This window comes from Schistocerca nitens, chromosome 9 (assembly GCF_023898315.1).
Source record: "Schistocerca nitens isolate TAMUIC-IGC-003100 chromosome 9, iqSchNite1.1, whole genome shotgun sequence".
NCBI lineage: Eukaryota > Metazoa > Arthropoda > Insecta > Orthoptera > Acrididae > Schistocerca > Schistocerca nitens.
In genome coordinates, this window is record NC_064622.1 from 352,143,993 (window position 1) to 352,216,081 (window position 72,089).

General features: G+C 43.5%; 1 protein-coding gene across 1 annotated transcript; it reads right to left on the reverse strand.

Annotated features, from left to right (window-relative positions):
* Positions 1-9,334: 9,334 nt before the first annotated feature.
* Positions 9,335-30,445, reverse strand: LOC126203226 (arylsulfatase B-like). Its single transcript, XM_049937471.1, has 9 exons — positions 30,417-30,445; positions 25,522-25,638; positions 23,185-23,344; positions 20,931-21,154; positions 17,532-17,781; positions 17,170-17,318; positions 13,620-13,755; positions 11,162-11,320; positions 9,335-9,857 (listed from the first exon to the last, which is right to left on the reverse strand). The coding sequence occupies exons 2-9, from the start codon at positions 25,621-25,623 to the stop codon at positions 9,379-9,381; spliced, it is 1,659 nt and encodes a 552-aa protein (XP_049793428.1). The 5' UTR covers positions 25,624-25,638; positions 30,417-30,445; the 3' UTR covers positions 9,335-9,378.
* Positions 30,446-72,089: the final 41,644 nt, after the last annotated feature.

Here is a 72,089-nt window from a genome sequence, read left to right on the forward strand (position 1 = left end):
GTGAAAATACTAGATAAATTAATTTTTCACTCATAACAACATGTGGGCAGGGTGGGTTCTTCCTTGGCTCGGGTATGAGGTAGAAAGCATTTTTACAGAAGATAACTTTTATTGAAGATTTGTACAACTGTTTCCTTACTCGATGTCCTGGCTCTGAGAGCGGCAGCTGTGTCGTTTGCGAAGCCTTCTGCTGCGGCAGCGGCGGCGTCTGATTACGCGTGGCAGTGTGTATCTCGTGTCGCCGTCTCGTCCAGCTGACTGGAGACGCGCAGCCCGAGGTGGCCCGTTTAATTATTGCGAGCGAAGTCGTGCATCGGATGCTGATACCTTGGATGTGGCGTCCCAGTGTTTCTCTTCTCTAAGCGGCCGCGTGTGCTGTGCGTCGGCCAGCAGAGCGGCGCGGCGGGGGAAGGCCAGTGTCCCGGACTCGAACAACGGACTCCTGCTTGCCAGTCTTCGGCTGTCAGATCTTCATCCCAGCTCACAGGTGACTGCTGATGTGAGGCCGTCTCCTTCCCGTCCTCACGAGTCACCCGGGTATATAAAAATCAGACTTCAAATACCTTTTAATTTCTGTCTTCTGGCGCCGAGGCTGCTGCTTGCTATTCCATTACAGTGGCGGACTTGGTGCGTCTGTGCATGATGTAGTCTCTTCTTGCATGACGGTCTTCAGCACGGAAACTGAAAACTACTGCTACTCTTCTCTTCTTCCTTCGTCTGTCGGGCCCACTGCGTCTCGCGTATTTATTCACTTCAGTTTACTGGAGGTGAACGACTTCACGGTCATTGCCTCTTCTGTCACGTTGAAAAGCTTCTCGAAGAATCTTCTTAACGTCGGTTATTGCCTCTTGGAATGTAGGCGAGGGCCTTTGTTCACATTTGACAACTGAGAAACACGTGAGCCGGTCGGGCAATGCCCTGACGGCTGAATCGACAGCGTCCGCTTATGTGGAGCTTGCTGACTTCACGGTCATTGTCTCTTCTGCTCTGCTGTTCTGCCCGCTGTTTGCCAGTATGTAACTCTCTGAACCAAACACATTTTTTTATTTATATTCTAATTTCTACTTCACTTTGATTTCACTAATTTATTTACTTGTACCACTCAACACAGGGGTCCCATATCACTCCAACTGCACGCGACCCACACCATTAAGAGCCTCCACCAGCATGAACAGTCCCCTGCTGACATGCACGATCAATAGATTCATGAGGTTGTCTCCATAACCGTATACGTCCATCCGCTCGATACAATTTGAAACTACAGTCGTCCGACCAGGAAACATGTTTCCAGTCTTCAACAGTCCAATGTCGGTGGTGCGGTGGTGACGGATTCAGGCGAGGCGTAAAGTTTTGTGTCGTGCAGTCATCAAGGGTACACCAGTGGGCCTTCGGCGTCGAAGCCCATATCGATGATGTTTCGTTGAATGGTTCGCACGCTGTCACTTGCTGAAGGCCCACACTGAAATATGCAGCAGTTTGCGAAAGGGTTGCGCTTCTGTCACGTTGAACATTTCTCTTCCGTCGTCGTTGATCCCGATCTTGCAGGATCGTTTTCTGGCCGCAGAGATGTCGGAGATTTGATGTTTTACCTGATACCCGATATTCACGGTACACTCGTGAAATGGTCGTACGAGAAATCCCCACATCGTCGCTACCTCGAAAATGCTGTCTCGCTGGTGCACCAACTACAACACCACGTTCAAACTCACTTAAATTTTGATAACCTGCCATTGTATCAGTAGTACCCGATCTAACAACTGCGCCAGAGACTTGTTGTCTTATAGGCGTTGCCGACCGCAGCGCCGTATTCTGCCTGTTTACATATCTCTGTATTTGAATATGCATGCCTATACCAGTTTCTTTGGCGCTTCAGTGTATGTGTTTCCATATGTAATGATTAATAACGGGGCATGTGCATAAAACATTTATTTCATTATTAACCATCACTTTCACAATCTGTTTGTTTGATATTAGCACCAGAGACGTCGACGAAATGTTGTATCCATAAAACGACATGATCAAAAGTTCCTTGCTGCAGTTCGGGCGGAATCTGAGCAACGTGTTCTTCTACAACCTACTGGCTTACAGGTCAAGTAGAGCCCGAGCGTGTCCCTGGTAAAACGTTTTTCTTAGAAATTAACAGAACCAGGAGTCACATGGTTCAGGTTAGGTGATCTTCTAGGCCATGCATCTGGAAAAACTCTGGAGGTAACACGTTCGGGGAAGGTTGTATGAAGCAGATCATTCACTGGCACAGCGACTTGAGGTGTTTCCCCATCTTGCATGAAAACAATGGTTTCCACACAACTGCGCTCTTCCTCAGAAGAAATCACATGCTGTACAAGGAGGTCTCGATAACGTGCAGATTTGCGGCTCACCTGACAGGCCCTCTGGGTGTATTCCATTGAAAGAAGAACGGACCGAGAGTAAAGGTGCTTGTAAATCCACACCACATAGTTACATACGGTGAGTGCAACGCCTCTTCGTGCGTAATAGGCGATATAACACTACCCCAGATTCGTCAGTTCTGTGTATTCACTGCACTCTGTAGTGATAAATGTGCATCGTCACTCAATAGAATATTGGACGGTTACATGTCGTCAAGTTCAGTCAGTGCCGAAAACCAAAGAAGGAATTCAGAATGTTACTGCGGATCATGAGATTTCAGTTGCTGTATCGACTGGATCTCGTAGGGTTACTGGTGTAAAACATATTGCAAAACATTCCGTACTGTTGCCCATGAGACAGGTAATTCTCGTGACACTGCACGAGCGCTGCCACTACCTGGAGGACTTCCTGCGTGGTCAGTTACAGCAACAGCAACCTCGTCAGCAACTTCCACCGGATAGGACGCCTTCCTCTTCCAGGTGCCACACTAAGCTCACCCGTGTTCTCGGATTTCATTATCACCTTCTTTAAACCATTTAATGACATTGCGTCTCTTTTGAGACCTCTCAATCGGCGGCACTTTCTCAGACCAGCGCTATAATTGCTGCTGTTCACAAAAATGTTTTCACTAGCACGACACGGTCTCTCTTCTCAATAGCCATACTGTTTGCTCACGTTATGTCCTGTCAAATAACAGTGTTGATGTCGTATCGTTATACAAACAGTGTACATCGCCAGATTTGCACCTAGGGGCCACAACTGGAACTAATTTGTTTTCCAGTGTAAATCCATTCCTCATTATCACATTGGAATATCTACAAAACCTAGCTGGCATACGATAATTATACCCCTCACTTGACCTCTGTGAATAGTTGCAATTTAATTATAACCGATCGGTACCGTTCGTCCTGCAAAATAGTTGCCCATTAAGGTCGGAGGAAGGCAACGGAAAACCACCTCCATTAGGACCTTGCCTTGCACAGCGGTGCGGGTCTCCCGCATCGTTCCCCTACGCTCTGTCAAGAAGCATAGGACTTCATTTCCATACTATATTAAAACATTTTATACGATTAATCTGTGCTCAGTGCATCGCTTCAACACAACTTCCAAGAAATTTGCAGTTCAGAGATAAATTGAAAAAACATTTGCCCAAAAATTTGAGAAGTACCTATTTTATGTGTTGGGAATGTTGTAACTGAATGCTACGATTAATTCAGTCCAAATATCCACAGTACTATAAAAGTAGTTGACTGCTACTATTCAATAAACAAGGTGGAGATTGCATGCTTAAACTATCAACTTATATGCTTGCTTGACAGGAAGGCACTAGAACAGAAATGTGGCAACACAGTAAGAAACAGTATGTTACAAAATGATACTTCAGTACACCGCCCGGTTAGCCGTGCGGTCTAACGCACGTCCTTTCGGATTGGGAAGGAGCTCGTGGTCTCCGGCACGAATCCGCCCGGCGGACTTGTGTCCAGGCCCGGTGAAACGGCCAGTCTGTGAATGGTTTTTAGGCGGTTTTCCATCTGCCTCGGCGAATGCGGGCTGGTTCCCCTTATTCCGCCTCAGCTACACTATGTCGGCGATTGCTGCGCAAACAAGTTCTCCTCGCATTTTGGTCCAGAGAAACATTTACAACGACTTCAGAAACAAGTGATCTTTGATAACCTGTCTCGGCGAGTAAGAAGGCTTATTAAAGAATGCGACTTAAGTCAGTACACCACAGTGTCTACTACGCGACATAAAAGATTCATGCACAATATTCACACAATAGACGAAATCACTGGTTTTCATCTTATTGGCCCTCTTCCAGTTTCTTAGAAATTTCTCGTATGTCTTGTCAGTGGTCGAATTATTTTCGAATTTTTTTTGCTTCTTTACGCTGAGGGAAACCACAGTTAAAAAGTTAAAGAAAGACTATTTTCTGAATACCATTCGGCTACAAAGTATTCTGTAGGATTATGGACCGCAGTTGACCTCCAAAGTGTGGAACTCGTTTACTGAGAAGGAGAAGATCCATTACTCTGCTACGTCGATATACCAGCCAATCTCGAAGCCCGCTGCATGTACAATGAGAGAATTTGGAAGACTGTTCCGAGTTTACTGCGGAAAGAAACGTAAGATATGGATAATGTTTGAAGATCTGATGAACAGTTTGGTACATGATAGGACTGGTATGCTTCCCTGTACAGTTTAACATGGCAAATATCCCGGCAATATTGTCGATGAGATTATCAACTTTACGAAGCAAACTTTTGTGAATTAATCACAAAAAAGAAAGAAAGCAAATTGCCTGGAAGCTGGTGGAGATAATGGCAACGTTGGGTAAATTAAGACACGGCATTTAAAGTGCTCTGTGGCAGCGGACGAAATTAAAATATTTATACATCATTACTCGAGATCATTTACAATTGGCAGGACAGTGTATCCAATTTCTATTGAGTTCGAGAAACTTAGTAGCGAAAAGTATTCTGGACTTTATCTTGTGGAGAACACTAAACTGTACTGTCGGTGTATGGAAGAAAATGAAAATGAATAGTGTTGTAGGAGTGATAACTTCGCATTATCCTTTTCATGGGACATAATAGACTGGCTGAGTACATTTCTCAGTGGTGTAATCTAAGGAACTGGTTGAACTTCCTCTGTGTGATTAATTTACTGTATTATCAATAGGTGTGGGCTAGTGTACAAACATGTTTTGTGTATACAAAGAAAGTTTCTAACGAGTGACAATATGCATTAGACTGAGCGATTATTTGAAGCCGTGTCCTGGTTCTAAGTTAAAATCAACCTGTAACGGCGCGTGATTTGTTTTCAAGTGATACTTCTCGCTGCTCCCTCTTTGTGTTCACGAGGTTACGTCACTGTCATGCTGTGGTTGCAACCAGGTGGCTCACGGGTGATCAGCTATGTTATAACACGCAAGCTCGACAGTTGGTGAATCTTCCACTGAGCGGCACTATAGTCCATTGTTCAACAAACAGGCAACTCACTCAACCACGCTTTGCGAATTGGCTGTGCCATCGCCGTCCCTCAGCAGGCCACGTGGGGTCAGCCTGTTTATTAACTAGTCACACGGAGCGGCGCGGCAACACGGTCCGATTTTGTGTCAGTCAGCGTATTTACAAAAACAGAGCAACCAAGAGCGCAGTGATAATGTGTATGTATTTGAATATGTCGAATCGTAAGGTATTTATGTAATTACATTTGTACACTGCAAGCCAGAAACGTAGCTCTCCCCCTTGCCATTTTCTTTTTACATCGCTGATTTTATTAATTTTTACCTGTATCGTATTTAAAGTAGGACATTTACCTATTTTGTGTGTCAGTTTTCTTGATTACGTTATTACTTTTGTTTTATTACTACACAAGCAGAATAACATCGGCAGATTTTCATTATTCGGTAGAAGACATTTAATTGCGACTAGTTGATACTTCCTTAGTTACGACACAATTTTTGTTGGTTTCTTAACTACATTTTTGACAAATCAAAGTATAAAATCTTTGTGGACAGTAACACACATTTTCCTCTAAAAGTGTGCCTACTACCGGTTGGTTATTATTAAAATTTCCCTATTTACCACGTTATGATACGGAAACTAATTACCATACTAGTACCAAATTGGGTAGCATTAATGTCAAGGACACGTGGAAGAGAACTAATGCAGAATCAATTCAATTGAAACACTTTTAATGTGCTGCTACGGTACATCATTCCATTACATATCGGTACCATTGCTGCCACAAGAGGGGCTTTATATGGCGCCCATTAGTGTCCAGCAGAGTCTGAAAGCGCAGGATTGCATTCTGCACAGCAGAACGAAGCATGTCCGTAGGTATGCTGGCTGCGCTTCAGTTCAGCACGTCTGTAAATGTTCCCCTCTAAGACCTGTCCTTCAGGTAGACCCTCAACCAGAAATGATAGAGAGTGAGGGTCTCTCTCCTGTAGGGCGAAGCATATTGCAGTAACGCTGGCCAGTCACACTGCACGTCATTGGTCCTTGAGCGCCAACCTGTTCAAGAAAGAATGGGCCAATGATGAACGTAGCCGTGAAGCCACACCATACGGTGATATGTTCACCATACAGAGGAACTTCGTGCACAGTGACTGGGGGTGAAGGGCCCCACACTCGGCAGTTCTGTGTGTTCACCTCACCCGTCACAGAAAAATGACCTTCGTCTGTCCATAGGATGGTCCATTGCCAGCCCTCGTCGACTTCAATTCTTGCGAGAAAGTGGAGAGCGAAGTCAACACGTCGTGGTACATCATGTAGTGCAAGCTGCTGTACGATATGGATCTTGTACGGCTACCACTTGAGAATGGTTCGAAGCACCTTCCGTACAGTGGACCACGGGATGTTCAACTGTCATGACACAGCATTGCTCGCAGCTGTGTTTGCTATAGTAACAGCGACTTCATCAACCGCCTATGGTGCAACTGCTCGTCGGCCTCTTCCCGGAGCGACGCCCGGTTCTTCAGTTGATTCGAATTTCATCAGGCTCCGAAAAGCAGGTGGAGAAAGAGGATCCATCCGTAATCCTTTCGACCAGCGATATTCTCGAAGTGCATCTGCAGCATTACTGTTGTTTTGATAATAGATCCTCACCAATAATGCTCCTCCCCTTTTGTACAAGATCGTGTTGACATCTCAAGTGCACTGCGACTGGTCAGGTGTGTGAGATTAAGAATCACGATGACTGATCGCGGCACCTGGCGGCCATAGTTGGAGCTGGACGATGGTGCTGTGAACCACGGAAATCATGCACCACATATTCTGGACATTAACGCTACCAAGTTTGGTACTCGTACGGTAATTAGTTTCCGTGTTATAACGTGTTAAATACGGAAAGTTTAATTATAACCACCAGGTATTTAATGGTGTAATTACTTTAATTAATACTGTATATGTGGTGTCTGTCGTTTTGGACGTGTCCGAAAGAACAGACACAGTTTTGATCCAGCAGACACTACGAATTTAGAAATAAAATAGTTCAAATGGCTTTGAGCACTATGGGACTTAACATCTGAGGTCATCGGTCCTCTAGACTTAGAACTACTTAAACCTAACTAACCTAAGGACATCACACACATTCATGCCCGAAACAGGATTCGAACCTGCGACCGTAGCATCAGCGCGGATCCGGACTGAAGCGCCTAGAACCGCTCGGTCACAACGGCCGACCACTACGAATTAAAAACAAAGTAATTACAGACATTGGCTGCAGGTGGCTATTGATGTAAATGAATGGGGAAAGATGAAAATTTGTGCCTCTCCTCTGCTCACTAGGCAGACGCTCTGACCACAGTGGTCAGAGCATCTGTCTAGTACGAGATCCGGAGTCGACTCCTGGTCTTGCACAGATTTTCAATTTGGTTTATATCAGTGGCCACATGCAGCAAATGTCTGTAATTTCTTTGTGTTTACTTCCTACTGTTGTTCGTCAGGGACGCCTACTGTTGAATCTTTTGTGTTTTGTCTTTCTTTACCAAACTTTCATGACCACAGTGTAAAGGACTTTTGATAGCGTCACATATAATTCAACTTTAAAGATACATTTTCACGTTGTGACACGTACTGATTGTAAATAATCCAAATACTTGTTAATTTAACAATAGGTGTTATTGTTCTGTTCTGTGTTTCGTGACTTCTGGGACCGTTCTTAAGTATTCAGTTGCATACTGAAACTTCATGTCGCCATAAATTTTCAGGCGAAATTTATTTATTTTTGGTCTGGGGATGTGTAAGGATCCTATATCGTCACGACTCAAAATATTTGTCATTATGTTTAACATTCCATCGTAAATTTGTCGACCTACTTTATCGTAGAGCATATATTTCACTAACTCTGATTTTTCGTAGGTGGTATTCCAAAGTAATTATTATGTGATGTTTATGGTTGGGCGGGAGCGCTTAGTATGGCAGGCTAATGGAGAAAGTCAGCTTCTGAAATTCGCGGTCGAGTTGAGTGGAGCTCAGACGATGCACCTGGCGGCACTGTTCGGATGAATATCCTAATTAACTTTTAATATAATTATCCACGTCGCATTTGTTCGCTTTAGTGTTTCCGTATGAAACGTTCAATGTGGTGTGATGGTATTCAGATGTTGCTAAACTGCACGTATTATAAGTTTTAAGTAATAAACCGTACTGTTGGTATTCGGCTAACAGTACGTGCTCTGAGTCGAAGCTGCCAGTATCCGCTTTCTTAAGCTACAAGTCACTGAAATCTGAGTCGTTAAATTTATAGAATAGTAAGGGGCAGCTTCCTTGTAATGGAACGCACCCGAACTGTCATGTTATAACCTGATAGTGAGTGAAGTGTTTTAATTTGTTCCAAAGGGAAGGCATCTACGCTGGACACATTAGCAGATTTGTTTTCCTTTATAGCCTTGTTCGTTCTGACATCTGGAAGGGGCTAGTGAGAGCATTGGACTCCTCCTGTCACTCATGATCTATTTCAGGTACTTTGTGTTTGACTTTCCTCTTCATGAGCAGATGGTAAACTATCTAGTTCACAGCGTTGTAATGTGTAATAAGCTTGGTTGTATAATTACTGAGATGTCTGAGTAATTTTCATGGTTTTTCGCTGCATCTAGTTAGATCCATTTATTCTTTTTTATCCAAACATCCTTTTCAATGCTGTTATGAAACGAGGAGTTCGTCACTTTACGCTGTTGCTTGTAAATGCAGGAATATTAGCTACACCATTTACACTAGGAGCTACATCTGGTTCCTCTTCAGGACCATAGCTGATAGTCATCTCAGTAAATACGACAAGTAACACCCTTTCATTGCTAACTGAGCCAGTGTACACATATCACGACAGGGGCAATTGTCGTAGGTATTGTAGTGGACTTGATCTTAAGGTAAACATAATGTTGAGGAAAATTCAAGAAGACGATATGTGAGAGCCATTTATTGCTCTTTACATAGCTACATCAAACTATTGAGGCAAAGTAAGTGTTGAAAGAGAGAGCGGCCACTACGTGACGACGTTGCACATGGGGTCTGCGTTGTCGGCGATGCAGTCGACCCAGGGCACCCAGGTGTTGTTCCAGCGCTTGGGGTCGGCCAGGTCGGTCTGCGTGACGTTGGCCCCCGGCTGCGGCATCAGAGGCTGCGACAGCGTCTCCAGCCGCTCCAGCAAAGTGTCCACCAGGCCCTCCGGCATTTCAGCAGGTGCACCGTCGCCTGCCTCGCACGGGTCCTGCCTGATGTTGAAGACGCACCAGCTGCTGCTGCTCGTGATGTTGCACAGTCCGTGGGCGGGCCGCTCCGGGCAGGACACGGTCGCCTCAGCCCGCAGCCGCAGCACGTCCTCCGCCTCCGGGGACGCCCCGACCACGCTGGAGAGCGCCTGCCCCACTGGACTGGCCAGCACCTCCTCCGGGTCGTAGGTCGGCGTGAACAGCGGGTCCTCAGCGCCGCTCGCCCCGGCGTAGTAGTCGTTGTTCTGCACACCTGCCGCACCAGCACGCCGCTTACGGTTTCGATTCAAACAACTTACAACATTAAATTCACAGTAAATGGCTCAACTTCATTCCTCTCACACCTGCTACTTTTTTTCTCGCCGCATGAGAAGGCGCAGTGTGCATTAAATAATTTAGATATGTGTAGCTACCCTTCTTTGATCACTTGTTAGGGTTTCCAGCTGGTTTGTACACATCTCACGGAAACAACTACACGATATGCGAACACCATATGAGTAACTACTTTCTATATTGTACACTTTCCTTCCTTAGCACCGTCAACACTGGTTTCCATAGCACACTGCCAGTGGCAACAAAGTAAGAAATGTGCCCCTGCTCTTCAAGAATCGAGTATCCATTATTAAATCTTACTGTGCCCTGTCGATACTCAGGTTTCTTGGTTTATGTGCTTCTCTATCCTTCATGGCCAAAGTCTGGTCACAAAATTTTATCATCATATAACTACCTGGCGGAATCCTTCCACCTAAGTATCTCATCAACTTATAACACGCATCAGACTTATACAGGATGTAATGGGCACAAGTGCAGATACTGGTGACTGAGGATGCTGTACTGAACAGCACTACATCAGGATGTACATCATTTGCACACTAACAATTATAGCTATTATAAGTCGTATTTTTAGTGGTGGATTTTACCTGCCAGAACATGTGGCAAGAGTAATCCATTAATGCTAATTTTCCCCTGGATATCAAGTCAGGTATTGAAGCGTGAACGTGTGGACACAAAATGATAAGTCTATAACGACAGCTGTAGTCCACTTAATGATGCAGTTACAACTCTGCAGAAAACATCAGGTAGTACATTATGTGAGGTGTTTGTGGGAGCCCTGTTAGATATAGAGAAAAAACAACCAATACACCAAAGTGTTTACACATTTAATGTTCAAATGTGTGTGAAATCTTATGGGACTTAACTGCTAAGGTCATCAGTCCCTGAGCTTACACACTACTTAACCTAAATTGTCCTAAGGACAAACGCACACACCCATGCCCGATTGAGGACTTGAACCTCCGCCAGGATCAGCCGCACAGTCCAACACATTTAATGAACGACATATAAAGGTATCTGCTGTTGTACTCGTTACACTCTCTATACATGACCCCTATGCTCATCGCAGCCACAAAGTCTGCCACATATCACTTAATTGTGCACTGTTCGCTGTGCCATTCCACAGTTGCGACTGTTGTGGGATCTGGACTGACCCAGTAGCACAGCGTCTGATGTATTTGATAGGTTCCAGACAACGCCAGCACGGGTCGGGTTGCTACTCACCTTTGACGAGCTTCCAGTCGCCGACGCGGACTGCGCCGTTCTCGGCCACCTCGTCGTAGTTGAGGAGTATCTCCGTGCGCTGGCTGGGCTCTCCAGAGACCAGCCGCGGCCACATGTTCACGCCGTCCAGGTCGTCCGGCAGGTCTGACGCATTACCTCCTGGATAAACATTGAGAAATATTACGTTTAACGAATTACCACCTTCAATACCCAACAGATTGTTTGCTGTAATACATCATGTTCTGACATGAAGGACTTCGTTTCTAGTTGCAAAAATCATAATAAACATTCTTTGTACAAGAGAGTAATGAATGTGCTCGAAAATATCCATTTTATTGCCCCAGGGCGATAAGCAGAAGGTGGCCACAGGGAAGGTGCACGGAGTTAGTCTTTTCAAAATGAACGCGAAGTAGGTACTTGTGCTCTGCAGAACGACTTTGAAATACATATATTGTGATAGCTTTAGTTTATACTTACGTGCAGTGGAACAGTGTGCGTGAGAAGTAACTGTAATGTAAAATATTTATTAGCAATTAAATGCAATCGTCACAGTGCTATGTTTCAGAAGAAAATTAAGCCTACTGCGAAACTGAACTGCTACACTCTTTGACGGAAAGTAATAATTTCAATAAGACCATTTTTAAAGTGATGTGGAGTATGACCCATAACCCGTAATTTAATCGCAATGCACAGCTGTGTCAGCTAAATGGAGTGACGGCAAAGATGAAGCACACCAAGAACCAAGATGGGGAGGAGGAAACAAACCAAAACTTCATAAGCTGAGTGGATATGTGATGTTATTTCAGCGATTACAAAATGGAATCAAATACACAAATAACTTGGTATATCAGCCCACTTGTATGTGTGATGATGCACAACCGCCACCCCTCCCCCCGCCCCGCCATCCGTCCCTGGTCGGCCTGTATGCAGTTGGGAAACCTGTTGTGGAGCTGTTGTATCCACTCATGAGGCAAGATGTCCCACAACTCTAATATCTATTCCTGATAATCTGGACACTGGTTAGGAGTTGACGAGTGCACTGGTGCAATACAGGTTCTGTTGGCGCCAGATCTGGGGAACTTGCTAGCTACGAGAGTACCTCAACATCACGCAACAGACAAGTTCTGTATGTGGACGAGCATTGTCCTGATGAAAAGTGACACTACGATACTGTCGCATAAGAGGTAACATGTAACGATGAAGGATGTCCATTACATACTGTTGCGCCTAGAGAATTCCCTCGGCGGCAACCAGCTGCGACTGAAGTCATACCCAAAGACCGCCACACCATGACACCAGAAGTAAAACAGCTTGGCGCCTCCAAAACATTGGAAGAATTTGGCCTCTACGTATATCGCCGCCATACTCACCAACGACGGTCATCGAGGGTAGTGCAGAACCGCGATTCGTTACTGAACATAATGCAACACTATTCATTTGCCGTCCATGCTCCCTAGTCACTACACCACTCCATATACAGCCATCTGTATTGTGGTGTTAACAGCACGGCATGCATAGGATGGTTATTGGCTCTGAGCACTATGCGACTTCTGAGGTTATCAGTCGCCTAGAAAGAACTAATTAAACCTAACTACCCCAAGGACAGCACACACATCCATGCCCGAGGCAGGATTCGAACCTGCGACCGTAGCGGTCACTCGGCTCCAGACTGTAGCGCCTAGAACCGCACGGCCACTCTGGCCGGCTAGGATGGTTGTTCCCTAGTATGGCTCAAATTAATGGTGCTGTAAGACACAAAATGTTGTACAGGGTCCATCACTTATTACCGGATGGTAGTTACAGATGTTAAGTGGTTATGATGGCCTTGGTGCACAATACAGCTATCCCCCCCCCTCCCCCCGTCCGTTCACCCTTCCCCCTTGTAATGGTCAGACATATTCGACTGGTACTTGGTGACGAGTATTTTGCCCCTTACATTCCAATATAGTCCAACATTGGGCCACTGTTACACTCTGGTTACTGCACAATTAGATCATTCAGTGAAATAGAGTCCCAAAATGAGGCCTGTCTCTAACTCTTGTCAGTGCTGATGAAACTCTCTCGATTACATGGCATCTCCATGTGTTTCACAGTGATCATTCAACGTCTGACATTGTTCATGTCCCTCATATACCTTACCTGATGACAACACAATGCTAATGCACTCTGCTCAATGTTGTAACTGTCGCAGAGAATTGAAATTCTAATCAGTGATATCTGCTGATGGCGTGTGGATGTAGAAACGTACATTCACAATAGATCATGTCTTCTTGGTACTTCACTCTTTTTTGTCAGGCAGTGCAGTTGTGTTACATGTATTTCAGGACATAGTGTTTGTGTGGAATGACTGGCATTAGATGTGAGTGCTACTGATGCGGGCACTGCCTATGACTATTTCCCTGGCTACCAAATGAGCACCCTGCCCCCTCTTCCCACTGCCCCTCTCCCCTGGACGTACCTGCTGCGGCGTACAGCGTGGGCAGCCAGTCCGATATGTGCATCAGCTCGTGGTCCACCCTGGACGTGTTCTGCAACAGGGGGCTCCATACAGCAGCCACACCGTGTACTGCGCCTTCCCACAGGCTGTTCTTTATCTGCAAACAAAACAGCGCAACACGTCACAGCACGTCACTTCACACATCATATATCATGTTACATATTGTGAAGGATTTACAGTGTTTAACGGATTTGCTTCAGTGTTTAGAGGCACAACACATTGGCGAGGGAACTGATATGTAAATTTTTTGACCCTGTAATGGCAAGTGTGGAGATGTGCAGATATAACTGGAAGCTGTACAGCTCCTGCAAAACCTTTATGCTACACATCTACAGCTATACACAAATCTACATTAGTACTGTGAAAGCCATCGCATGTTATGAGGTGAAATATATCAGGTACACCAGCACAACGGATGCCTTCTCCTTCAAACGTTCAAAATTTTGACGAAGATGCTGGATGTGGTGCACGGCTTTAACCCAGCATCGGCCGCTGCAATCTTTACAGAGTATTTGTGACACTGTTATATTGAAGTACAGGAAACAGATGCTTTCAGGTTTGTTAGTACACCATTGTCAGTGGTGTGACGGAGACAGCACATATGTCACTCACTTCAGGACTGTCAGACATTTCAGTAGCTAAGTACAAGTGGCCGATAGACCATCAGGTGTTCACGTCTGGTAAACATTTCTTCCTAGATGCTGAGAATGTCGTTGCAATGTGATGGATGTTTCGTTTGTATCTTAATCGCACAGCTCCACCTAGCTAACAAAATTTCAGAACAACAGGAAACATTCTTAATGGAATTGAAAGCTGCCATTAAAGAAGAGTTGTGCTTGATACCAATTGGCCCGAGGTATGAGTAACTTCTGAGAAAGGTTTGAAACTTGTGTCAAGGGACTAACCTCCACTGGCACGACATAAGTGTCAAACTAAATCAAATAGAAGATGTTAGTCTTTGATTTTGTATAAATTGGTATTTTCTTAAATCGCAATTACCATTATCCATTGAAAACCATCTTTCGGCCATACATCACCACGCATAATCGTCTGAAGAAATTCTGAGGTGTTCCTTCATTCTGCTGTGGCTAATTTGTTAATTATCTTGGTAAACAATACAGGCGAAAGAATTAAACTTAAAAAATGGACAGTTAAAAAATATAAAAGATCTGTTTACATTACGTAGACTATTCACATATTTTTCCAGCTTATACACAACTTGCAGGAGCAACCGCTCTCCTGTGGAAGTGCCAAATCTGGGTTATTTTTACCACAGATACTCACTACAGCTAGTGAGAAAGTACAGGGTAGTCAGAAAATCTCACCCTGAAAGCACTTCTCTATTGATTGGCTGTTATATGAACCACAGTTTTTCATAAGGGGTAGCTGAGCCAACTCGAAACCGACCGATATGGACATTCCAAGTGGAACCATCAGCAAGAAACGGAAGCAAAAAGTACGAGAAGAATGTTCTTGATCTCCTGCAGAACAGGCAAGAATAACACAGAAGTGTCAAGATATGCGAGGAATACCTTTTTTCATGGTCCTGTCGGTCGCAAACTTGAAACCACGGCGGAAATCCGATGAAGGTTTGCTCTGATGTGCTGCACAGTGTTTCGATCGCGTCATGTCGTACTTGTCAGTTCTGAGTGCATAGTGAGCGCGTAAAAATACCTAGAACGATAGTGTCACCCGCCAATGTGAAACGTATACTGTCACTCGACTGCTAAATACTGAGGGGTTTCGCCTGATTGCATGCAGCCCAGATAACGTGACTGTCATGCGTGACAGCAAAGTGTGGCAATGGTGCCGGAACTTTGAAACAGGGCGTACAAACCTCCATGACGCATGCGTTCAGGGAAAGAAGGGAGTTTCAACCAATGGTCTTGTCCAGATATGAATCAAATGATTGGAGAAAATCGTCTACGAAGTTCAGTTCTGAACAAGCGAAGAGGAATGTTGTCATCAGGAGTTGCCCTTCATGACAATGCCTGGCAGCACACTTGATCTGGAACAAAGAAGCTCCTGCAGCATTTCCGATGCAAGGTGTTTGATCACCCACTGTAAATCCCGGTCTTGGCTTTCATCTTTTTTCTCACATGAACCGCTGGCTGTAGGGACGACTTTTTGGTGCAGAAACTACCTGTAGAGAACTGGTGGAAAGTACAGGCGGCTGCCTTCTGGGACGAGGGTACTGACCAGTTGCTGCAACGTCATGACAAATATCTAAGTCGGGAATTTGGAAATTTATGGTAAGGAGTAAGGGACCAATCTGCTGAGGTCATCGGTCCCTAGGCTTACTCACTACTTAATCTAACTTAAATTAATCTACGCTAAGGCCAACACACACACACCCATGCCCGAGGGAGGGCTCGCACCTCCGTCGGAGGGAGCCGCGCTAACCGTGACAAGACGCCTAAGACCGCACGGCTACCCTGCGCGGCTTATCGAAGTCGGAGCGGCGACTATGTAGAGAAGTAGTGGAAAGTGTAGCTAAATGTTTCAAACAAAGCATTTTTATTTTTGTTGCGGTTTTTATTTCGCGACAAATCGGACCTTGAAAAAAAAAGTAGCCTTTGTATTTCCGGAAGAATCATCATCAGGAAGAAGAGAATAGCAGGAAGTTTATGCGCCAGTTGCAAGAGTTTTGTGCTCCTTGTCTGAACTATGAGAACAACAGAAAGTGTAAGATAGTAGTTTCAAACTGCAGTTAAACTCCGTAGCGTTATCTTGCGTTAAAACTTCACCAGTCAACAAGACTTGTCTTCATCCATTATTCCTCCATTATTGTATTCGTACTAACAGGTTAAGTAAATGAAAATATCTCCCTCTGGTACATACTCCAATACCGAATCTCTCTGCCGACAGGTGTGGCCGAGCGGTTCTAGGCGCTTCAGTCTGGAACCGCGCGACCGCTACGGTCGCAGGTTCGAAACCTGCCTTGGGCATGGATGTGTGTGATGTCCTTAGGTTAGTTCGGTTTAAATAGTTCTAGGGGACTGATGACCTCAGATGTTAAGTCACATAGTGCTCGGAGCCATTTGAATCAGACTCTCTGTACAGAATCGTCTGCAGACAGTTTTAAAGATCAGTCGACGACATCCACAAAACGATTCGTTTACAACAGCAGCTGTATCATTAGTTTTAAGTTACTGTCGATGCTTTCACATTTTTGATCTGGTGTTTATTTGTCCTCAAAGGGTTCAAATGGCTCTGAGCACTATGGGACTTACCATCTCAGGTCATCAGTCCCCTAGAGTTAGAACTACTTAAACCTAACTATCCTAAGGACATCACACACATCCATGCCCGAGGATTCGAAACTGCGATCGTAGCAGCAGCGCGGTTCCGGACTGGAGCGCCTAGAACCGATCGGCCACAGCAGCCGGCTTATTTGTCCTCACAACATTATTTACTAGTAGAAAATGTGGAACTGGCTAACGACTCCTGAAAATGAAGCAAATCATTATCGACTCCAGACTGTACGAGAGTGTAGGAGAACTCGACTCACGCCTCTGAACGGGAAGTTGGAGCCCCAGTTGACGTCGCTGCCCGCCCCGTTGTCTGCGACGAACACTATGATGGAGTTGTTGAGCATGTCGCGCTCGTGGAGGGCTGTCACCACACGTCCCACTGACTCGTCCATCTTCGCCATCACCGCTGTCAACACAAGAACACTCCCACTTATTATACCATAATTTACAGACCGTGGTGTATAACAATATCTGAGTCATATTAATACCATAAGCTATGAACAACACGCTGAAGTACTACTCTGGACACTTATTGTTCCATCCCAGCATCACCTCACTGGTGATGTTCATAGGACGGAAAGCAGTAAGAGAGTGTAACCAGCGCTGCGAAACGGCTCACCTGCGAGTATGCGGCGGTCGGGGTGCGAGACGTAGGAGAAGCTGTTGATGAGGTCCTGCGGGGCGTTGATGAGCTGCGAGTGGTCACCGGGATGGCAGGCGAGGTGCGCGAAGTAGAGGAACAGCGGCCGCTCCGTGTCGTGCTCCCGGATCAGCCGCTCCGCCTCCTCGGTGAACACGTCCGTCGCGTACTTGCCGTTGTACTGCCACGCCGTCGTCAGGTTCTCGCGCAGGTCGTACCCGTGGGCTCCCTTCCGGGGAAAACGTAATACTCAGTCGTTGCATGACTTTCCATAGCAAAAGCTCTAGCTCTCATCACACCCCGTACACTACTTAAAAAGGACAGTCTCTGGTCAAGAGGCCACACACTGAAAATTAACGATCTTATTTACTGTAATGCGAAATTCGACATTCTAATGCTCATTTTTCATCATCTAAGGAAGCACTACATTAGAACGTGCCCGTCCGTCCCCATAGCTGAGTAATCAGCGTGACGGATTGTCCTCCTATGGATCCGGGTTCGATTCCCGGCTGGGTCGGGGATTTTCTCCGCTCAGGGACTGGGTGTTGGGTTGTCTTCATCATCATTTCATCCCCATCTGGCGCGCAGGTCGCCCAATGTGGCGTAAATATGTAACAAGACCTGCACCAAGGCGGCCGGACCTACCCCGTAAGGGGCCTCCCGGCCACTGACGCCAACGCTCATTTCCACTGTTTTTTCATCAGTACGTCCCCATAAAAGATAATCCCATAAACGATAATCACCAAATCTTCTGAACACCTAGGTGAGTTACTACAAAATCCACGGAACATTTTCTATCTTCAGTTCATACAGTGGCATCGTAGTTGTTCATTCATTTAAGATAGGTAAGATGGGTCATTCAAAGACGACATGTGGAGTGTGGAACTTGCAGTCTGCAACTTTTTGGAGATATTCGACCCTTTTCAGGCAAACGTGACACATATATACCGGAAATGCATGATCAGATGCATTGACCGTCGTTTAGAGTAAAGAATGGCTCGTCAGGGCAGTCAGGAAGTCATCTTTTTTCTCTGAAGTGAATATCCTGTTACAAGGCTGGTGGTGAGTTACTTTAGACTGTCATATCTCCTACCTATCTAAAGTAGTATTACAAAGCTATGTGGAATGGTATCAACTCTTCAAATGAGCAGTGGAGAGGTCAGCTGAAAACATAGACTTCTTTCTGGGAAATTGCAGTGCATCAAAAAAATAAGAGCATACATAGTACGTCAGTGCGACTAACTCTAGAGCATTGTGCCATTATGTAACGACAACAGAGACTGGAAATAATTCAACAACAGATGATAAGACTTTAATACGATTGATAGATAAGGGATATACAGACGGAATTTAATGCGGGTATTTGAAGGAAGGTGACGTAGCTTACCAAATGAGTAAATTTAGGGAACATGTGTTGAGCAACATTTGGCGCAGTTCATTGTCGTATAACCTGAATAAAGATCACGAGAGTAACATCAGAGATACTACAATAATACTGTGATATATGAACAGTTTCTTTTCCCTCACAGGAACTTGTTATGTTGGTACGACTTTGTTTCCACTATGCTCAGTACAGTAGTTTCCGCGGTACATAACGTTGCAGTGGGGTACAGGTTTTCTGGGAATGATCTTGATACAGATACATGCTGTATCAGATAAGGATGTGAACGACATGTTTTCTACACTGCTGGCAGGCTCCGCTGTATATGTTGTCTCATAATAGGGTTTGAAACACAGATATTTCTACACGGTGATTGATGTAATGCTCCATATGTTTGTGATATGCCGGTTGGTCCACTTAAACGTTTCCGCGCAAATACCTCTGGAACAGCTATAGACACTGAAAACAAACTTTCACGATCATGAGTGTAAGGCAAGGGGCTCACGAAAGTAAATAGTGTGAGACATTCTAAAACGTAAGCAGCTATTATTTTCAAAGTAAACTTACATTTTTTTAAAAAAGGGGTGCCCCATGTCATTTCTTACGCAATCGATAATTTGAAAAATCATAAAAAGAATGGTCTTGATTGCAACGTAATACGTCAATTACATAACGAGAAATTGCAAAACGAAGATTATGTTTAAAATAAACGAAACGCGAGGCTATTGCACATCCCGAGATGCAAGCGTGAACCCCACGTTGGTCGTAATCATGAAGTTCTCAAAAAAATGGCTCTGAGAACTATGGGACTCAACTGCTGTGGTCATAAGTCCCCTAGAACGTAGAACTACTTAAACCTAACTAACCTAAGGACATAACACACATCCATGCCCGAGGCAGGATTCGAACCTGCGACCGTAGCAGTCGCACGGTTCCGGACTGCGCGCCTAAAACCGCGAGACCACCGCGGCCGGCTCATGACGTTCTACGATGCAACATTCTAGTACTGTAGTAGCGATAAATAAAGTATGAACCAACAAACCCTGTCTTTATTTTTCATCGTGGGTGATGGGACCAGCGTAAATAGCAATAAGTAGAGCGTTTGTTGCCTCGTAGTACGTCTATCACATCGCGATTACGAGCAATGTGGAGTTCACGTTTGCATATCGAAATGTGCAATAGCAGTGAGTTTTGTTCATTTCAAACAACAATTTCGCTTTGGAATTTCTCAAGATGTAATTCACGTATTCCATTCTTTTTGTGATTTTTTTATGTTATTGATTCTGTAAGAAACAGTATGGAATGTCCATTACATAAACATGTTTGCGTTGACAATAATATTAGCTGACGTTTTAGAATAAGTCGGTTTTCAATATCTATAGTTGTTCCAAAGATATTATTGCTGAAACATTTAACTGGCCACCCAATAGGTTGACGCCAATATATACTTGTTTTATTTTAAAGGGTGACTACGTTTTCATAAGACATAGACTGGAAACACCAAATGTACATGTAGTGTTGACAACCACTCTGAAAATTGTTAGGCAGGCAACAGCTGTGCGTTTATGTTCATCTCATATGCAGCCACTTGGGAAACTGTAACAAGGCACAAATTAAAAATTTACAAGAGTGAAGGCATTCTTAATAAAGCTGCAAGTAAAATTTCCTGAGACTTTATGAGATGATTAAGCCATAGAGATCAATCTCTTGGTCACAGTCTCTTGATACTGATGACTTCTTTTGATCTTGCAGTCATCATCAAATTCAAGGAATATAGCAACGATGTAAACACGCATAGTCAGTACTACATGTCATTGTTGTAATCGTTGAATCATATAATGATTCCAAAACTGAATCTGGTTATAGAGTTTAATAATTAGTCACCAAGACATTGATTACTATAATTTAATGCTTTTACAGTGGCCACCGACCCCCTCTGCAGGTCCGAGGGAATTTGTGAGATGAACTGAAACGCAGAAAAGAAGCCGACTGGTTACCTGGTCTGCAAATATGTAGTCGTAGTAGCCGACGCCGGCGTTCCAGTAGCCGAGGTGGGAGTCGAACCCGCGGTAGGTGGGCGTGTAGACCTTGGAGTAGTGGCCCAGGTGCCACTTGCCGATGGCCCTGGTGACGTAGCCCAGGTCCTTGAGGTACTGCGGCAGGATCTTGCCCTCGGGCAGCGCGTGCACCTCGTCCCCCAGGATCACGTGGCCCTGCATGCCTGCAACAACACGGGGGATCCATTAGTCACAGCGCACGCACACGTAGAGGGCACATGTGTGGAGCAACTCATGTGCTGGGAACGGTCAGTGAAGTTAGAGGGACGTCACCGAGGTAGGAAAAAAGGTTGTAATGGGCAAATATCGTCGTCAGTTACTGGCGAGATCGATACAAGGATGTGGCTTACAATTTTGCTTCCCACTGATGATGATGAAGTCCCATACTCATTGACAGAGCGTAGGGGACGATGCGGGAGACCCGTACCGCTGTACTAGACGAGATCCTAGCGGAGGTGGTTTGCCATTGCCTTCCTCTGACTATAATGGGGATGAATGATGATGATGAAGGTGACAACACCCAGACATATCGAGGCAGGTGAAACTCCCTGACCCATTCGAGAATCGAACCGGGACCCCATGCTCGGGAAGCGAGAACGCTATCGCGAGACCACGAGCTGCGAAAGCAGAGGTATTAAAATTTGAGAACCAGCTCTCAGTGGTCAAGAATGGCAACTGATGTCACCAAGGGTCTAGTTCAAAGAACAATTCTGTGAGAAATGACAGGTGATCTAAGTCAAATGGCCGTAGAAGGGTATGGAGGCCGTTTCTGATCAACACTTCTGTAGCTGGATACAGTAGTGTAAAATATTTACACTAGAGATTTTGTCTTGAAAATTCGAGGATTGGAACTTTAGCAGTGGAACTATGAATTTACAACTTATGTTTCAAAGCTGTATTGTCCTTCAGAGTAGTCGCCAGTATTGTGTATAACCCGCTGCCAGCGATGTGAAAGACGTAGGATATTCTTAGCAGCGCTGGTTGTGTTTATAGTTCGAGTGGAGCGGTCTATTGCTCAACGAATATCTGTAACAATTCTAAAACGAATGCCATGAAGTGCATTCTTCAATTTAGGAATCAAAATGAAGTCACAAGGGCTTAAGTCCTGGGAGTGTGGTGGTGGTATAGCACATACCAGATCTAACAGATGAATTACAACTTGCACCATATGCATCAAAGCATTATCCTGTAAAATGATGGTCGGGTCCTGCAGTAAGTGCCGTCACTTCTTTCTCTCAGGTGGTCGGAGGCTGTGTCGCAAAACTGATCAGCCAAGAGAAAGAAGCGGAGACACTTCCTGCAGGAACCACCCATCATTTTTGCAGGACAATGCTCTGGCGCATATGGCGCAAGTTGTTACTGATTTGTTCAGTCGACGGGGCTGGAAAGTACAGTACCACCTATCACACTCCCCACAGCTCTTGTGACTTCAGCTGGAATCCTAAACTGAAGGAAGCACTTCACGGTATTCCCTTCAAAACCATTGCAGAGATTCGAACTATAAACACAACTAGCACTGCTAAGGATATTCGGCCGTTGTGGCCGAGCTGTTCTAGGCGCTTCAGTCTGGAATCGCGCGACCGCTACGGTCGCAGGTTCGAATCCTGCCTCGGGCATGGCTGTGCGTGATGTCCTTAGGTTAGTTAGGTTTAAGTAGTTCTAAATTCTAGGGGACTGATGACCTCAGATGTTAAGTCCCATAGTGCTCAGAGCCAATTGAACCATTTGCTAAGGAAATTCCACGACTTCCACATCGGAAACACGTATCTAATTTGTATAAGTTGTAAATAAATAGTTGTCACTATCAAAGTTCCAGTCCTCGTATATCTTAATGCCAACATTTTTCACTTACGTTTGATTATATTTCGGTAATGTACTGCGATTTGTGTTTCAAGAGTGGATTTCAAAGCGTTGACAGATATAGAAATAAGACCACTCGGTTGTAAGACCGGGATGTTACTGGTTTAATGCAGCAATAAAGCAACTTCAATCGTGAAGTGAGGTAAGTTACAGCTTGAGAGCCCATGCTCCACTGGAATGAAAAAGGGGGGAACGAGAACTTGTGCAAAGGTAATATCAGAGGAAACTGTGCACAAAGCAAGCTAGAAAGTTGGTGAAGAATTTCTATGTATAAGTTGTGCTCACGAGCCCTGAAGACGAAGAAGTGCTACTTCCCAGCTGACGTCAGACTCACCCAGCCGGACGGGGTACTTCCCAGTCATGATGGCCGACCGGGACGGCGTGCAGACTGGCTGCACGTAGTGGCCGTTGAGGATCACCCCGTGGTACGCCAGGGCGTCGATGTTGGGCGTGGGCACCTGGTCCGAGCCGTGGAAGCTCACGTCGTTCCAGCCCTGCAACACGTTTTGCTACGTCACACGCATTCTTCAGCTCAATACCACTCGTCTTCACTAGCCGTTTCGCCTTGTTCCCCAAATGTAATAAAGTTTCATTTAGAGAATGAAAACAGTGTAGTGTTGAGAAAAATACCACGAAATAAAAAGAAAAGTTCTTATCGATACTATTATGACCCGTGATAGACGTGACACGTTTCATTGAACTAATCTCCATTGACTAACTCCACTGCAAAAAAAATGAAATGAATACTTACGCACATACGGAAAAAATATCTCCTATAATTTCACAAGATTTTGGTAGATATCTTTCCCTACCCTCTCTGATCTGGAACTCAACTGCATTTGTCACATTTATTTCAAAGGCCTTTTTAAGAACTATTTTTCTATTGGTGTAGGTCTTTTCTTAGCTCACTTGTTCAACTGTTTACTTTTAATTTCCTGACATTAATTTCTTTGGCATACATAGCATCCTTTTGCTTTAGAGTTTTAAAATAAGAGAATAGTGTATTTAATTGTTGAATTATATTCATGAATGGTTGTTTTAGCAGGATTTTACTTTCGTCTGTGTTGCTTATTACTTTTCTGTTTTCCTACTCTTTTCCCTACAACTCGAGTATATATTAGATGCCTGATTTCAGCTATCAATTTTCTTCTAACCCTTCTCAAGAAAAGGAGACCTTAGGAAGTCATTCATGTTTTTATATCAGTTCTGGTATTCTTTTGCACTTGATTTGGACTGTTCTGTGTTCGGATCACTGGGTAGATAGTTATGCTACCTCTCCCCTCTATAACCTTTCTAATTATTTTTGCCTCTTATCATTGCACCTGCAAGTAATTTTTATTTAATTTCTGAACTGTAACGTGCAAGTCTATGTCTAAGTTTGCCGTATATTATCGCTCAATCTGATGAGTCAACTGAAAAACACGAGGGCTATTCGCAAAGCAATGTCCGATCGGTTGCGAAATTTAAACCACAGTGAAAAATCCGATGAAGCTTTGAATAGCTGTCTTGGGCAATGTCTCCAGTGTGTCCGTCGATTGCATCACGTTGCTTTTTTTCACTTCTGAGAGCACACTGAGCATGTAAATACACCTAGAACAACAATGTCTCTAGCCAAGTTTGTGTGCCTGTAACAGGTATCGCCTGATTTCGTGCAGTTCACACGACGTAATTGTCATGCATTTCCTTGCTCGTGACAATTCTCGCTCACACACGGCAGAGGCAATGAGGACGTTCCTACAGTGTTTTCGATGGAAGGGGTTTGATCGTCCACCATACAGCCTAGACTTTGCTCCCGCTGATTTTTATGTCTGTTTACATGAACCCTGGGCTAAGACGAAACATTTTGGCACAGACAACGAGCTGTAGACTTGCTTAGAGAATTGGCGGAAGGCACAGGCGGCTGCCTTCTCTGACGATAGTATTGAAGAGTTTGTACAATGGTACGACAAATGTCTCAGTCCTAGGGCTGACGATGTAGAGAAGTAGCTGGTAGGTGTAGCTACCTGTTGCAATTAAAAAATTTAAGATTTTCCTCGTGGATTCCATTTCGCGGCCGAGCGAACCTTCCTTTCCAAACAACCCTCGTAGGTACGGCTACTGGGTATGCTATTAACAAGTGAAATTATGATGAGGGTTGACCCCTGACACAGATCCCAGTACGGAGCCAACCTCGTTACTCGAACTGTAGAGAAGGTACGATTGAGTAGCAGATATCAGTCACTTCGAAACACAAGTTTTAATGGCTTCTATCCTTTGAAATGTCATAGGCCTTGCCACTCATGCAGTGAAGATTGCTGGACGAGCCGATTAGACCCACCAGCAGTTGGAGATTCTGTAATGAACTGTAAACTCTGAACGTACCGATGGTGAAATCATGGTAAACATGAAATGAAGTCATCGTTCCAAATAATATAAAGTTGCTTTGCAATTATATTTATTTCTTACAAAATTATGCCATCTACTACAATGAGAAGCAATGAAGTTAGAGACTTTACATCATCAAAAAGTCGTAATATGCTCTCTTGTGTCTCGTAATTCTGCAACAAATTGACGTCAGCAGTTCAAGCCCTATAACTGACGTATCTGTCCGATGTTTCCTTATGAAATCCTAAGAAACAAGGATGTATAATACTATTTGTCCAGTTGACGGTAGGATAGCACGGCGACTCACCATGTCGTCGGCGACGATGAAGACGATGTTGGGCGGCTTGGCCCCTGCCTGCCCCACGGCGCCCACCAGCCACACAGTCGCCACCACCAGCAGCAGTCGCATCCTCCCCAGATGTCTCTGCCAACAGTCAGACACAGAGCAGGTGTCAGTACAATGCCTTGTTCTACTGGAAATGTACACATGGTTGCCATACTAATGAAATTCATTTGTAAGTCTTTAGAGCCGTGCGACCAGCTTACAACATTCAGCTAGGAAGGTAATTTGCAGTGTGCAGCACTGCAGCTCCAGAGTAATTATTACTGTTAGCTCTGACTGTTTGATGTCCTCCCTCATGGTGCAACAATCAACTCTGGAGTGTACGAGGTGCGGCTAGAAAAAAACCGGACTGATACTGGAAAAAAACATTTATTTACAATTATTTACAATTTCATGTTATCTCTTTCAATGTACTCTCCTCCTCGGTCTCTACACCGCTCCATACGAATTTTCCACTGTTCATAGCAATGCTGCAGATCATTTTCGGTAAGTCCATACATTACTTCCGTCGCTTTTTCTTTTACTGCTTCAACAGTCTCAAATCTAGTTCCTTTCAAAGCTGACTTGACTTTAGGGAAAAGAAAAAAGTCACAGGGGGCCAAATCAGGTGAGTAGGGTGGATGATCTAAGATGGGAATGTTGTCTTTTGCCAAAAACATCTTCACTGACAACGCACTGTGAGCTGGGGCATTGTCTTGGTGAAGGATCCATAACTTTTTTCTCCACAAATCGTTCCGTTTTCTCCGTACTCGCTCACGTAGGGTAGCCAGGACGCTAATGTAGTAATGCTGATTCACTGTTTGTCCCTCTGGTACCCGATCAATGTGCACAATCCCTTTGATGTCAAAAAAAAAAAAAAACAATCATCATTGCCTTGAATTTCGATTTTGACATTCGTGCTTGTTTTGTCGTGGAGAACCAGGAGTTTTCCAATGCATCGATTGGCGTTTAGTTTCGGGATCTTAAGTAAAAAACCACGATTCATCGCAAGTAATAACATTTTGTAAGAAGGTGGGATCACTTTCAATGTTTTCCAATTTGTCAGAACAAATCATTCTTCAGCGTTCCTTCTGTTCAATTGTGAGACACTTTGGAACCATCTTTGAACACACTTTGTTCATGTTGAAACTTTCATGAAGAATCTGCCTAACACTTTCCTTGTCAACTCCTGTTAACTCAGACACTGCTCTGATTGTTAAACGGCGATCTTGTCGAACAAGTTTACCGATTTTTTCAATGTTTGCATCAGGTTTTGCTGACAATGGTCTGCCAGTGCGAGTGTCATCACTGGTGTCTTCGCGGCCATCTTTAAATCGTTTAAACCACTCAAACATTTGTGTTCGCGATAAACAATCATCGCCGTACACTTGTTGTAACATTACAAACGTTTCACTTGCAGATTTTCCTAGTTTGAAACAAAATTTGATGTTAACACGCTGTTCTTTCTGTACACTCAACATTTTCCGACGCACAGACAAAACGTCAATACTTAAAACAGACGCCACGGGCAGACTGAGTGCAGGAGGCAGATGAAACTCGAGCAGTAGGCGGAGCGAGAGTCACGTGACAGGCCACGCGACTTTCAGCCTTATTGCATTCGTTTTATTGTTTCACCAGTACTAGTCCGGTTTTTTTCCAGCCACACCTCGTATTTTGCAAATGAACTTCTCCTTCTCCACAACAATGCAAGGCCTCACAAAAATCTGCACACCCGAGAGGAACCCACAAACCTTCGTTGGACCGTTCTTCCTCATCCACCGTACAGCCAGGATCTCGCACCTCCTGACTTCCATCTGTTTGGTCCAATGAAGGATGCACTCCATGGGAAGCATTACGTGGGTGATGGACAGGTTATTGTTGTCGACCAGAAGAGTGGTACCATGTGGCCATACAACCCCTTCCAATAAGGTGGCATATGGTCACCGCATTGACCTATCGCTATCAGTGTGAAGTCCTAGAAGATGTTCTTTAAGCTTTGGAAACAGATTAAAATCGGATTGAGCCAAGTCGGGACTATATGGAGGATAAATGTTGACAATGAATCCATGGCATAGAACTGTTGAGGATGTCGTAGCGCTCTTGTATGGTCTGGGATTGTCGTACTGAAGGAGAGCGTCCTCCATGTGTGAACAAACTCTTCGAATTCGAATCTCGATTACAGCACGCCGTTTCTCACGCACCAACATAGTTACGTTACACACAACCACTTTACACACTACAATTCGAATGCCTCTAGCGGCTGAAAATATGTAGACATGAAGAATAATAAGTGCAACGTGAATAAGTTTTGTTTTGTTTAAAATCCTTTAAGAATTTTCACATAAAAAGTTCGGAGGTACTACTTTTAGAATGATTTCATACATATATTGCGTAACCACTGCCAAATCACATCCGTTGATATGGGTATCAGTAAAACTTCAGAATACCGATGTAAAAGGCAAACAGAAATTAAAATATTTTCTTTGCCCCTCAAGGCTGCAGTATTTCGAAAAACCACGTAACGTACGAAAATCTATAACAGTTGTCAGTTTGGTTAATTATTACTAAGGCTGTAACACATCTTTCCTACATGAATTAGGCGAACAACATACAATGCAAAAATCTACGTTATGTAAAGAGAAAAAAGTTAAAAATAAAATGTTGTGTATCGGTTAAATATTTAGAGGTAATAGTAATAAGCGATACGTAACGGATGAGACATGTGAAATTAGAGTTAAGGAAGGTGAAGGGAAAACTTAGATTTCTGGCAGAATGCTGTGCATCTGTAAAACATACTCCTTACAAGACGCTAGATGGACCAAATGCAGAGGACTGCTCCAGTACAGGGAGTCATCATCGAATAACCACGGCAGTAGATATAGAGCTAGTCCAAAAGCGTTGTGACACAATCGTAGCCATTGAGAAAGTAGCAGATCGGCTGAGTTAACTTAACTGTGAATCCTTGGAAGAAAGGTGGCTGTATTCTCAAGGAAACACGTCTCTTTTGTAGCGAGCTCTTTATTTTTCACATTTTTGGACGAGGTAGTACGAACCAAAACAAGAAAAAAGGGTGTCGTGAACATGGGCGCTGAAATACCAACCTTAACAACTGTGATCACTTGTTCATCAATTCTGTGGAATACATTTGTTTTACTGAACAAGTGCACATCGCTCGTAAGGTATGCATTTTTGAACTCATGTTCACTAGACATTTTTTTCTCGCTTTGGTCCATTCTACCTCCTCTGAAAATTGCCTACCCTACAGTCTCAACAACAACAGTACTAGAGTACCAGTACATGTATTCCACTGTCTGAGGTATCAGAACGATTTTCTCTTGTAACTTTCGACCTTGTCGTTTTCGCACTGAGTCCTTATCTTAAACTGAGACATTTACCCTTCTCCATCATCCCTGAAAGTTTCTAACGTCACCGTGGAATGACCCTGTGCCCACCGCCAAGTGCTGAGCAGTTGGTCGCTGTGTGTATATCTAGACCTGAATGTAGACAAGACGAATACATTCACGAGACGTGTAGGTGTAATGTGTCAGTAAATGATGCGAAGACATTTGAAGGCAGACAACGCAGAATAAGACATGAGCAACGAACAACTACAGAGCTATAGAGAGTGAACATCTGTCCCCAATGAACGGCCGTGGCAAAGAACGAAGACTGTCGCCAGGGTCAGAAGACAGAATAGGTGACGAGTGATGTTAGAACTCAGCGTCTTCCAAAACTGTTTTTCTGAGACTACCATGTGACGTGACGCGATATTCTCAAAGGTAAAGACCGTGGCAGAATAGCCATCCATAAATCTCTGAATATCATCAAGTCGCCACACAGCACGAAGTGAATGGTACGAGGCCGCTTCCATGAACCAGTGGCGACTGGCTGCTTCTAGAATGGTCTTAGGAACCACGTCTTGCCTTGTCTCCGACAAGATTTCGGTTTTACACTCAGATAGTCGCAAACAAGTTCTCCCGTCTGACTGCCTACTTTCAACCTTGAACATGCAGGTGGACATGATTAGGGACATTACTTTTTGGCAGTATGTTCATCTTCTTGCTACTCTCTAAACGCAACCCACGGCCGAGATATATGTGGACATTTCAGTGGTGGAAATCCATCTACTTGTACAAGACATTGTTCCCATATAGTACATTGTTCTAACTATGTTCAGCCGTCCATTCACGAAAACGAAGTTTAGCTCCACACTCCCTTTCCTCGCATAGCTATGTGGTGTCTGTATTGTTGAGAATACATTTTAATGTGTGTAAACACTATTCGATGGAGATGCAAGCAATTACTGCTTGAACAGGACAGAATACGAAGACGCGATACTTTTCTATGGGTTTTGAGGGAGTGCTACTACACATTTATATCGCTTTAGTCGCTCCACATGCTGTCTACCACGCACACAATATGACATTCCTTTTGTATCGCTCAAGGTAAATGGAGCTCAATTTTGACACTCATTGCTAACTCATGGCCAGTCTTCTCCATGAGAACCTATTATTCCAACTCAATTAGTTCATGTACTGCTTCGAACATGAATTAACTGAACATAGCTCAAATTATCTTGTGGACTCGAAGACCTCTGCGTTGACGGTGCCAAGTTAACGCGTTAGTTCTCTCGTGGGCAATAACTTGCATTAGAATAATCTAACGCGCTTAAAGGTAGTACCCCAGAACACATATAAGCAACGCCCAAATTTAGTTTTGGATCAGGTTTATTCATCGGTACCATCAATGAGTACCACGCTTGCGATGAAATGAAACACTTTTTTTTAAGTTATGAGAATTAGAACTAGAAACTCCCTACATATTGATATAATATACATTGACTGTGAACTACAGAACTGAGAAGCAGCAGAAACACTTACAGTTGACGTCAGTGACCGTAAGATGTATGCAGGCTACTGCAGGCCTATAGTGCTCTGTCTGTTTTGTGAAGGAACTTATATACGTCTTGTTTACGTAATAATCTTGGTTTCAGTATGCAGTATCATGAAAGTAATCTTCCGTTATCTCAGATATGGGATTTATCGCAGGTGGAACAGAAGCTGTTATCACAGATTGCGTGACAAATCGAAGTAATCACACTTTGCGGTAATGAGGTGTTGTCAGGATGACACACACTACGTGATTTCGCGACACCTATCCCAGGGTTCGGAATGACTTGCGATAGCAAAGCACTGGGCCTTACTATGAGTCAGCAGCTAAGAGAGGAATGAAAGTCAGAATGTGCACTAAGAGGGCAGCGAAGCAGTTTTCTGAAACTGTCTGTACAAGAGGCTAATACAAACTTGGAACAATTAGGAAGACAGGCGAAGGCGATTAACAGCAGCACAACCTTCACGCCAGAGCTATAAGCTCTCAGTAACGGAGTAAAAAGGTTTGTTGGTATCCGTCTCCGCTATTTCCCGTGAGGACGTTGAGATCCATTTGCCTATTTACGAAGATATTGAATGGAAGAAATACAGTTGTTGGGCACGTGTCACGATATGTGTCGTTATTGAATACTACAGTTGAAGGGATTATAAAAGGAAACAATTGGCATTGATTTAAGATAAAGATACCAAAGTATCAAAATCTTGTGCTGACTTCGTAGCATCCCCTTGAGACACCTTCATAATCAATGTATGACTCTGGACTTCTTATTTGAAATTATGCAGTAGTGTGTATATGCAACTGGTCTGGAATTATGAACTCATCTCACTAATCGACGTATAACTGATGTTACTGCATTCCACCTAATTGTAAGTAATAAACCAGCCCAAGCTACATATTACTTTCAATGGAATATGAGTACCACATAACTAGAATCCAGTATATATGTTAATCATTCTGGATTGTCTCTTGACATTCAAACAACAGTGCATCAAGCTATCTGAGAAACTAGTCTTAAGAGTAAATCTACTTCGCAAGATTGCCGGAAGCAGCTTGGATGTGGACGCATACTCTACGCATTGTTGCACTCGCAATGGTGTATTGATGGATAATATTGCGTTTCTGTGTGGGAAAACAGTGGCCATCAGACAGTGATTGATGTGCAGCTTAATGAAGCCGTGAGAGTTACCACTGGTACTGTCAGACGTTCTTCCAATCAGAGGCTGCCAGTTTTGGCTAATATTGCTCCGCAATATCTAAGAAAGAAAGAAGCCAACATAAACTAGCTCAAAAAGATTACTTCTCATAAGAATTCTCCATTATGTGATACCCTTCAAGATCCATCAAAGTTCGTCAAATCACGCAAACCACCCTGGGCTGATTTAGAGGGTAGCAGTTCTCTTGACGTGACCTCCAAATGGCGACACCGCTGGAACGAACCTCCACCCAACAACGCTCACATGGTTCAAGACCCAACAAAGCAGGTCCAAGGGTTCGAAGTACCACGCCAAATCTGGTCAAGGCTGAACCGTATGAGAACTGGCCAAGTAAGATAGGGTTACACCACGAAGAAGTGGGGTTTCTGTCCATCCGCTGACTGCGACTACGGGGCGGAGGAGCAAACAGTAAATCATATTGTTAATGAGTGCCCACTTCGAGGATTTACTAATAATCTAAGGACTTTACATCAAGTGACTCAAAGTGCTCTTGACGGTTTGTTACATTTGGACATTTCCATTTGATTGTAAATACGTTGTGTACTTGTAAAACCATACGACAAAATAAATAACTCTTTTCTCTCCTTTACGTGCTCCCGATTTATTTTGAAAAGTTAGTCTACGCAGTAATACTGCCCCAAGTCTCTGAGAATAACCTTTCAACAACATATCATTTTCACTTCCATGAAGGGTTCTCTTCTGAGGAGGTGTTATATGACGTCATGAACTCACTTTTTGGTCAACTTAATAAGAAAATCCCCCTGTTGGTATTTTCTGTAATCTTGCCAACGCCTTCGATTGTGCACATTAGAAAATTTTCTGAGAGAAACTAGAGCGGTGTGGAATTAAAGGCTTTCTCTCCATGAACGGAGCGTAACCTCAACAGCAGAAGACAGAAGGCCACATTAACAAGTGATACGACAGGAATAAGTGTATACCAGGTGTAAGGAACATTAAAAATGGAATCTCGCAACTTTCGGTGCCTTTTTCGCTGTTGCTCTTGACCTATATAAGTGATTTACTCGGAAGTTGTTTAATTTTTAACATGTTTGGTGATGACACATATTTAGTGAGAAAAGTTTCAACCATAGTCGTAAGAGACACACGTAGGAGGATAGTGTAAATGGCTTACAAAACCTTCACAGCAAACAGCTTAATATTTAGTCGTATAAAATCTCACATACTGAAAATGAAAACAAATAACACTGTCTGACGGTCATCCAAAATATAACTCGCCGTGACACTCCACGTGTGATAATTCTGGGCGACTGTGTGGATAATAAACTTACGCAGTATCACTACATGGATAAGTTAGCCGCAACGCTCAGATCTGCCTGCTTTGTACATCGAAATCTTTCTTGTTCTGTTAATTTATAGATGGCATTGGTCGCATGCTATGGACACTTACACTCGATCTTGTCCTTTGACATAAACGCCTGGGGAAATCCAACTGTCCCCACTCAGAAAGAGAAAAAGTCGTTTAATAAGGGTTTTCTGTAAAGATCGTAACTGGACATCTCTCTGAGGCCACTTCAGGGACTTAATAGGGATTTAGATATTCTCACATTTATTTGACGATAAATTACTTCTAATGATGAATGTGGTTAGTAACAGGCGTGAATTTACGATGAACTGTGCAATTTACAACCACAATATTTTAAGTAAAAATAATTTCTAAACATACTGTGCATCCCAATCTAGGTATCAGAAAGGAGCTTTTTATCTACGAGGGTTGGAACTTTAATAGTGGCAACTACACTCCTGGAATTGAAAAAAGAACACATTGACACCGGTGTGTCAGACCCACCATACTTGCTCCGGACACTGCGAGAGGGCTGTACAAGCAATGATCACACGCACGGCACAGCGGACACACCAGGAACCGCGGTGTTGGCCGTCGAATGGCGCTAGCTGCGCAGCATTTGTGCACCGCCGCCGTCAGTGTCAGCCAGTTTGCCGTGGCATACGGAGCTCCAGCGCAGTCTTTAACACTGGTAGCATGCCGCGACAGCGTGGACGTGAACCGTATGTGCAGTTGACGGACTTTGAGCGAGGGCGTATAGTGGGCATGCGGGAGGCCGGGTGGACGTACCGCCGAATTGCTCAACACGTGGGGCGTGAGGTCTCCACAGTACATCGATGTTGTCGCCAGTGGTCGGCGGAAGGTGCACGTGCCCGTCGACCTGGGACCGGACCGCAGCGACGCACGGATGCACGCCAAGACCGTAGGATCCTACGCAGTGCCGTAGGGGACCGCACCGCCACTTCCCAGCAAATTAGGGACACTGTTGCTCCTGGGGTATCGGCGAGGACCATTCGCAACCGTCTCCATGAAGCTGGGCTACGGTCCCGCACACCGTTAGGCCGTCTTCCGCTCACGCCCCAACATCGTGCAGCCCGCCTCCAGTGGTGTCGCGACAGGCGTGAATGGAGGGACGAATGGAGATGTGTCGTCTTCAGCGATGAGAGTCGCTTCTGCCTTGGTGCCAATGATGGTCGTATGCGTGTTTGGCGCCGTGCAGGTAAGCGCCACAATCAGGACTGCATACGACCGAGGCACACAGGGCCAACACCCGGCATCATGGTGTGGGAAGCGATCTCCTACACTGGCCGTACACCACTGGTGATCGTCGAGGGGACACTGAATAGTGCACGGTACACCCAAACCGTCATCGAACCCATCGTTCTACCATTCCTAGACCGGCAAGGGAACTTGCTGTTCCAACAGGACAATGCACGTCCGCATGTATCCCGTGCCACCCAACGTGCTCTAGAAGGTGTAAGTCAACTACCCTGGCCAGCAAGATCTCCGGATCTGTCCCCCATTGAGCATGTTTGGGACTGGATGAAGCGTCGTCTCACGCGGTCTGCACGTCCAGCACGAACGCTGGTCCAACTGAGGCGCCAGGTGGAAATGGCATGGCAAGCCGTTCCACAGGACTACATCCAGCATCTCTACGATCGTCTCCATGGGAGAATAGCAGCCTGCATTGCTGCGAAAGGTGGATATACACTGTACTAGTGCCGACATTGTGCATGCTCTGTTGCCTGTGTTTATGTGCCTGTGGTTCTGTCAGTGTGATCATGTGATGTATCTGACCCCAGGAAAGTTTCCCCTTCCTGGGACAATGAATTCACGGTGTTCTTATTTCAATTTCCAGGAGTGTATTTACAGCTCGTACAAAATAGATACGTGCTTCAAAGTTTTACTGACCTTCATATTAGCCGCCAGCATTGTACATAACCCGTTGCCAGCGATGTGGAAGTCGTAGGATACTCTTAGCAGTGCCATTTGTGTTGACAGTTCGAGCGGAGCGATCTATTGCCCTACGAATTTGTAGCCGTTCTGAAGCGAATGCCGTTAAGTATTTCCTTCAGTTTATAAATCGAGTTGAACTCACGAGGGCTTAAGTCAAGGGAGTGCAGTAGGTGGCAGTAGGTGATATAGCACTTAGCAGCCCCATCATTCAAACAAATCAGTAACAGCCTGCACTGTATGTGCTTGAGCATTGTGCTGCAAAATGATGGTCAGGTCCTGCAGAAAGTGTCACCACTTCTATCTTTATCCTGTTCATTTTTGGAACACAACCTACGACCAGTTTAGAGACAGAAGTGGTGACACTTTCTGCAGGACCTGAACATCATTTTGCAGCCCAATGCTCAAGCACATACATTGCAGGCTGTTACTGATTTGTTTGAATGATGGAGCTGCTAAGTGCTATACCGCCTACTGCACTCCCCTGACTGAAGCCCTCAAAGTTTAACTCGATTTCTAAACTGAAGGAAACACTTCACGGCATTCGCTTCAGAACTGCTACAAATTCGTCGGGCAATAGACTGCGCCGCTCGAACTGTCAACACAACTGGCGCTGCTAAGAGTATCCTACGACTTCCATTTCGCTAGCAGCGGGTTATCTACAATGCTGGCGACTAATTTGAAGGTAAGTAAAACTTTGAAACACGTATCTATTTTGTTCGAGCTGTAAATAAATAGTTACCACTATTAAAGTTCCAACCTTCGTATAATAGGTTCCAATCAGATAGGAAACTGAAAATCTACGTACTTCAAATATAATGTAAAAGAATGCCTCATTAAATACTCATTCTGCATCACTTAAAACTTCTGGACTATTCGTCCATGATCTATGTCTCCTGGCAGTTGGCCATTTTACCTCCGAAGATATCTCCCTCTGTCGGAAAGGAAACGTTAGGAGAAAGTTTTATACGTCGACCGCTGCCTACTAGCCCGGAAGATTTATGTGATGCCCAGTACCAGAAGCGAAAGTTTACACTATATATTCATTCTACAGTTTGTCAGGGTAGTGTAACTGAAGGATGTAAATACTGCATAATTCTATGTTTGTATCTTTGTACCTATGAAACCGCCGATTGTGATCTCTGTAAAGGTATATAAATGCTTTGTCTGAAGTTGGAAACGAAAGTAACGGTTGTGTTGTCCAAGACGAGAAGCAATGGCTCTTTTAAAAGTAGCTCTATTCTCCTAATCCGTGAACTTTCACTTTTTCTTATTTACTGTTGTTTCATCGCCCTCGCCCCATACGGGCAGGGGGTGGACTGTCAGTGGTATAATACTCCTTTCTTCATCCAACAGCCTTCTTAAAAATATGACACAGATGAAAACATATATGAGGACTGACTTTCGTTTTTAAGTTAAAAATAATAAAGATGGCCAGCTGAAAGGACGTAAAATACAGTTCAAAAACACAAATGTAACATGGAAATATTCTTCGATGAAAAAACTCTTGAGCCTTGCACTTTCATTTGAAAAATGAAGGACATGCATTGGGTGGGAAGTACTGTGGGAGGAGAGAGTATGTTCCATTGGTTTGAGGCGTGTGGGTAAAAATATAAGGGCCAATTAGATAGGAAAAACTATAGAGATGATAGGTAGGAGTTGAAGTGCATAGTGGAAGTACAGATGGTGGGAAAGGCAGAGGGTGAGGAGTAGTATTGTATGTGGATAGAACAGTGGTTACAAGAGGAAAGCGATAGGGATGAATGTACAGGGAAAAACAGAACGGAACCCTGATTTGGTGTGGGGTAGTTGCAGAATAGTTAAAGTAAACAGGAGGGATGAACATCGGGGAGGATCTCATTGTCTGAGAAAGGGAGTTGATTGCGTTACGAAGGGATATGGAGCGTGGAAAAGAGGAATTTTTGTAAAGGTGCGGCAGCTTACCAGGATTGATAACCAGAGGGAACACAATGGGGTTATTAGAATCTAGTTTCCAGATAATGTAGGAGACGCAGAGATGTTGGATGTGGGGTGTCGAGGTTTGGGAATCTGATGAGGTGATACAGGATCCATGTAGCGAAAGGTAAACAGATACAAAAAGCGATATGGAGTGCATCAAGATCGACGATTTGGATGCACTTAAGAGAATTTTAGTAGGGTGGAGTTCCACACAACGTTTGCATCGCAGAGGATGGATCAGGTTCTGTAAGTGTGGAGAAGAGGGGAAGGGTGTAAACCGAAAGTTCTGACTGTTAGTACTTTGAGTAGTTTTAGCCTATTGTGGCCTTCCGTTGGATGGCTAGTAGGTGAATTTTCCATGTTAGTCGCTGGTCAAGGGTTAGTCCAAGATATTTTACAGTGTCCGTTAACTGGATATGACGTTTGTAAAGGGTGATCTAGAAGCCATGGAGGCAGAGGATGATGGTGGTTCATCCTATAATTATTGCCTGGGGTTTGCTGTACTATAAGTGGGATACCGATAATGCAAGATCCACATTGCACTACATACGGGAATAATATTAGATGTGGGTCCAGCTCACGTCGCATCCTTGATGTAGTGAATGGGATGGATGAGTATATTGAATGGGTTGGATCCATTGACATGATAATTCCTTGATTACGTTCATAATGGACCCACCCCTGTGTATGATCTTAGGTGGCGCCCGAAAGGTGGATCGCCTGCAATAAGTTGAAAATTATTGTTTGGAATGGATCTGGCATGTTATAATTCCAGGAACATTATTCATGCTGGATCCAGCAAATGGTTTTTTTGTGGGGGAGGGGTGGGGGGTTGAATTCACTCATGCAAACGCGAGGGCAGCAGTTAGGGTGGATCTATCTGGATAATAATTCTCAGGTAATATCTAGTATGGATCTGCCCCACTATACGGGGTGAGTCACTAACTATTGCCACCTAGAATAACTCCAAAAGTATGATAGTAGCTGAAATGTTAGTGGGACAAATGTTGCATGGGACAACGGGGGCCATAATATGACGTTGGTTTTTTGTTGATATGTGGGATCACGTCAGAGATATGAAGGTCAACTTTGTTTTTTTAAATGGGATGCTATTGTTTGCTAGTTATTTTCTGATAGTGGCTATCGAGACGACACCAATGATGTGTAACAGTAAAGTCTTTCAAGGTCAACGATGATCACAAAGGTGGCATGAACATCCATTTACAGAAGGTGTTTGAAGTGATGACCATTGGTATCAGTGGAGTACTGTAATCTTCTTATCATGGATTCAGTGGTATTCCTTATTACTTCGGCACTTATCGAAGCACATGATATGACAATTCTCTCTCGTATATCGCGCAAATAGTAAATATTCGCCGAATACGGCGTATCCATCTAACGTGCCACTGACATGTGTATACACGATGCTGTCCGGCACACTTTTCGCTGATGGCTAGAAATGAGTTGCAGAGACAATTCCCAAATCGTTGGATTGGACGCGGAGGAGATGTGTTGTGGCCGGGTCGTTCGCCAGACTTAACGCCTCTGGATTTTTTCTTGTGGGGATTCGTAACAGACATTGTTTATAAAGACGTTCCCACTACACCTGAAGATATGCGAGAGAGAATTGTCAGAGCATGTGCATCGATAAGTGCTGATGTGATAAGGAATACCACTCAGTCCATGATAAGAAGATTGCAGCATTGCATTGATACCAATGGTCATCCCTTCGAACACCCTCTGTAAGTGGACGTTCATGCTACCTTTGTGACCTTAATTGACCATCAAAGACCTTACTGTTACACATCACTGGATTTGTCTCGATAGCAGCTATCAGAAAATATCAAACCATAGCATCCCATTTAAAAAAAACAGTTGACCTTCGTATCTCTGACGTAATAGTATTATGGCCCCCATTGTCCTATCCTATTTTTCTCACACAAACTTTTCAATTCCTCTCATAGTTTCGGAGTTATTCTTCGTGGCAATAGTTAGTGACTCACCCTGTATATGTAATGTGCACATGCATGACAATTTACTTACAGGACATCCAGAGACACTAATTATTAGCGCACGATGTACAAGAGATTAGTGCTGGAAGCTCCCGGTGGCGTCGGCGGCAGAAAGGGGGGGGGGGGGGAGGGGGAGGTTTCCTGTGTCATCGTACCAGGGGTTGTCATTCCTTAAAAATATGTGTGATTTCTGCAGACCTTAAACAGTATATCACTGTCATCCCGACACTGACCAAAGCAAAGTATTTCCTGCAAATGGATTTCTTCGTGCTCCAACAGCGAGAGGATAGAACATTCCTAGTGAAGCAGAACCACCGCCTACCGAAGTGTCCAGCTGCAGACTGGAAACAGAATGTCATTGTCAACTAAACACCGACCAAAGCAGAGCACCTGCAGTGCATGGAGCTCTTTTGAACCATCAGCGACAGGATAGAACAGGCCTGGAAAGCCAGCATTCCCACCTACGGGGGAAGGAGAGACAGGAAAGGGAAGAGGTAGGAGGGGAGTAAGACTAGTTCTAAGAAGCTCAGTGTGATTCCACACGTGAAGATGACAACTCTTGCACTGTCCTAGTGGAAGGTTTTCTTTTTTTGATAGTTGTGTGATATTATTACAGTGTTTCATCTTCCTGTAGAACCAAGACCAGGATGCATTCGCGGCTTAATACAGTCGATGCTACTGTGTTATTTTTAATCGTTGATCGCTTATAAGAGGTTTAGATCCCTCTCTGCCTAAGACACACCGGTACCTCACACAAGAAAAACACGTCTATCCATCCTGGAATCAACACTCATTACTGGTTATCATGATGTTGTTTGTTCCTATCAACATTACTTTATTGGTCAAGTCTTCTACTCACCATAGTATGTGAAACTTCCTTGCTGAATGTATGTTTAAGGACTGTTGGATGGTGTTAAGTGCAAGACCCAATTTTGTACTGTTTCCATCACAGTATTCGTTTTAAAAGCGTAACACTACACCCGTTACACAATGTGAGGTGAGAACTGTCGGTACAATATTTACTGTAGCAAGCATAAGAATCACACACCTGGAGAATACACGATGGTGGTACTTCATGGATCAAATGAGAATTCGTTTTTTATATTTGTTTATTTATTTTTGTTAATTAAATGAGCCGATATAACAACCGTTGAGCTGCTAACAACAGCAACACTTGACTCAGACATGCAGTGTGTTACGCCATGAGAACCAAGTGATCAGTGTATAATTCCTTCACTGTCTATTCATCCACCAATTGTACAGCAGGAATCTCATCCGTAAACGGAAAATGAGAACACAGACATAAACACATACACACAGAAAGCTATTACTTAATACTGTGGAGTATCTGAAACACTAGAGAGCCTTCAGACAAGTCACACTACTACCCAAGACAGGAAATAGGAGTAATCTGCTGAATTATAGACCCACATCACTAACGTAGATTTGCAGTAGGAGTTCTGAACATAAAGAATGAGCGAACACTATGAATCACTTCGAAGGAAATGATTTATTGACAGATAGCCAACAAGAATTCAGAAAATATCGTTTTTATGAAACGTAACTATCTCTTTATTCTCAGTAAGTAATGAATGCTGTCGACAGGGGTTGTCAAATTCATTCCAAATTATGAGATTTCCAGAATGCTTTTCGTACAGATTCTTCTAATTAAATTTCGCGACTAAGGAGCATCGTCTCAGTTGTGTGACTAGATTCGCGATTTCCTGTCAGAAAGGTCACAGTGAGTAGTAATTGACGGAAAGTCATCGAGGGTAACAAAAGTAGTATCTGACATCTCCCAAGGAAGTGTTATAGGCCCTCTTTTGTTCTTGATGTCCAGAAACGATTTAGAAGATAATATGGGCTGCCTCTTACATTGTCTGCAGATGATGCTATCATTTACCGCCATGCAAAGTCATCAGTAGATCAAAATCAATTGCAAAATGATTTAGTCAAAATACCTGTATAGAGCAAAAATTGGCAAGTCACTCTTAATCATGAAAAGTGTGAAGTCATAAACATGAGCACTAATAGGAGTCTGTTAAATTTCGGTTACACTGAAAGTTACTTAAATCTAAAGGCTGTAAATTCAACTAAACACTTAGGTATTAGAGTTACAAACAAATTGGATCCATCACATAGATAATGTTGTGAGGGAAGCAAACTAAAGTCGGCGATTTATTGGGAGACCACTTAGAAAATGCAACATATCTGCTACAGAGTCTGCCTACACTACGTTTGCCCCCCTCCCCCCCCCCCCACGCGCCCCCATTCCCCCTTCTCTGGAGTATTGCAGTGCAGTGTGGGAACCACATCAAATAGAACCGACGAATGATATCGAAAAAGTTCAGCGACGTGCAGGTCGTTTTTTACTGTCGTGAAATAGGGAAGAGAGTGCCACAGATATGATACACGAGTTGGGGTGGCAATCATTGAAACAAAGGCGTGTTTCGTTAAGGCAGGGCCTTTTCTTGACATTTCAATCACCAACTTTCTCCTCACAGTGTGAAAGTAATTTTTTGGCTCCCACTACATAAGGAAAAATGATAATCATTCTAAAATAAGAGGTGTCAGAGCCCTTACGGAAGGTTAGTTGTTCGTTTTTCCCGCGAAATGTTCGAGATTGGAACGATAGAGAAGTAGCTTGAAGGCAGTTCGTTGAACCCTCTACTAGGCACTTAATTTTCAATTGCATAGTAGTGATGTAGATGTAGATAACGAGCAACCAAATAGCATTTTTTCATTAATGAAGTACGGTGGAATTTGGAATTACTTGCGATGTAATATTTCCAAAGGCCTTGTTGTTTCAATAATTTTCATCTTCTTCTCTCGAAAGACTAATAAGAGTACACTAAGAGCTTCATTTTTCTATAGTCTTGACTACACAAGCAGTTCCTTTTGTTTTCTTGAGGGAGCTGGGAATCAAATTTTATCATATGAGATCCCCTTTGCCTTCATGATTTGTTTTTACCACGTTAGAGTTTCAAACAGCATATCGTTATATTTTCGAGTACACTCAAGATTTTATCGCGACTAACCACCACAGCTGCTCTGGAAAGTAATCCGACCTACTTGAACCTTATAGACCACTTGTGTTAGAGTCGGAAGACAGGAGTGTAACGAGAATTTTATCAGTTTTTTTGCTGACATTGCATTTAAGTGGACGCGTACTAGCTGAGAAGCTACATAGAAACGCAAACGCACTGAAGACGTTGTTTTCAGCTCGTCGTGAATGACTATTCACGTTAAATATCGCTGAAAAGCAAGGTAATGCACCTAATTAGATGAAAAAAAAAACACATTATATTTGATTGCTGCTTTAGCGATAACCGCCTGCACCCTGCCACGTGAATCAGTTTATGCATGTCATGTTTCCAAGCGGTTACAACAGAATGAAGATATAAAATCTCTTATAGCGAATGCGAATCGAAATTTCGTCTAGTGAGTGCGTTCCTTCAGAAATTAACACCTCCACAGAGGAGACCGTGTACAGATCTGCGTCTGGCCAGTTAGTAATAATAATAATAATAATAGCAGGCTGACGGAAACCAGTGAAAGTGGTCCCAGTCTTTCTAAGTACACTCGGAGCAGTGCCAAAAGATCTTAGTGGGCTCTTGAAAATCATGGGCACTGATGTAATATCCATCTGCCGACTACAGAAACATACTCTACTTGAACCTGCTTGAATTATGCGCTGATACATCACGCAGACTTACGTGCGTAGAGTGTAACCGACTTGAGACAAAACACGAAATCCAGCACAGTGAACTTATTTACTGTGTTTACTGTTATAATCCATACATATTTTTTGTTTCAATTTCTGTCTGGGTGGAAAGAAACACTGTAACTGCAAGAATAGCTCAGCTCCCTCTAAAGAGGTGGAGGTTGGGGGGGGGGGGAATAGAGAGTAGCTTACGACGTGCCAAAAGCCAGACAACATTCCTCCAGTGTTTGAAAATGACCATGTGCGCTCGTAATCGAGCAGTAACTTCTTTGATTCTTAATAAAAATGTCGTTGATCCTTACGAACCCCACCACCGCTTACATTCTCAGTAAAAATCTTTAGCGATGACGGCCGAAGACTTCCGGCATAAGAAGTCACCCTCATTCAGCCAAAGGCCTTGTCAAAGACGGTGGAGCACCGGACAGAGGTTCAGGGCACTCTCTTGCTCTTGGTGTGAGGAAATTCCTCTAACCGGCTGGAGTGACCGAACGGTTCTAGGCATTACAGTATGGAGCCGCGCGACCGCTACGATCGCAGGTTCGAATCCTGTCTCGGGCATGGATGTGTGTGATGTCCTTAGGTTAGTTAGGTTTAAGTAGTTCTAAGTTCTAGGGGGAATAATCAACAATGATCAACGGCATGAGGATGCAGAAGGCAATGGAAACCACTGCATTGAAGACACATAATGTGCTCTTGGCCTGTAATTGAAAAAAGTGTCATGATGATCTCTCCATTCAGGTGATCGTGAGAAAAGATTAAACAACTAAATAAAGGATAACGTTCTACGTGTCGGGTCTGGAATGTCAGAAGTTTGCACGCGTTAGGGAAGCTAGGAAATGTGATAAGGGAAATGCTAATGCTCAGTCTAGACATAGTGGGGGTCAGTGAAGTGAAATGTAAAGAGGAAAAGCACTTCTGATCGAACGACTACAGAGTAACATCAACAGCAGCAGAAAATGTATAACGGGAGTAGGACTCATTGTGAATAGGAAAGTAGGACAGACAGTGACTTAACTGTGAACATTCGAGTGATAGGGTTGCTATCACGAGAACTGACAGCAAACCGACAACGATATTTAAGGTGTACATGTCAACGTCGCAAACTGAAGATGAAGAGATAGAGAAAGTTTACGAGGATATTGAATGGGTAATTCAGTACATAAAGGGATATGAAAATCTATTAGTGATGGGAGATTGCAATGCGGTTATAGAGAAAGGAATACAAGAAAGAATTACAAGAGAATATGGGTTGGTACTATGAATGAGAGAGGAGAAAGACTAATTGAGTTCTGTAATAAATAGAGTACGTTATGGTCAGGCAAAAATTCTGAAATCAGTTACTGGATTAGAAAGCGTACCGCGGTGGAGATACAGACACAGGCCACAATTCAGTAGTGATGAAGAGTAGGCTGAAGTGTAAGAGACTAATCAGGAAGAATCAATGCGCAAAGAATTGGTATACAGAAGTACTAAGGTATGAAAATAAAGAATAGCGATCGAAGACTGAAACCCCATATTTTATTTAATGAACGATCGCGGAATTCCCACTGAGAGAATCATGTCTAGTTTTGATATGCTTGAAGTTCTCGAGACTCTAGATACCGGGATAAGAAATGGGTCAGTAGGAGTTTAAGTTGAAGAGAAATGGACATATCTAAAAGAAAGGCAACCACAGAAGCTGGAAAGAAAAACATACGTATAAAGAACGTAACTGCGAAGAAATCACGAGTAACAGAAGAAATGCTTCAGTTGATCGATGAAACAAGGAAGCACAAGAACGTTCAGGGAAATTCAGGAATAAAGAAATACAAGTCGCTTAGGAATGAAATAAACAGGAAATTCAGGGAAGCTAAGGCGAAATGGCTGCAAGAAACAGGTGAAAAAATCGAATAAGAAATGACTATGGGAAGAACTGACTCCGTGTGCAGAAAAGTCAAAACAGCCTTCAGTGAAATTAAAATCAAGGGTGGCAATAATAAGAGGGGAGAGAGCGGATAGGTCGAAAGAGTACACTGAAGGCCCCTATGAGGAGAAAGACTTGTGTGATGCCATGATAGAACAAGAAACAGGAGCTGATGCAGAAGAGATAAGGGATCCAGTATTAGAAACAGAATTTAGAAAAGCTTTGAAATATTTAAGACCGACTAAGGCAGAAGGAATACGTAACATTCCATCAGAATTTCTTATATCATTGTGGGAAGCGGCAGCAAAATGGTTATTCACGCTGGTGTCTAGAATGTATGAGAATGGCGATATACCATCAGACTGTCGGAAAAAACGTCATCCAACCAATTTCGAAAATTATCGCGAAATCAGCTTAACAGCTTATTCATCCAATCTGCTGACAAGAATAATACACGAAAGAATGGAGAAGAATATTGAGGATGTGTTAGATGACGATCACTTTGGCTTTAGGAAAGATAAAGGCGCCAGAGAGGAAGTTCTGACGTTGTGGTTGATAAGGGAACAAGAATAAAGAAAAATCAAGACACGTTCATAGGATTTGTCGACCTGGAAGAAGCGTTCGACAATCTCAAATGGTGCAAAATGTTCGAAAATGTGAGAAAAATAGGGGTAAGTTATACGGAAAGACGGGTGATATACAATATGTACAAGAGCAAAGAGAGAACAACAAGAGTTGTAGATGAGAACGAAGTGCTCGGATTAAGAAGGGTGTAAGACAGGGATGTAGTCTTTCGTCGGTATTGTTCAATCTATGCAGCGGAGTAACGAGGACGGAAATAAAAGGATGGTTCAAGAGTGAGATTAAAATTCAAGGCAAAAGTATATCAATGAAAGATTCCTGATGACATTTATATCGTTAGCGGAAGTGTAGAAGATTTATTACGGGACCTGCTGAATAGAATCAACAGTCTAATGAATACGGTATATCGATTGAGAGTAAATCGAAGAAAGACGAATCTAATCAAAAGTAGCGGAAATGAGAGCAAACGAGAAATTTAACATAAGCATTAGCGATCACGGATTACATGAAGTAAAGGAGTTCTACTAACTAGGCAGCAGAATAACTCATGACGGACGGAGCAAGGTGGACATAATAAGCAGATTAGCACTGGAAAAAAATGCGTTTCTGGGCAAGAGAAGTCTACTAGTATCAAACATAGGCCTTAATTTGAGAAAGAAATTTTTGAGAATGTACGTTTGAATCTCAGCGTTGTACGGTAGTGAAACATGCACTAAGGAGAAACCGGAAAAAAGGATAATTGAAACATTTGCTACATAGAAGAATTCCGAGTATTAGGGGAACTGATAAGAAGAGGAACTAACAGGTTCCCTGCAGAATCGGCGAGGAAAGGGACATATGAAAACACTGACCAGAAGAAGTGACAGGATGGTAGGACATCTGTTAAAACATCACGGAACAAATTCCACGGTAACAGATGGAGCAGTAGAAGGTAAAAACTGTAGAGGAAAATAGAGATTGGAATACATCCAGCAAATAATTGACTACGTGATTGACTACTCTGAGATGAAGACGTTGCCACTGGAGAAAAATTCGTGGCAGGCCGCAACAAACCAGTTAGAAGAAAATGAGGACACTTAGTTACTCGCAAGTAACTTTACATACAATTTCAAGCCATTAAGAGGCTTTTTCTCGTTGGCACACTCCACAAAATGATGAAAGGACTGGCTCTGAGCACTATAGGACTTAACATCTGTGGTCATCAGTCCCCTAGAACTTAGAACTACTTAAACCTAACTAACCTAAGGACATCACACAACACCCAGTCATCACGAGGCAGAGAAAATCCCTGACCCCGCCGGGAATCGAACCCGGGAAACCGGGTGTGGGAAGCGAATGATGAAAGGAAAAAAAAATATTGTATACTACATATTCGCTGTTCGTGCAGTAAAACTGCTGCATCAAATTATTAATTCATTACCACTAACTCTGTTTGCAGCAAATTTGACAGACAATATTCACATATGCCGTTACACTAGCAAACATGAATCATTTTAGGACACATAGTTCAGGAGATATAATGCCAAAAGCAGTGAGCTGCATGAAAACGTAACTGCAGGACGAAATTCGCTAGAGATATAAGTGAACTATGTATACAAAAGTGATATATGTTAAATATATATGCGTATACGAGCAAAGCCAAGCGCAGAAAGCTCATCCTAATCACCTGGACCGATTTCGTGTAAGCTTTGTACTTACTATTTAGAAAGAACTATTGTGGGGGTAAGAACCAACAACCACCTATTGAGGGTGATAGCGTGGGGATAGAAGGGGGAGGTGAAGGTCGACTGAGGGAGGGGGAAGTAGGGTATAGACAAACAGAAGACTGAAATAAATACGTATCTGCGCAACGCAGGTTGTTCATCAAGTTAATAATAATAATAATGATAGTCTTGTATATTACGTTCTATAGTATTTTATTTACTGTTGTGTTGTTCCACCAAGATCCGACGAAAGAATAGGTTGATATACGTAGTAATAATCTTCTTCTGCCTTTCTCGGATTAGGCCTCTCGACCTGCCATGGCGTCAGTTACATTTTTTAAATGACAGTCCTATGTGTAAGTCCCTCTTTCCTTTAGATCTGTATTATAAGTTCACCTCTGTAACAACAACAACAACAATAATAATAGTAATAATAATAATAATAATAAATAGAACAAGAGAATGATATAAACAGTCCAGTATTCAGCACTCTCTCATCAGTGATGAAACACTGGAAGACATATCTACATCTGAAAAAAGCAACAAAGAGATGATAATGGAGGAAATTATCATCAAGGGTGGTAGATTTCAGGAGGAAAGCTTGAGCCCTTTGTGGTCCTGTTTAGCACTCAATCAGTTTTTATATGCACTCAGTTCCAAGTTGTACAGGCTTACTATTAGAATTCAGATGTTAAATCATCTGATGTACATGGGATACCATTAAATAATCTACCGCATCAGAAACAAAGATGAGCGATCTCCAAGAAGGAGTATAGATGTTCCCTAGAAGCATAATCATGTAATTTGGCCAGTCAAAAGAGGGGTGAATGTAAGGAAGGTCAAGATTCATCTTCTGATTTTGAGAAGAGCGTTAGGAACATAATTGAACCTATGGATAAACGCGACATCTAGAGGTATTTAGATCTGCGAGGGAGACCGTCGGTGCATCAAAACATAAAACGAAACATAAACAGCGCGCACATGATCAGTTTTCTCAGGTGTGGAAGTGAAAGGAAATATACCATGGTCTTACAACCTGAAAGATTCTCCAGCAACTAAACGGAAAAACACGTTTAGTGACATTAATACATCAGCATTTCCAATGCAGACTTAGATTTTCGACCTTATTGGCTCTGCGGACTATGGGACTTAACATCTGTGGTCATCAGTCCCCTAGAACTTAGAACTACTTAAACCTAACTAACCTAAGGACATCACACACATCCATGCCCGAGGCAGGATTCGAACCTGCGACCGTAGCCGTCTCGCGGTTACACACTGAAGCGCCTAGAACCGCACGGCCACACCAGCCGGCTTCGACATTATTAACTGGACGAAAACAGACCTTTAAGAAATCAAGACAAATCTACAATGTATTTTCACTTAGTTTACGTTCGTCATGTTAAATAAGCTGTTGAAAGACTGTCGCACGTGGGAAAGGTGCAGGGCAGGGGCAGGATACTGAAAGAAACTGACTAACTGCAAGCAAATCAACTTTGGAATCTTCGGCAATGTTTTCACTGTAGTGTCTTGTCACTTCATATACTTGTCTCACCACGAGCTATTTCACGTGGAATGGCGACTTCTACGAACAGCTGGAAGGCGTCGCCATGGGTAGTCCTCTCAGTCCAGTGGTGGCCAACTTCTTCATGGAACAATTCGAAGCACAGGCACTGGACTCGGCCACTTGCAAACCTAAGGTGTGGTATGTGGTACAGGTACGTCGATGATACTTTCGTGGTGTGGAGCCATGGTGAAGAACAGCTCGGTGACTTCCTAAGACACTTGAACAGCCTCCATGCCAACATAACATTTACCATGGAAGTAGAAAAGGACAAGAAACTGCCATTTCTAGATGTGCTGGTCACAAGGGACGGCGAAAACCTGGGACACAGCGTGTATCGAAAACCGACTCACACGGACCGATACCTGCACAAACTGTCAAACCACCACCCGAGCCAAAAAAGGGGCATGATTAGTACGCTCGTAACGAGAGCAGGACGAATATGTGAGCCGCAACACCTCATACGAGAAATGCAACACCTGGAAACAGTCCTGAGGAGCAATGGGTACTCCACAAATTATATTAGAAGTGTAACTGAGCCAAACACTCGGCGAAGTAAGGAACCAGAAATAGAAATGTCGGGTACGGCCTTTCTGCCATACATTCCCAGAGTGACGGACAGAATCGGCCGTATATTGCGCAAACATGGCGTAAAGACGATCTTCATACCGACAAGGAAGATCAAAGAGTGTCTTAGATCGGCGAAGGAGAAAAGAGACCCACTTTCAATGTCGGGAATATACCGCATACCAGGCACATGCGGAAAAGTTTATGTCGGGATGACTGGACGATCCATTAACACCAGGATCAAGGAGCATAAGCGACATTGCAGGTTGGGGCAGGTGGAGAAATCGGCCGTGGCAGAACACGCACTGAATGAGACCGACCACGTAATAAAATTCGCCGACACGGAAGTTCTGGCTGTAGAGAACCACTATCACACGCGCTTGTTCAGAGAAGCTGTAGAAATACAAAAACACGCGAACAGTTTGAACAAGAAAGAGGAAAGCCTTAAGGTCAACGGATCCTGGCTTCCCGTACTGCAGCGAACGACCGTCGCAGGTAGCAAGAGGAGAACCGCACCGGAAATGACCGCGGAGAAGCCCTCGGACGTTGGCGCGCCAGGTACATATAGTCTGCGCCCGCGAGCTCGGCTCCAGTTCACCATCGGCAATGGAGGGTGAAGCTTTGACAATTCCAGCCACTCGTGCTGGCGAAACGTCAGAAAAATCATTAGATGAACGTCGGCCGAAGAACCCGAGACAGAAGCCAATAGGCAGTTTGTCAACAAGTGGCCACGAAAGCCTCAACAATTTTGTATTACGCCTCTACGGGGAGGAGATTTGCAGATTGTACCGACGCCTTGACCAACGACGGAAGAAGAAAGCGCGACTGATGTCCTCTCTCGCCTTTCTGTCACGGTGCCGAGATGAATGTGCTACACCGAAGTTCTTGAGATGCAAGCGCCTATTCACCACCGCCCAAGCACATCGTATCTACGACAGAATGGAACGAGCTTTTCTTCGTGAGCGAATACATACAACACGGAGAGACTTGGCAAGAACGGATCAGAAACTTCTGGACATTTTCTATCAACTAAGTAGCAGAATGCATCGAGACGACTGGGACAAGATCGACAGCATCACTCACAGGAGCATGCACAACGAACTCGAGCGCTGCACCGAGCGACAGAAGAAAAAGTTTGAAAGATGCCGGAAGCAGACCGACAAGGCGACTCCCGACATGTCACACACAGTGGTCAACCTCACTGAACGACAATTGACCGACGCGGAAGTGTCTGTTGTTCAAAAAGGAGGGAATTTCGCTATCATCCCGAGAACCATACCTATGGAGGACATCATTGCCAACACCGAAGCAGCCATTCGTGCCCTTCCTTGTGAAAGGGCAGAGGAAATACGCACGGAAACAGCCAGGATACTGCGCCGAGCAAAACCGCCAGCTTGCAACCTGAAGAAAGAAGAGGTACAAGCCATTAAGAATCTCAACGCCGACAAGAGTATATTGGTACTGCGCCCGCATCTCGTGATCGTGCGGTAGCGTTCTCGCTTCCCACGCCCGGGTTCCCGGGTTCGATTCCCGGCGGGGTCAGGGATTTTCTCTGCCTCGTGATGGCTGGGTGTTGTGTGCTGTCCTTAGGTTAGTTAGGTTTAAGTAGTTCTAAGTTCTAGGGGACTTATGACCACAGCAGTTGAGTCCCATAGTGCTCAGAGCCATTTGAACCATATTGGTACTGCCTGCCGATAAGGGGAATGCGACCGTCGTAATGAAGACCGAAGATTATGAGCAAAAGATCCGAGACCTATTAGATCCAACGACGTACCGAAAATTAAGCGCAGATCCGACGCAACGTATCACACGGAATACGAATCGATTGATCAAGGCGTCTTCTCTGCCGGCGGACATACAGAGAAACCTGCGCAACACAGAAGCCCTACCACCTCGGCTGTATGGATTACCCAAGATCCATAAGAACAACGTTCCAATGAGACCGATCGTTAGCGCTCCTGGATCACTGACATATAAGCTGGCAAAACACTTGGCCTCTCTGCTCCAACCACACGTGGGGAAGACCGACACATACATTAAGGACTCAGGACATTTCATTGAGAAGCTGAAGAAACTGAAACTTGCACCAAACGACATCCTGGTCAGCTTTGATGTTGTTTCGTTATTTACGAAAGTGCCACTCTGAGACGCTCTGGAGCACATCGGTTCCATTTTCCCGCTAGCTCTTCCATGCATGTCTCACCACGAGCTATTTCACGTGGAATGGCGACTTCTACGAACAGCTGGAAGGCGTCGCCATGGGTAGTCCTCTCAGTCCAGTGGTGGCCAACTTCTTCATGGAACAATTCGAAGCACAGGCACTGGACTCGGCCACTTGCAAACCTAAGGTGTGGTATGTGGTACAGGTACGTCGATGATACTTTCGTGGTGTGGAGCCATGGTGAAGAACAGCTCGGTGACTTCCTAAGACACTTGAACAGCCTCCATGCCAACATAACATTTACCATGGAAGTAGAAAAGGACAAGAAACTGCCATTTCTAGATGTGCTGGTCACAAGGGACGGCGAAAACCTGGGACACAGCGTGTATCGAAAACTGACTCACACGGACCGATACCTGCACAAACTGTCAAACCACCACCCGAGCCAAAAAAGGGGCATGATTAGTACGCTCGTAACGAGAGCAGGACGAATATGTGAGCCGCAACACCTCAAACGAGAAATGCAACACCTGGAAACAGTCCTGAGGAGCAATGGGTACTCCACAAATTATATTAGAAGTGTAACTGAGCCAAACACTCGGCGAAGTAAGGAACCAGAAATAGAAATGTCGGGTACGGCCTTTCTGCCATACATTCCCAGAGTGACGGACAGAATCGGCCGTATATTGCGCAAACATGGCGTAAAGACGATCTTCAAACCGACAAGGAAGATCAAAGAGTGTCTTAGATCGGCGAAGGAGAAAAGAGACCCACTTGCAATGTCGGGAATATACCGCATACCAGGCACATGCGGAAAAGTTTATGTCGGGATGACTGGACGATCCATTAACACCAGGATCAAGGAGCATAGGCGACATTGCAGGTTGGGGCAGATGGAGAAATCGGCCGTGGCAGAACACGCACTGAATGAGACCGACCACGTAATAAAATTCGCCGACACGGAAGTTCTGACTGTAGAGAACCACTATCACACGCGCTTGTTCAGAGAAGCTGTAGAAATACAAAAACACGCGAACAGTTTGAACAAGACAGAGGAAAGCCTTAAGGTCAACGGATCCTGGCTTCCCGTACTGCAGCGAACGACCGTCGCAGGTAACAAGAGGAGAACCGCACCGGAAATGACCGCGGAGAAGCCCTCGGACGTTGGCGCGCCAGGTACATATAGTCTGCGCCCGCGAGCTCGGCTCCAGTTCACCACCGGCAATGGAGGGTGAAGCTTTGACAATGCCAGCCACTCGTGCTGGCGAAACGTCAAAAAAATCATTAGATGAACGTCGGCCGAAGAACCCGAGACAGAAGCCAATAAGCAGTTTGTCAACAAGTGGCCACGAAAGCCTCAACAATTTTGTACTTCATATACTCATAGTAACCGCATAAACTAATTCCACGCCACTCAATCTGGTAGAAACATCCAGAACATACTGAAGGCAAAAACAAAAACAAATGACACCAAAGTAATTGTTGTCAAAATTCAGCTATAGTGTTTCAGTTCGGAAAAACATTGTTACAGAGTAAGAGAATACGGTTCGACTGACGTAACTATGTACATCGCACGTTGCTGTGCAGGGTGACAAAACGGGGGAGGGGGGGAGGGTTGGGGAGGTGACGTATTGGTGTCGGGAGGCAAGGAAAATTTAAACATGAAGTGAGCATTCCACGTAAAAACGAAGACAAACGCTTTCCAGCCCAGTACGAGGGAAACGTAGGTCATGTACAGGGTGGTCCATTGATAGTGACAGGACCAAATATCTCACGAAAGCATCAAACGAAAAAACTACAAAGAACGAAACTCGTCTAGCTTGAAGGGGGAAACCAGATAGCGCTATGGTTGGCCCGCTAGATGGCGCTGCCACAGGTCAAACGGATATCAACTGCGTTTTTGTTTTGTTTTTTTAAACAGGAACCCTCAGTTTTTATTACATATTCGTGTAGTACGTAAAGAAATATGAATGTTTAGGTTGGACCACATTTTTCGCTTTGTGACAGATGGCGCTGTAATAGTCACAAACGTATAAGTACGTGGTATCACGTAACATTCCGCCAGTGCGGACGGTATTTGCTTCGTGATACATTACCCGTGTCAAAATGGACCTTTTACCAATTGCGGAAAAGGTCGATATCGTGTTTATGTATGGCTATTGTGATCATAATGTGCACCGGGCGTGTGCTATATATGCTGCTCGGTATCCTGGACGACATCATCCAAGTGCCCGGACCGTTCGCCGGATAGTTACGTTATTTAAGGAAACAGGAAGTGTTCAGCCACATGTGAAACGTCCACCGCGACCTGCAACAAATGATGATGCCCAAGTAGGTGTTTTAGCTGCTGTCGCGGCTAATCCGCAATTCAGTAGCACACAAATTGCTCGAGAATCGGGAATATCAAAAACGTCGGTGTTGAGAATGCTACATCAACATCGAGTGCACCCGTACCATGTTTCTATGCACCAGGAATTACATGGCGACGACTTTGAATGTCGTGTACAGGTCTGCCACTGGGCACAAGAGAAATTACTGGACGATGACAGATCTTTTGCACGCGTTCTATTTAGCGACGAAGCGTCATTCACCAACAGCGATAACGTAAACCGGCATAATATGCACTATTGGGCAACGTAAAATCCACGATGGCTGCGACAAGTGGAACATCAGCGACCTTGGCGGGTTAATGTATGGTGCGGAATTATAGGAGGAAGGATAATTGGCCCCCATTTTATCGATGGCAGTTTAAATGGTGCAATGTATGCTGATTTCCTACGTAACGTTCTAGCGATGTTACTACAAGATGTTTCACTACATGATAGAATGGCGATATACTTCCAACATGATGGATGTCCAGCACATAGCTCGCGTGCAATTGAAGCGGTATTGAATAGCATATTTCATGACAGGTGGATTGTTCGGCGAAGCACCATACTATGGCCCGCATGTTCACCGGATATGACGTCCCCGGACTTCCTTCTGTGGGGAGAGCTGAAGGATATTTGCTATCGTGATCCACCGACAACGCTTGACAACATGCGTCAGTGCATTGTCAGTGCATGTGCGAACATTACAGTAGGCGAACTACTCGCTGTTGAGAGGAATGTCGTTAGAGGTATTTCCAAATAAATTGCGGTTGACGGACATCATTTTGAGCATTTATTGTGTTAATGTGGTATTTACAGGTAATCACGCTGTAACATCATCCGTTCTCAGAAATGATAAGTTCACAAAGGTACGTGTATCACATTAGAACAACCGAAATAAAATGTTCAAACGTACCTACGTTCTGTATTTTAATTTAAAAAACCTACCTGTTACTAACTGTTCGTCTAAAATTGTGAGCCATATGTTTGTGAGTATTACAGCGCCATTTATCACAAAGCGAAGAAAGTGGTCCAACTAAAACATTCATATTTCTTTACGTACTGCACGAATATGTAATGAAAATGGGGGTTCTTACTTCAAAAAAAATGCTGTTGATATCCGTTTACCTATGGCAGCGCCATCTCGTTTCCCCCTTCAAGCTAGACAAGTTTCTCTCTTTGCAGTTTTTTTTTGTTTGACGCTTATTTCGTGAGATATTTGGCCCGGTCACGATCAATGGACCACCCTGTATATAAATATATTTATTTGAAGATACCATCTGACCACTGATAGTGCCCATTGGAAGGACAGGGCAGGTGGTCGGCCGTGGATATATTGAAGTAAACTTAGCAGATACGGAATTTTTTTAAACATTTGCTCACAAGAAGTCCAATTACTATCTTTATTTCTTATCATTTAAGCCCTTTCGTATAGTCCGGGAGTTTTTCATAGCAATCACTGGTTAGATGCATCTGTTTGTTCCTGTTTTGACTCAATCTTCCTCTAGATCGCTCTATTCTTCGCCTCTCTGCTTGGTACACGAGCACTAACTTTCGTAGTCAATAACCTTCCATTCGCAAAGTGTGTTTATGTCATCGTTGTCCTTTCTATTTAGTTTCACCATATATAGCAAATATCTTCAATTCCTGTTTAACAGTGTCATTTTTATGCAGCTTGATTTGATAGTAGCTTACCTCCTGTGAAAAATCTCTTTTTTACCCTGTTTTGAGTGTTTTCTTTTATGCGTCCAGAAGTTGCTGCTGGTGAGAAAATGTGCGGTAGCTACCGTAAACAAATGTCTACTAGGCCTGAGAGCGTCGCGAGAGATCCTTGTAGTGGACTGACCTCACAGCACCACTGAAGTCAATGCTTTGTCACAGTAATACTGTATAATTTACAACTGTCATTGACTATTAAAGTGTCACTTGATGCACAGATTAACATACAATTCTCCTGAGGTACAATGTTCCACATTTACGAGGTACATTCATTATAAACTTTGTAGCTATCACATTGGTCCCGTACTATGACGCAGACTCCTTCAGATGAGGTCACGAATCTGGGCTGAGTTCTTGCGAGCTGGACACTATATTGACCTCAGCGTGAGTGCGCTGCTGTCTCAGAAGGGAGGCACGGTCTTAAGGAGCGTTCGCATACGTGGCTGCGGACTGCAGCGAATCTTCACTAATGTCTGTGATGTAGATTCGTGTTGCCAACTTTGGTAACGCAACGCTATCTTTGTACGACATGAAAGCGAGATTCCTGTTTTACAGTTTCATAAATAAAGGAATTAATTGCTGTGTTACCTTCAACAACAAATGCTCGTTCTTTAGAAGTGAATGGGAGAAGTGTGGAGTACTCTTTATAGCTGATAAGTATGAGTACTCTGGTCCTGCTTACTCCCAAGCTGAAGTCATACTTCCTGAGGAGGCTGTATCGTCTTAGAGGTTCTTCAGACACTTTTAACTGTTTATTCAGCACAAAGTTCTATGTCTATGACTATGTTAACAGCATCGGATGCCACACTAATATCCCGTAGTTTTAGTGATCAGCGAGCTGTAAAGCGAGTACGAAATTCTGATTGATAATATGTTGTGGCTGCTTTCCCACTGCATTTTTTGTATAAAAATCAAACAGAATACATTGTGCGTACAGATCTATGATTTGATTCACTTAAAGTTTTGACATTCCAGTGTAACGCCAATGCTGCGATACAGACGTAAACCGTAGTGGGATGCGGTGAAAGCATTAATGAAAGAACAATTACAAAATTTCTGAGAGAGGAAAAAAATGAAAGAAATTTAGGTTAGGATGGGAAGACGTAGATTTGAAGCAGACTCCTGCTTGTCACAAGCTGAAAGTTTCATCGCAATCTGTTTCCATCCAAAATGCAAGACAAATATCATGTCTCGTTAGGCTGGCATATTACCCACAGTTGAACACATTGTATCTCATAAACTTTTACAACGACTGTTCGTAACGTGCTATTATTGTTGTTTTTGTTATAGTCTTCAATGGAAACACTGGTCAATCAGATTTATGTCACCCACATTTTCATTCTAGCAGTGTCCTAAGGCTGACGAGTAGCATGAGTGAATCTCCCATCTTTCTTCGATTACATTTTACATTGATACATATACTACCACAACCAATTTTGGTGTAATAGAATACTTTTATAAGAGATCCGTCTAAGTCTATACTGGAATGGACATAGTGTCATATTTTTCAGCTACCGACGATGTACCTCGCTGCTATTCCAACCAACTGCTCACATAGGCTACGTCTGTATGATCTATCAACATTTTAAAGGTCAATTTTTTATACGTACTGATAATTCTGTAGGTGTGAATCAACCATTCAGCTCTGCAACATTTGCCATAGATTGGATATAACGAGATAGAGCCTCGGACCATGTGACTGCGACATTTTTTTTTTCAGCTTCGTATTTCATCTGCTATACCACACTCTATAAAATATGAAACTAAATCTTACGATCTGGATTCTACAGCAGATGGTTGTGAATTATACTGGGTGGCTGTACTATCCTCTGCTTTCTCTGCACTCTAAAGAAGGTAAGAACGTCGGCTTTGTTCATGTGCCACATTTTTGGAAGAAATAACAAAAAAGAGAGCGTCGCAAATTTTTCCGTTGTAGCATGCCACTGTTTACAGTACAAAATCCAATCTCAGAATTACAGGTATAGTCTGCGAAACGGAAACGTCTTATGTACATTGTTTCACATACAGTTTAAAACGCCATATTTACGTGCAGTAACAGCTCCTGGATATCTGATGAAGAATAACTTCCGAAACGCGTCATATGAGAAATAACAACATTACTTGCATGATTTTTTTTTACTCGTACCATCGCGACCCAGTCGCCATGATTGAAGAACTACTGATTATTATAATAATGGTCGCCTACCTCCTGGAAGATTTTCTGTAACATTTACTTAATCTTGAAATGCTTGGGACCGATATGTTGCCAGTGTTAATGGCGATAACAAGCAAGAGTGGTCAAGAGTCTCGATTCACGGAAATGAACTGTTTATATACATAATTAAGTTTGTACAGAACATTCAGTGAGCGAGTCATACTCGCACCTGGCCACTTCTTCTTTCTTTATCAAGGAAGATTCCTGCTGTCACAAGTCTGTGTAGTTTTAAATATACCTCTGTACCCAGGTTAATATTTAAGTTTCTGACTACAATGTGGGTACGCAAACTGCAACACTACGTGTGAATTAACGTCATTTACAGCCATCACAAAATTTGATGTTGGTGTAGTCCCACCTCTATCTTTTGACTCTTAACTCCGTCCGGACAGGCCTTGAAGACCCAACGGTACCGACCGACCGCCGAGTCAACCTCACCCACAGGTGTCATAGGATGCTGCTATGGAGGGGAATATACTCAGCACATTGCTCTCCCAGACGTTGTCAGTTTTTGTGAATGGAAGCGTCACAGCCCAATCAAGTAGCTCCTCCATTGGCCTCACAACAACTGGGTGTGCCCCACTTGCCAACAGCGCTTAGCATATCAGATGGCCACCCATCCAAGTCATAGCCAAGCCTGAGAGCGCTTAACTTCGGTGACCTGACTGGGACAGGTGTTAACACTGCGGCAAGGCCGTTGGGCCGCTATCTTTTGACACGATTGAACAATATCAACACTATCAAAGCTAACGCAAGAGGCCATGGAATCAGGTCAGGCCGTATCCGACAAAACACGGCTACGTCAGGGACTACCTGTTAATGTGACATAAACTTCCACCACAATGTCGGCTGATTACCGTTCATCCGGTATAGCCGAGAACAAGCATCGCAATGAAAGAGACTCAACAAAAAGAAAGAGCTACTGTGGTTCACGAACGGGCCATAGACTCTGTTGGTTCCACGTGATGGGAACAGATGCCTTGTCAAAGCAAACATACACCAAGCCCATAGAAATACTCGTCATTTGTAGGTTTGTAGGCGAATGCATGCATCTGGCAGCGGAAAGCTTCAAGGAGAGGTTCAGGCTGGTCCAAAAGTTGACATGAATCTACAAGCTGTCATCACGAGACTTGTCGTCTTCTAACTACAAGCCTACTGCTGATTCTGCCTCCGTGGACTTAGCTGCTTCCATCCAGTGAGGCACCACCAGGACTACTTACAGTCACTGCCAGCCTTCCACCCTGGAGGGATAGTGTTTGGGACTAGGCAGTCACTCAGCCACCTTCGCCTGTGTGGGCATATTGTCGTATATGTCTCCATATGTAAACTCTGGTACTACAATGTCTGAGAGCTGTTTTCCTCTACGTAGTCCACGGAGAGATTCTGCACCTTCCGACGCGACCTGCCCTGAGCTGCAAAGTTACTTCCAGTTGGCGTACATGCAGCCACACGACCATTCTTAACTCAACGGTACCACATTTGCTGTCTCCATTAAACGCCATGGCGGTCGTTGCCAGCACCGTGCTTCGTTACGAATGTTGTAGTGTGTTCACCAATAAAATGTCTATTTAATCACTGATGTTTCCGTCATGAACTTCAGCCTGCAGCCAGATAACCACTCGTTGTTCCACTACTCCGCCCAGGGTGGTGAATACAAGCTCCTGACGCTACAATCCCAATTCCACCATCCATCGTAGTGGCCACTTACCCTCGGTCTATACAATGGCATAATTTCTCTTCATATGTACCGTAATCAATTATGGAAGTTTAGGGTTTATTCTGGTATGAATTTCTTATCATACAAGGGGCCACAGCGATTATAATGTAGGTTCTGCATTCTGTCTCAGGTGCCAATGTTAAATGAGCACAGGCTATTGCAAATTATATGCTGCTGATAGCCATGGTACAGGGATGCTCCGTTACGTTAAAGAGCACACCAAAATCGAGAATAAGTTTACTTTTGCAGGAAAAGTGTACTGACTGCTTCACGTAATGAGAGTCGGTATAACATCTACAACTTGGGACGGATCAAGGAACTGTAGGGAAGTTACGCCTGAGTACGGGGATTACGTGCTCAGATTCTGACCATGCTAAAATAAAGAACAATACTCGGAATTTCACTCTTTGAAGGAAGCAGAAATACGGTTCACATCTCTGGTGACAAGTTGTGTCTAGACTCCCGCAGACTTGTAGTGGACGGTCTGGTTCTGAGACGAGGCTTATATGCGACTTGTTTACTTGTTTATCTTTAACGGCAGACTCAATCTTATATGTTATATAAGACAAGTGGATCATCAAATGTGAGCTGTTATTACAGATTACGCGACAAATCAGAGTAGTTAAGACTGCGTGACAACTTGTGTTGACAGGATGGCAAGGTATATCACCTTGCGACAGCTCTCACTGCTTCACTGAGGCTAGCCATTGTCTCCTGTCATCCACAGTTTGCGCAATACGGTACTGACGAAGCGCTGATCAGTATTTAGAGCAAGAACAGACAAGTCATTATGCACGTCACGTACCTACAACTGAGTTAACGGGGGGGTTGCTCAAAAACACAATAAATCCGAATAAAATTGTCTAGAGAGAATCTGTTGTACGTTGTACGGCTTATACTTCCAAAAATATTTATCCAAAATAGAGAAAATATTAGCAAATGAGATAACGCCAAACAGCAATAGAAATACCTTTTCTAAGCTGTGCACTGTTGTTAATGAAGTCACTATATGATTCTTTCGAGTGTTCTCAGAAATATGGGTTGGGAACAAAGCCAGTCAGTAAACTGGGTGCTCATTGGACTGACAAATTTTGGAAAAACTGGTCAAGGCATATGGGAGACGTAATGGAGACTTACGGGCTAGGGAAATCGCTTCTGCTCCTCATTCTTTAGGGAACGGTTGACATCGTGGTCCTAAAAGTCATCGTCATGTATCAGGACATTCGAGCGATGATGCTACGACCTGTTCTCAAGTACTAGTTCCACAATATATGTTTTGTTTCGCTGAGTATGTCTCCGTATGTCGCATGTGACATAGATGTACTAGCCAACGGTCTAACTGCTACCTGGAGGGAAGAAGGTGCTTACCACGGAGAGTAGGCAACAGAGGTTGACTGCAACCTAGTCAAAGAGACAATCCGTCATTCGAGGGAAGTGATATGCAGTGATATATACCTTTACTGCTTGCTCAATATACAGATTGAATAATATGGGGGATAGGCTACAAATCAGTCTCATTCCCTTCTCAACCACTGTCTCCCTTTCATGTCCTTCGACTCTTATACATGTAGTATGGTTTCTGGAAAAGTTGTAAATACCCTTTTACTCCCTGCATTTTACCTCAGCTACTTCCAGAATTTCAAAGAGTGTATCCTAGTCAGTAGTCTCAAAATGTTTCTTTAAATCTACAAAAACTGAAAATGTATATCTGGATTCCTTTATCATCTAAGAAAGAGTTAGAATCAGCATTGTCTCACGGGTTCCTGTATTTCTCTGGAATTCAAACTAAGATTCTCCTGGGTAGGTTTCGATTCTGTTCGTTCTCGATGAATAGCTCGTGTTAGTTAATAAGCCATTAAACTGAGAGTCCAGTAATAATGACGCTTATCAGCAGCTAACGTTTCACCAGTTGAGATTGTCAAATACTTCTTGAAGTTGAAGTATTTCGCACTTCTCGTAAAAATCTTGGATTCCAGATGCAACTGTTTTGCCACAATTATCCTGAAGACAATAATAATCCGGAGAAAATATTGTGTTTACTAGGTTCTTTCTTCCTACTTAGGTCTTGCAGTACTTTGTCAAATTCTTCTCACACCAATCATATTTTTCATCTAATCTTCGTCTAAACTGACTTCCCTCTCCACAGTACTCTCTTCAAGATTCTTTCCGTTGTATAGTCCTCTATTCATACCTTTGTTTAGTACTGTCTTTAGCTCTGAGCCGGCCGGGGTGGCCGAGCGGTTCTAGGCGCTACAGTCTGGAAGCGCGAGACCGCTACGGTCGATGGTTCGAATCCTGCCTCGGGCATGGATGTGTGTGATGTCCTTAGGTTAGTTAGGTTTAAGTAGTTCTAAGTTCTGGGGGACTGATGACCTCAGAAGTTAAGTCCCACAGTGCTCAGAGCAATTTGAACCATTTTTACCTTTGACCTTTTAATATTCATACATCTGTTTCTCATTTCTCCTAAGGTACACTTAATTTCCTACATGATACATGTATTTTTTTTCTTATGTAGGCCTTTACAACTTTGAAAATCTTCTCTAGACATTATTGTTTTATAAATTTGCAGTTTCTGTCAGTATTTAGATGCCTGATTCCCTTTTGTCTGCTTCATTTGTTCGCACTTATATTTTCTCCTTTCTTCAATTGAGTTTTTACACTAGTGCCATAGAACACGTATCTTACTCGGTCTTTTTGCCTACTTGTTCCTCAGTTACCTTCGCTATGTCATCTCCCAAGGCTATCCATTCGTTTTCTATCGTTTTCTTTACCCCTGATTCAAGCACTCGTTGCCTAGAGTTTCTTTTGAAATTCTCCTCAAGGTCAAGTTCTTCCATTCTTTCAGTCCTGTCTTCTCAATTTCCTTCCTTTCTGCTATTTTTTCAGTTTTAATCTTAAGCTCATGACAAACAAATTATAGCTAAGAATTCACATCTGCTCGATAAAATATTTTGCAGTTTACGTTCCAGTTGCGAATTTCTGTCTTGCGATTATGTAATCTATGTTAAAACTTCCGATGACACAAAACTTCCTTTCATGATCCTTAAATCAGATTTTTCGAATGAGTAAACAATACTGCGTGGAAAATACCATCAGGCTACTTTGCCTTACATTCCTTTTCTCCAGTTTATGTTCTGCTTCTATTTTTTCTTCTTTCCCTTTTCTCGCTGTCGAATTAAATTTTCACCTCTTAATAAAATGAATAATTTCTTTTACCTCATTTTTCCAATTTCTTGATCGTCAACGGAGATAGTGGACGTATATAGATGTAGTTGTACTACCGTGGTGGATAATTAATTCTGTATAACTCCAGTATAATAATGTACATAATAGTTCACCTGCACTCCTATTTCTTACACATAACTGAACTTACTTTTGAATTACCCATTTGATTTTGCATTGATAACCTTGTACTCACCTCAGTAGATAACCTTTTTTCCCGTCACCAGACTTCAGTAATTTCCACTTTATCCACATAAACCTATCCCTTTTCAAATTCTCTAACCTCCCTACACGATTAAGGGATGTAATATGCCTTGCTACGACTAGTAGAACGTCAGAATTTTTCTCATAATATGAACCTTCTGAGCGGCCCACATCCTGGCATCGGAATTAGAGATTATTTCACATATGGAATATTTTCCTAAAGCGAAAGCCATGCAGTAGAGCTGCAACTCCTCGGGAAATATTATGTTCCCTTCAGCCGTGTTGCAGTATCCGCGTATAAAGGTTGTACTGGGCGTTGTTAAAGGGCCACGTTACTCATTCACCCTAATTGTTGCCCTGTCAACTTTTGAAAAGACTGCTACCGCTCTTCAGGAAACATATGTTAGTCTTGCAGCTCCATAGATGCCCCTCGATGTGGTCGCAGTTACGGTACCTTTATCTATGGTTGAGGTACTCAACCCACGATATTGCGGCAGAGTCCACGGTTTGCGAAGGGCACGGTAACACGCGGTACTTCACATACACTGCCTGACACAAAATGTGAGGAATCTAGAAGGGGAGAAGTAAACGAAATTAAACCTCACAGGTTGAGAAGGCGTGTGTAATGTTTCAGTGATGATTATGTCGAGTCAAAATTACAAAAGACTGAGCAGTATCAGTTCAGTTATCAGTATGAAGATGCACACACTCTGGTCTGTGTACGCGTACTGACTGGGCTGAGAATGAAGTCGTAAAGCTGTTGTACCCTGTCCTGAGACAAGGTGGAAAATAACTGTTGTAGCTGGGCCTGGAATCCTGGGTGGTGGCAATGGGACTGACTCGATGTTCAAGTTAGTCGCAAACAAATTCTGGGGATCTTACTGGTCACGGGAGTGCGTCAGAGTCACGCAGACTGTTCCCAGAGACATATGCCTTGCGTAGATGAGCATTGACCTATTAAAAAATGGTCCCACGATACTGCCTCATGAAAGATGCCGCATGAGGCTGCAGGATGTTCGTCACGTACCGATGTGATTTTAGAGTTCCCTCTGTCGTTACCAGCCGTGGCCTGCAGTCGTACCCAATGGCTCCCCAAACCGTGACGTCAGGAAAAACATTCTGTGCCTCTCCTACACCATTGGAAGAATATTAATGGGATCTCTTGCTCGGTCGGTGCAATACTCGCCAATGATGATCATCCGTGGTACTGCAGAACCTCCATTCGTCAGAGAAAACAGTGCGACGAAACCTGTCAGCAATCCATGCTTTTGGTCACTCCACCATCCAAATAAAGCAGTTTGTGATTTGGTGCTGATGACGGCCAACTCATGAGACGCTAATTCGCTAGAAGATCGAGATTATAAGAGACGGAGGACATGTTCATAATATTTCAACGATGGGAAAGATAATCAGCCTTGTACTTTGAAAGGAAACATGCCGGCATTTGTAGCTAGCAAGGCCGCTGTGGCCGAGCGGTTCTAGGTGCTTCAGTCCGGAACCGCGCTGCTGCTACGGTCGCAGGTTCGAATCCTGCCTCGGGCATGGATGTGTGTGCTGTCCTTAGGTTAGTTAGGTTTAAGTAGTTCTAAGTCTAGGGGACTGATGACCTCAGATGTTAAGTCCCATAGTGCTCAGAGCCATTTGAACCATTTTTTTTCTTGCTTTTTGTACTTTGAAAGGAAAAATGTAGGCAGTTGTAGAGCGCAATTTAGAAGAATCACGGAAATATAAAATCCTCATTGTCTGTTGCGGATTTGATCCCTAGTCCAGATACTGCTGGTCTCCGGCTAATGTTGTGGGATGACTCCGCATGTTGCAGGGAGTCCATTTATAGTTCTCGGACGACAGGCTCAGATGCGAAGGAGTTCCGATGTGCCTGGCGCATAATATGGCGATCGTCTCTTGTGGCGGTCAGACGTGATTGACCGGAACCTTCACGACTTACTGCAGATTTACATCAGCCGGTCAAATGGAGACTCACCACGAGTGCCCTTTCTCTTGTCAGGTGCCGATAATGCTGTCTCACACGATTACATGGCATATCCGTATTCTTCACTCTGATCATTCAACATCTGATGCTGTTCACGATTCTTATACACCCCATACTGGTAACAACAACAAGTATAAACAACACTAATGCAGTCTTTTCTCCATTCTGCCTGTCACAGAGAAGTGCAACCCTAATAACTTACATACCCGCTGACTGTGTGTACTCAGTTACACTGATATCCTCTCATGTCTTATTGGTGCTTCTCCTTTCTTCTCAGGCGGTGTGTATACCTGTACATGTACTCTTAGGTGACAAAAGTCATTGGATGCTTCCTAATATCGCGCCCGGACTCCTTTTGCTTGGCGTAGTGCTGAACCTTAACCCTAGCATTACCAACGGGGGGGCCTCGTAGGCCCACTGACTCAGTTTTTCTATGTTGTATCCACATCCTTTGATATATGAACTTGAAAGCAAAGGTAATTGTTCGTTATTGAATGTAGTATTGAGTCATTACAGAATTTCGGAATAAAAATGTAATTAAAATGCATTTACTTGATTTAATTCTCTGTGGGCCTTAGAAGCCCACCCGTTGGTAATAGCAAGGAAAGATTTACGAGGTTGAGTCTCTCGTTTCAAATTCTTACCATGAAACGAAGTTTGGCATTGTTGCCTTCAGACATATTATTATGAAGCGGACCATTGTTATTTTCAGTGTTTCTGCTGCTGTTGAACCAGCAACATGAGTAGACATCGTTTACGTGATAGTTCCATTGAAAGAGTGCTAGAAGAAGTTTTGAACGAATCAGATTTAGAGGAAAGTGAAGTGGATGATGATGTGGAAGAAATTAGAACTGATTCATCGTCTGAGAATGAAGATGAGGTTGAAGCCAATCCACCAGATGATAATGATACGGAATGTGATAAATTCATTGCAAAAAGTGGACGAGAGTATATTACGAAGCCATCTCGACAATATCGGCGTTCTGTACAAAATATAGTGCGAGAAAGAATGGGGCTAGGACAACAAGGAAGAATTGCGTCTCCGAAAGAGGCTATAGAGCTCTTTTTTACACCTCAAATTATGAATCTAATAAAACTACACTCAAATGAAGAGGCTTCTCGACTAGGTATTCAGCACACAGATGAAGATGAGTTATTTTGTTATATAGGACTCTTGCTAATCATGGGTTCAAATCATGACAATAAGATACCTGTCCAAGATTTATGGTCTTTGCTTCAGGGCCGACAAGTGTACTATGGATCAATGAGTCGGACCCGATTTTTCGAATTGACTAAAATATTGAGGTTTGATCATAAGAACACAAGAGAAATTCGTCGCCAGACTGACAAGTTTGCTCCAATGAGGGAAATTTTTGAAAGCTTCTATTCTTCACTTCCATTGTATTTCATTCCTGGTCTACATACAACAGTGGATGAGATGTTGTCTTTGTTCCGTGGTCGCTGTCCATTCAAGATGTTTCTAAAAGAAAAACCTGGAAAATACGGCATTCTAATTCGAATGCTGTCTGATTCTGAGACTAGATATGTGATCAGCATGGACATCTATACAGGCAAGTCAGGAAATACACAGCATTCAAATGGACCGATGGAAATTGTAAAGAGACTAATAAAACCTATTGAAAAATCAGGCCGTAATGTTACCACAGATCGGTACTATACTTCAGTGGAGCTTGCTGAGACTCTATGGAATGATTTTCACCTCACACTTGTTGGCACCCTACAGTCTAACAGACGACACATACCTGAAGAGCTGAAGACTACAACTGGCCGCAGTTTACACTCTTCCATCTTTGCTTATACTGACCCTCAGACACAGAGGCCACCAGAAGGGGTGTTGAATGAAGACTCAAAAAAGACTAACATAAATCTTTTTTATAGTTCTACAAAGGGAGGCGTGGACACCATAGACCAGATGGCAAGACACTACAGCACAAAGAGAGGAACAAGAAGGTGGCCTTTGTCCCTCTTCTACACACTCATTGACATAGCAGCAATAAATGCATATTCACTCTTCCTCCTCAACTTTCCGAATTGGAAAAAGAATTTGCTAAACCGCAGAAGAGTTTTTATCACCAACTTAGGTCTCGAACTAATAAGATCTCAAGTAGATAAACGGGCACAAAATTTGTATGGACTTCAGAAGCCAGTAATAATGGCAATGGAAAGCATCACACAACGGAAGCTCAGCTGCTCTGTAGAACCATCATCCTCAACAGCAGAACCAGGAACACGTGGACGGTGCCACCTATGCTGCCAAGAAGCTGCATCTAAAAAGATCAAGTACAACAAGCTGGGAAAGTCAACTGTTACCTGCTCTCAGTGCCACAAACACGTCTGTGGGAAACACTGCAGGAAGACAGTGTTGTGTGAAAAATGCGTTGCAGAATGAGACAGTAAATTTTGTTTGCTTCATGTAGTGTATCGAATTAAAAAAGTCGTTTTTATAAGAAAACACTATTTTGAAACATTATTCCAAAAAATATATAAACTGAATCTCGTGATTTGTTCATTTTATTCCTATTATAATAACATCTTTTATTATCCAGTATACAAAAACAATGTCTAAGCATTTTGAATTGTTATTAGAGGTATCAGAAGTAAATAAACTTGATTTATGATAAAATAAATTGTGGTATTCTTTATGGGCCTTTGAGGCCCCCCCGTTGGTATTACATGTAACAAAAAATACGTTGGTAATGCTAGGGCTAATGTGACATGGACTCAACAAGACGTCGGGAGTACCCTGAAGAAATATGGAGCCGTACTGTGTCTATAGTCGTCCGTAATCGCGAAAGCCTTACCGGTTCAAAATTTTGTGTACGGACTGACTTCTCGATTACGTCACACAAATCTTCGATGGGATACATGTCGGGCGCTCGAGCTGTCACTGAATGTACTTCAAACCACTCGCGAACAACTGTGGCTCAGTGACATGGCACATTGTCGGCCATAGAAATTCCATTGTTGTTTGGGTACATTAAGTTCATGAAAGGTTGCAAACGATCTACAAGTAGCCGAACATATCTATTTCCAGTGAACGATCGGTTGAGTTGGACCACAGGACCCAGTCCATTCCACGTAAACATAGCCCACACCATTATGGAGCTACCACCAGCTTGCACAGTGCCTTGTTGACGTCGTGGGTCCATGACTTCAGGGGCTCCGCACTACACTCGAACCCAACCATCTGCTCTTACCAACTAAAACGGGGCCCAAGTTACCAGGCCACTGTATTCCAATCGCCTAGGGTCCAACCTACATTGTCATGAGCCCAGGAGAGGCGCTGCACTTGATGTTCTGTTAGCAAAGGCGCTCACCTCGGTCGTCTGTTACCATAGCACATTAACGCCAAATTTCGCCGCAATGTTCTAACAGATACGTCCGTCGCACGTCCTACACTGATTTCTGCGGGTATCTCAAGCAGTGTTGCTTCCCTCTAAGCAATGACTTCTCAACAATAACGAAACTGTATCCGATCGTTAAGTGAAGGCCGTTGACCACTGAGTTGTCCGTGGTGAGAGGTAATTCCCGAATAATTAAATTCCCTAACGATTTCCAAAATGTAATGTCCCACACGCCTAGCTCCAAATACCATTTCGCGTTAAAAGTCTGTTAATTCCCCTCGTGCAGCCATAATCACGTCGGAGAACCTATACACGCGGATCACCTGAGTAGAAGTGATAGCTCCGTCATTGTTATGCCCTTGTATGTTTTGTGTACGGGATACTACCGTCATCTGTATAAGTACAAATCGCTATCGCAAAACTTTTGTCACCTCATTATACAAAGGCTTCTTCTTTTTGCCGTTCGAAGTCCTGTCAGAAATCATGCCTTGCGATGACATGTTTGTGTATACAGAATCTGTGTTTACTTGCATTCTTGTACCTGAGAAATTTTTTTCTTAGTTCGAGTTTTTGCTACCTTGGAGCTACTATGGCTACCAGAAGTTCCTCAGAATTTGTTTTTGGAAGACGTTTTATGGCAAATTAATTATTTCGTCGGACAATAGCAACCCTGTAAACAGAGCATGTCCACTAATAAACAGAAAGATGACTATGGAATTCTTCAGGTGCTTCAAAACAGATGAGCAATAATTTCAACGCACAGAGAGACACGTGCGAGACTGTTAACTGATAGAATCTCACGTAATATCGTTAAACTGTTATCGCTGAACTGAGTATTTTATGTACAATAATGTGTGCTTCTACAGAAAGGCAGAAAAATGAACGATTGTTTCAGTTACATAATATGATAGTGTCTACGAAAATCTTCTGATGTAAATAACAAGAAACTGGGTGCATTAAATGATGTACTTTCTTTCAATAGTGGGACAATGAACAGATGTGCCGTCACAGAGATGATGGAAACACCTGCTGGGTACAACATAAAGAAATAACTGGTGGCAGTCGGCCTTATGAGATCGGTCGAAGTTGGAAAATTGGTGGCTCAATATATACGAGAGACACAGAGACATTGTGCCACACAAGCGGCTTGTAGTGAAATTGTGTGCTTATGGAATATCGTCTCTGTTATGTGACTGGATTCGTTGTTTTCCAGCAGAGAGGTCACAGTTTGTAGTAATTGACGGAAAGTCATCGAGTAACACATAAGTGATTTCTGGTATTCCTCAAGGTAGTGCTATGGGCTCCTTGCTTTTCCTTATCTATATAAACGATTTGGGAGACAGTCTGAGCAGCCGTCTTAGGTTGTTTGCAGATGATGTTGTCGTTTATCGTCTAATAAACTCATCAGAAAATGAAAACAAATTGCAAAACGATTTAGAAAAGATATCTGTATGGTGCGAAAATTGGCAATTGACTCTAAATAACGAAAACTGTGAAGTTATCCACAAGAGAGCTAAAAGGAATCTGTTCGACTTCGGTTATACGATAAATCAGTCAAATCTCAAAGCAGTAAATTCAACTAAATACCTAGCTATTACAATTTCGAACAACTTAAATTGGAAGGAACATAGAAAATGTTGTGGGGAAGACTAACCAAAGACTGTGTTCTATTGGCAAGACACTTAAAAAATGTAACACAACTACTAAAGAGAATGCCTACACTGCACTTGTCCGTCCTCTTTCAGAATACAGCTGCGCGGTGTGGGATCCTTACCAGATAGGACTGACGGAGTACATCAAAAAAGTTCAGGAAGGGTAGCACGTTTTGTACTACTGCGAAATAGGGGAGAGAGTGTCACTGTAATGATACATGATTTGGGTGGACATCATTAAAACAAAGGCGCTTTTCTTTGCGGTGGAATCTTCTCACGAAATTTCCATCTCCAACTTTCTCCTCCGAATGCGAAAATATTTTGTTGACGCCGACGTATATAGTGAGAAACGAATACAATAAGGGAAATCAGTACTTTTACGGAAAGATAGAGGTGTTCGTTATTTCCACGTGCCATACGAGATTAGAGTAAAAGAGAATTGTGAAGGTGGTTCGACGAACCCTCTGCCAGGCACTTAAATGTGCTTTGCAGGGTATCCATGTAGATGTAGATGCAGATGTAGACTAGCCAAAATCAGAGTCTGCCTCTGTAGCTCACTGGTTAGCTCAACTCTCTGCTAGTCATGTGTTCGACGCCCGCTACTGTAAACGTTTTAACTTAGTGAAAGGACGAACAGGATCCATTCAGCCTCCTGATATCGACTAAGGAACTTCTTGACCGGATTAGTAGTGACTCCAGGGTCAAGAAGCCGACAACGGCCATTGGAGCGGTGTGCTGACCCCACGCCCCTCCATACCGCATCCAAATGATGTCATTCGAACATGATGGCACGGAGGCTTTTCGGATCCGATTGGCACATCTGGGTCTGAACGCGAAGTTTTGCTTTATTTCGCTAGAACAACAAGAAGAAACAGGAAACAAAGAGAGACGTGGTGGTCGATCAGCAATTCCAAGACGAACATATAGTACTAATACTTTAATAGGCCCAGGAGCGTGTTATACGTCGAATGTAAGTTTTAAATTCAAAATTCAGACGCTTACGTAGCCTGACATACTTCCTTTATTCATTACAGTACTATCCGAGATAAAGTCCTGAAATTTTTTGGGAAGACTGGAAGATATCGTTCAAAGTAGACTACGAACACTTATTTTCTTTCAAGGTGACAAAAAATAACAATTTGGAAATTGCATAAAACGAACCTAAAACTAAGTTCCACCCGCACAAGCCATGAAGGTCCAACGGTACCGACCGGCCTCCGTGTCATCCTCAGCCCACAGGCGTCACTGGATTCGTATATGGAGGGGTACGTGGTCAGCACACATGGCACCTAACAGTGAGTACCAAGGGTACTTTGTGGCACGCGAATAGTTCGAGGGAAGAACGATTACCCATAAGTGTCCGTGAGTTTAAATCTCTCTCGTTTTCGCGAGGTAGTGACTCTTCTAGGAAGGTAAGCTCATGGAGATTTAACAATTAACCACAACGTGATGTAGAACCCTGTTCTTGCAGCGTCTGCCACAGAAGCTGCTTGATCATCTCTGTGAGATTTTCACGGTTACTACATCAACCTGTATCGAAACGCGCTGCTCATCTTTGTATCTTCTCTGTTTCCTCTATCAGTCCTTTCCGGTACTGATCCCATACTGCCGAGCAATACTGAGGCATCTGCTCATATTTTGTAAGCGACTTCCTTTGTTGACGGACTACATTTTCTGAAGATTCTTCCAATGAATCTAAGTTTGGCATCTGTCTTACTCTCGATTAATTTTAAGTGGTCGTTGCATTTCGGATCGTTCGAGATGCATACTACTAGACATGTTACTGAAGCAACTGCTTCCAATGATTGTTCTGCCATTGTGTAATCATACGTTAAACTGCCTTCCTGCCTACGTAGCCGCAATACGTTACATTTGTTTACAATGAGGGTCAGTTGCCATTCCCTGCACCAAGAGTCGACCCCCTGCATTTCGAACTCAGTTTTGTAGCGTCGTTACTTTTCTGTATACAACATCATAATTCATGTAAAGCGTTATGGAACTTCTTACGTTATCTACTAGGTAGTGTGTGTATATATATATTGAAAACTAATGATGCCTAAACACCTCTGGGGCATGCTCGAAGTTAGTTCTAAGTTCTACATCTTAAGACTTCTCTCTGTTCAGAATGACATCTGTCTTTGGTCTCCCAGAATCTCTACAGTCCAGTCACACAGTTGCACAGAGGTGTTCTGATATTCGTTATGCTCGTATTTTGTTCATTAGGCGGAAGTGCAGAACCACATCGAATGCTTTCTGAGAGTCAGGGAACACGCCATCTATCTGAATGCCTGAACCTACAGCTTTCTGGGTTTCGTGGATGAAAAGAGTGAGCAGGGTTTCACACGAGTAGTAGAGCAACCTCCGTTTTGGGCCATTTTGCAAGTGTGTGTTGCCTACATGAGGGGCAGGTATGCACTCAGGTTTGCACCTGTGTTCATACCTGACCCTGATGTAGGCAACATGCACTAACAAAATGGCCCAAAACGAAGGTTGCTCTACTACTCACATGATCCCCAGCCTCCAGAAATGTTGTAATAAGCGTGCATAAAATATCTTCCAAAATTC

Excerpts from the sequence above, each read along its gene's own strand:
- LOC126203226 (XM_049937471.1), bottom strand. The coding sequence starts at position 25,623 with ATGCGACTGCTGCTGGTGGTGGCGACTGTGTGGCTGGTGGGCGCCGTG. Across the intron at positions 13,756-17,169 it reads CCAACTTCCCGTTCAGAGGC|ATAAAGAACAGCCTGTGGGA; the intron begins GTGAGTCGAGTT and ends TTTTGTTTGCAG. Across the intron at positions 11,321-13,619 it reads CACGCTGTACGCCGCAGCAG|GAGGTAATGCGTCAGACCTG; the intron begins GTACGTCCAGGG and ends ATGTTTATCCAG.